The sequence below is a fragment of the Trichomycterus rosablanca genome, chromosome 3, assembly GCF_030014385.1.
Source record: "Trichomycterus rosablanca isolate fTriRos1 chromosome 3, fTriRos1.hap1, whole genome shotgun sequence".
Taxonomy (NCBI): Eukaryota; Metazoa; Chordata; class Actinopteri; order Siluriformes; family Trichomycteridae; genus Trichomycterus; species Trichomycterus rosablanca.
In genome coordinates this window covers 1281212-1353300 of record NC_085990.1, presented here as the reverse complement: position 1 = coordinate 1353300, position 72089 = coordinate 1281212, and the positions used below count along the sequence as shown (strand labels likewise).

The window sequence follows — 72089 nt, the reverse complement described above, 5'->3', positions numbered from 1 at the left end:
TAAAAAGACTTCTTTAAACTTATTTTTTGGGGTACACAGTTGTTTAATAAAACGTTTTGTTTATTTAAAAGTTAAAGAAATCGAATTCTGTGTTTTAATTACCAATAATGGAGACACGTTTTACTGTCTATGTAAAAGAAAAAAAACAACAAATAAACAGCTTTTAAACGTCAAAAACTGAATCCATAAACAAATACTATTATTTGCTTCATTGGAAAATCAGTGTTAAACACAAATGTAAATCTTACAATATTCAGTTGTTTTAACAAGCAAAACAAATGCACAAATACGCACAAATGCACAAATACGCACAAATGCACAAATATTTCATACCTTGAAGAGACGACTTCCAAAGATGACTGGACTGGGTCTGCTCTTTCGGACAGTACACTGGGCTGTTCCAACTGTTCGTGATGGCCCAAGGTTGGTAAGTCTCCACGGGTAAAATGGACTCGTGTCTCGGTTCCGGTGGAGAGCTCAGCGCAGGTACGACCGGCACGTCCAGGTAACTGGGCACAGGCTGGTAATGCCCGGATGAGTAGCCCTGATAGAAAGCGAACTCCTTAGCTCGGGATGGAATCTCCTCTCCGGAAACTGGCGTCTCCATGTATTTGTCTCCATAAGCGGCCGGCTGAGCGCACGACTTCACTGCACCGTGGTGTGACATTCTGCAGGGGTAATAACCACTGCTGAAATATCCATAAGGTAAAGACGCAGCACCGGGGGAGTTCTGAGCTGCCGGACACGGACTGCACTGCTTAGCCGGTTCCGTTCCCCCGGACACGGGGACTTCAGTCGATCCATAGGGCGCACCGGGAGCAAGAGAAGTAGGGTGGGCCATCAGATTCCGGCACTGGTTGGCAGCAAAATTACCTCCCGGGAATCCCTCCATGCTCTTGCTTACGTCGTCCGGGCAGCCGCTGTCACACAAAAACATCACCGGCTCGATCCAGCGGGAGTGGAGGAGTAAAGACGCTGTCATAGCACGACCAACATCGAGCCTTTTTCCAGCTCTTTTAGGAAACACCGCAACTGACAAAAGGCGACAGTGAACATGAGAGAGTAAAGCGTGGTAAGTGCGGACCCACAACCGGCGCTCATTGGTCGAGCTGAGGCACGTGATATGCAAAAGACGACGATAAGAGCGCAAAGCCGGAGATAAGGCATGGCAAGGCAAGGCAGGGCAAGAATAAAATACAGCTTAAAGTGCTGTATCAGACATTAAAATTAGAAGTATAATAAAAAGTAGAAGTTTTAAACTAGAAGTATAACTATGTCTATATAAAGCTGAATCGTGTGCTTCCTAAATCAATAAAAACGGATTAATAACTATAACTATCTCCCTTCTGTTTTGTTTTGTTAACTAAGTTTGTTACTGTTGTTTAATGCCTTTAGATAGATAGATAGATAGATAGATAGATAGATAGATAGATAGATAGATAGATAGATAGATAGATAGATAGATAGATAGATAGATAGATAGATAGATAGATACTTCATTAATCCCGAAGGAAATTAAAGCCCCAGTAGAATAATACAACAAATACAGTTAACAGTACAAAACAAAAACAAAAGCAGCAGAGTATTTCTTGTAATTTATATAAAATGGATAACTGATAACTGTAATGATGCATGAGGCTTAGTTTCATTATAAAGATAGAATAGTAATTAAATTATTAAATAGTAAAGTGACATGACAATATTGCACAATGAGGCCAAGTCATATATATACATACACATATGCAAATACATACACACACATACACACACACACACACACACACACACACACACACACACACACACACACACACACACACACACACACATATATACGTTTATTATAGTCTTTATTATAATTGTATTAATATTGGGGTCAAAACCACACATTATTACGCAAATATGAATCCTTTTGTATGCTGGTATAAAAATGCACCTACACAAAATATATAACATGAATACTTTTATTATATTATTTATATTCGAAATTACAGTATTTTAGAACATAAAGTATTTTGTTGGGGTGTGCTTTCTTTAATTGTGCCTTCGGATATATAAAAATACACTACAGTTTATTCTAAACCAAATTTTAATGACTTATTAAATGGTGTTTATTTTGTTAAATTATAATAATACTTATTTGTTAAGGTCTTCGTGCAAAACGTCTGATTAAGAACCAAAATAAGTTCCTAACTCGTGTTCCGGCTTATTTTTCATTTAAATACAGATAAAAATATAAATCAAAACACATTTACTGCGTTACTGGATGTGTACAATTTAGGAATAAACAATTGTATATGAAATTAAACAATTTATTACGTTATAAAATGATCATTTTACTTTGTTATAGCACCTACGTTTTTCTAATTCCTGTACAACACTTCTAAGTTAGATCATTATAAACATTGCCTCTATACATTTAGAAAATATGGAAATAAGAAGAAATGTCGATGTATTCTAAACAAAACACTGCAGCACCACTTTTTGGAAGCTCAATAGTATTTGGTATTGAATTCTACACAGATAATTGTTTTTCAAACGTTTAAGAGCTTTCCAGCAATTTGGGGAATAAATCCTGCTCTTTATTTACACAATATTTTATTTCGTGAAAGAATGATGTGATGCAAAGTTAAAAAATCACGCAGGGAAAAACATACAAATCAATATGAAGAAATGAACTGAAAGCGCTTTAAAGACATAAATACACACACAAGATCGTCTAAACCAAACCCAGAACTTAAAGCAGTATTTGTAGGTTCGTTTCAGTGTTTGTTGGGTCCAGACTCGTTTAGGCAGGGCCAGAGGCCAAGGTCAAGTTGAAAATTCTTGTCTAGCCGAGGCTCTTTCAGTCCCTGAATCCTTTAACTGTCTGGCAGGAAACGACCACACATCTTCCTCCGCATTGTAAAAAGTAGTGCAGCCTTGTGGCTTTTATTCACATTAGGTTGAGCAAAGTTATGTACCCTACAATATAAAATAGTAAACTAATGATAATAACGACCAGCTTAAGGGTGGAGCCAAAATAACTACAGCCTAAGTATCACAAATTAAACCTAAGTTAAAAAAAAAGATTTGCGTTTACAAGAAACGAGATTCACAGAGGCAGACATGTCTGATCAAATTATACGTAAGGTTTTTATTATACGTTCTGTTATATTGATAATTTGATCGTCCATGTCCATGCATGTTGTTTTAAAACTTGATTAAAAAATAATAATCATCTGATTTTGTTAGACAAAAGCTGCTACCTTTTGTGTCACAGATATCGTGATGATCTTTCAGGTTGGATTTGTAAACCTCATCTTATTGTTTAATCATAGATCTGCTTCAATACAAATATTTCTTTCTTTCTCAGTATGCAAAGTGCTAAACGATCAGGGGTGCGGTTAGCATTAGTACGATGCATCGTTAAACTAACAAACATCCGAATTACGACTGTGTCCCGAAACTGTCGTAACATGTTGATACCACAGTAGTTCGAACCACGTTGGTTTTGTCTCCAGAGGTGTTTGCTCTGATTTCCACAGCGAGAAACGTGGAGAAACTCACAAACTTTGTAATTTTAGACCAAAATATGAGAGCTGTGACCGAAATAAAGTCATTATTATTTAATCTAATAATATATATTCATATCACCGCCACCACCAACAACAAAAACATTCATAGAAATGACAATAATATTGAAATAAGCGTAAAAATAATCAATACTAATATATTATAATTATTATAAGTAAAATAATTCGAATTATATAAAAATCTTTTTCTTAAAAGGAAAAAAAAAAAACAGAAGAACTAGCTATTTTAGTACATTTAAATTCCTGTCACCTTATCTGTCTATAGTGGCTCAAGAGGTAAAACTGCCGAAGTGTCGCGCGTTTGCGGAATCCCATAAAAAGAGTCTTTCTTTCTTTTATCTTTTTCATAATGGCAATGAAATCTCTAATTGATGAACAATTGATTTATTAATCCTTGGTACCAAGAAAATAATGTTTAAAAAATATTATCTTAGTTCTAAATCTTTGTTCCCTTGGATTATACCAACAACAAACAATTAATATGTTTTTACTAGTGCAATTAGTATTTTCAATAGATAGATAGAAGTAAAGTATAAAGTAAGATGTAAAGTATAAATTATAAAGTGTACAGTGCAAAGTGTATGTGCCTGTCTGTGCTTACATGTGTACACCCACATACATACACAGATATATACATGTGCCACAATTCTGTTACATTTAGAATTATGTTCCTTCTCTGTTTCACAAAAGTTGTGTGCAATGGGTGATTATGATTGTCTCTACCAAACAGCTGAGGTGATCACAAAAATGATGAACTTTTAAGCATATTTTTTCAGCTGCAGGCTGTAATTTCACATATAGGTTTCTTAAAACAATCTACCCAATATTTTTCAGTTTAACACATGTCAAACAAGAAGTATGGCCCAAACAAGATTATTTAAATACAGCTTATTTTCACCCAAGTATTTAGACTCAAAGTAAGATCAGCCAAATGGTTGAGCAGACCATTAGGGGTTTAAATAACTGTAAAGCTTTCTATGTTGTCTCTGATTTGTTTGTAGTCAATAACACTTTTCACCACTTCAACATGTTTTCATACACCTAAAAGTAAACACATTTCCACATAAACTATAAATTTAAAGGGTAAATGTTATGTTGACCTTTTTCATGCTTTGTTTAGTTCTTTTACCTTTGTAATAATTAAGCAATGTGGAGCAATGCATGCAGGCCAAGAAAGACATCACCAATGAATAGAAACTATGTTTGGCCTATATATTCATACACATGCATATGTATGCTAATGTACATATAGTTATGGCTATATTGGCCCAATCCAATGTGCAATACTTGTCACTTATCACCTTATATTTAAGATTTAATCTATATTTAATCTGTACCATATACTATATACTTGGAACCGCACCTTCCTGCACTTTCTAATTCCATTCCATTGTTTATTTTGTTTATTTACACTAAATCCATCCTAATTATTAATAACTGCTCTGTAGCTATGCAGTATATGTAAAACTCAGACTACATTCAATCTGTCAAAAGTGTTTGTACTTTCTCGAATTTATATTGTTGTAATTTTTTATAGTATTTTTATACTGGGACTCTAATTTCCTTCGGGATCAATGAAGTATCTATCTATCTATCTGTCTGTCTGTCTGTCTGTCTGTCTATCTATCTATCTATCTATCTATCTATCTATCTATCTATCTATCTATCTATCTATCTATCTATCTATCTATCTATCTAAACCACTTCCCTTCACTATTCATTTTGTAATTTTGCATATATTAATTCTCACTTATTTTACATTTTGTAAAATGTAAAATTTTACAACCGTTTCATTCATATATTCATTCATTCAGTCATTTATTTATTAATTCATCCATTAACCATTTATTTCATTCATTCACTCATTCCTTTATGAATCCATTATGTACAGATGATGGTTTCTACCAAATATCACAGTCACAAATGGGAAAACAACATACACATCCTTTCCCATACATTAAATATATATACATAATTATTCGACAAATGCAACTATATTTACATGAATACATTAAGAAGTCCATTAAGAACTACATTATTAAAGATTTGACATTATAAATGTTCGTACGCCAAGATTACCGTCCAAAACTACCGACCTTTAACGGCATCCTACGTCAGCAGTGACGTAGTCACCAGGAACTACGCTTCTAACCACACTTATAAAACGGATAGTTCCGGTCCTAAAATCTGATTGGCTGAGCCGCGTTCGAAGCCGTTGTAAAAGCCCCGATAAACGCACACCTATAGGACCACCTCACATCATTCCATATTAATACGCCACTGAAAAGAAAGAGTTAATGTTATGTTCGCCCTCATGTTGCCTAGCAACACTGTTAACGGACTACGTGATTTCGCGGAAGAATGCTTTTTGTAAGTGTTTTTGTAAATAAAAAACATTTATTTATTGAACATTGTTGTATTTTATTATATTTCAGTATATAATACATCATTCCAACTATGTAAGTTGCTACAGTAGTTAGCAACTATGCTTTTGGGAAACGCACCTCTGCACCTGGTACTTCGTTCTTTGCTATATTTTGTTAAGTCAATAATATAAACAAATGTTATATTTTAAATACTATGCAGCTAAAGATGATTTTATTGTCTTAAATTATACGTGTTTCGACGTCAAGTAAACGATTATTTTCACTTCCTCTTCTGGGTCTTTGAAGCTGGTTGTCAACAAGCCTTGTTGTACTGAAGTGCTTATTGTTTCCTTCATCATTTACACATTTATTATAATCAACAACTCGAGTTAATAAATAATTAAGCCGAACAGATGAGGAGGAAAGTAAAGATGTGGATCGTTAACAGAGCAGAGAAAAGGTAAAGAAGTGATTTAGAAGATAGTTTAAGGGTGTTTAAAGTGCTAGAGGATGGAGAAATATAACTAGGTCTATAGAAAGCTGAATTCTGTGCTCCTTAAAAGCCAGTCTATATTATATTTGCGTTCATATTGTACAAACTATAACGCAAATATGAATACTTTTGTATGCTGGTATAAAATGCACCTACACAAATATATAATATTAATACTTTTTAATTTATATTAGAAATTAAAGTATAGAACACGAAGTATTTTGTTTGAGGAGGTGTCTGCTTTCTTTAATTGTGCCTTCGGATGTAAATATACACTATTCATTCTAAACCACATTTTAATGACTTTTAATGTTGTTTATTTTGTTGTTTCAGCATATTTTAATGAGCTTTTTAAAACATTGTTCATACCCTTTATTTCCTGTACTGGATTAGTTTCTTAATTTAGTAATTGTAAAAAAAAACGACAATAATTTAATGTATTAATATTTAATATGTTGATAAAGTAACCTATGTATAAACACACAGAACATAAGATAAAATTAATCAAATAATTTATAACATACTTTTTATGTCTGTTTCACATAAATTAATTAAACTTTTTTTAGGATAATTAAAGTTAATCAAAATGTGTAAATGTGTACAAATGTAAAAGTTACACGAAACTTTCCCAGTAAATATGAATATGAAAAGCTTTTAAAAATATGCTGAAACAACAAAATAAACAACATTTAATTAATAAGTCATTAAAATCAGGTTTAGAATGAACTGTAGTGTATTTTTACATCTGAAGGCATAATTAAAGAACCCCCCTCCAACAAAATACTTTATAAATGTATTAATGTAAATGTAGAATGCAAAGAAGTGTTACTATATCATGTGCTTTGTAGTGTTATAAATAATATATTTGTCAATTAAAAGAAAACTGTATCTCGATAGCTTATTTACCTCTGATTATTGGCTGTAATTAATAAAACAGCTTTAAATAAAGAAAACATTACAGCTTGTATTGTATGGTGTACTTTGTAGTATTATAAAACAAATAATTAAACATCTATACATTATGTACCTCTTATTTCTAATTGACTGAACTCAGTGGTACAGCTGCTATTAAATAAAGCATTATATTATATTGCATTGTTTGGTGTATGATGAAAAAAAAATACAAAACCATGTGGACAAGATATTGGTGTAATATTTGCAATCCAAGTTTGGGTCCAAAACCTTCAATGATTATTCAATGATAAAATAGTACATATTTTATTTAAAAGCACAATACGATTAACGAAACCATTTAAAATAAATAACATTCTTAAAATTTATCTAAAGATTTGATGTGAATAAAAGAAAAGAAACCATCGTTAGTGATACAAAATAAACCATATTCCTTGTTTGAAGGTTTGATTTAAATGATCTTATTCGACAAATGTCTCTCAAATAACTAGAAGGATTTTACAAAACTAATTATGCCATAGTTAAATGCCTTTTAGATATTCCTCTCTCTGAAAGACAAACACTGAAAAAAATAAATGTTGCTTTATAATTTTGCTGTGGTATTACATATAAAATGATATGAGCTGATTTTAATAAAATGGGATTTATACTAAATATTAACATTCCTTTATGACACCAGATCGTTTATGAAGTTACTCTCACCTCTCTCTCACACACACACACAATCGATCACACACACAATTATCTATAATTATCATGCATATGTAATAGTCTCATTATCACAAGCTGTCAAACTGCTCAAGTACAGAAATATATAAGCATTAAAATCATTAAATGAAAAGGTATCATCATTAAAATAAATTGTAATAAACGTGCACTAATAAACATTCCTGATGTACTAAAAATAATGAAGAACAAGAAGCCAAGAACAGGCACAAAAAAGAGACAAAATGGAACTTAAGGAACGAACCAGTTACGATTTATATAGACTTGCACAAATACACGTGTGTATGTATATACCAACACAGAATACACACATATACATTCATACATACATATAAATACATACATAAACAAATGTATACCTGTGATTTTTTATTTTAACAGTAGCTCAAAGACCATACAATTGTATTTAATAAGGATTCAATATTAAATAAACAAAACGAATTAGGTTTGAATAAACATAAAGTGAAGAATCACTTATAATTATCAAAAAAGCTGAATTTTATTAATAGGTTATTTAGATAGACTGGAATTCTTTTAAAAGTCAGGAAGCTTCTCTCATTACCTCAATAAGCTGGAGATCAGTTCCAGCCCATGCAGAGTCTGAGCGTTGTGTTAAAACCAGGCGGATGGTTTCACCTCAACACACTCGGTCTTTTAGTTTCCTCTAAATAACAAGAACGAGTCAACACGAAGAGAGCAAAACGATTTTGTTGTTAGAATATTGGAACAGACGTTATAAATGGAGGGCTGCTTACTGAGAACTTCAATCTGCTCCACGTTATAAAGAAATACTTTATTTTATTTATTTATTGATAGTGGTGACATGGAGCAGCTAAGCTTGATTCCATACAACCTTGTGATGGTTGGTCCTTTAACAAGTTTTAATGGTGCCACAGTAGACGAATGACCTTTAAATCTTTATAATGTATGAATATATATAATAAATATAAATGTATAATTACTGTATAAAGCTGTGAACTGGAAGGATTTAAGAGTGTTTGTTGAGTGGATTTCCTTGTGTACCAAGCCACATTTATGGCATTTGGCAGCCACCTTATCCAAACCAACTTACTACTGTAGGCAGTTACAGTATAAGCAATTAAGGATTAAGGGCCTTGCCCAGGAGCCCAACAGTGGCAGTTTGGTGATGGTGGTGGTAGTACTGAGGAACCAGAAACTTTCTGCTTATACTAGACCTGTCACCGCACCCACTAATGCATTTACATTCAATTTATAGTCAGTTATTTACTAATTTATCGTCATTAAAAGCAAAAGTTTTAGATTGAAACCCTACCTGCACCCTTACTTGATTTGCAAACGGCATTCTGTAGGAAGGTTACCATCTTTCTGTTCTTGCTTTAGAACTACTGACCCACTCTTCCCTGCAGAACGTTTTTAAGATTGAGCGTTTTGGATTCACACCAAGTTTAATATTTACACACAGATTGTAAAAGATGTCATTTCCTTAAGAAGATCATGTTGGATTTGAAAGCATTAAATAAAGTGGTTATTTTAAAGTGGCTATTAAATAAATTAAACAAGAACATTAAGTGAATAAATCTACTATTAAATAAAGTCTGTACTACTTTCCTTACAGCAAGGCATGATAGATCTATCTTCAAGCTTAACCACTGACAATGAATTTATTCCAAATGTGGCCAAAAAAGTTCAATTTTTACTTCATTAGCCAACAGCATTCCCCCCAAAATTCAGTAATTAGTAATTCAGAATTGACAGTGTCAGAACATTGTGCTTGTGCTCTCTATAAGCAGCTGATTGGTGATCTAAAATATTCCCAGTTGACACCACAGATATGCTAAACCTCTTTGAGATGTAGAACTTCACCACATTACACTTTTGTCCATATAGTGCACATTAAAAACATGTTCTTAATAATATGTAGAACCTGTGCAATCTAGAAGCAACTTCTTAAGATAAATAAATACAGATGAACAGTAGACATCTGGCTGAGTGTGTATGAAGCCTAGCACAGATCTCTATTTGGAAAAGCTGTCAGCTAGATAAAGCAGCAGCACTTAGGCCTCTGAGCTTAATGGAGTTTTTATGGGTTAGTCTTGTGATCATGTGACGTCTGGCATTTGAGCCTCTGTGTGGTTCTTAACAGGCTTAGATCCTAAACTCACTGATACTTCGGTTCCTTCGCTTTGTTTTGTAGACAGAACTAACAGCGAGAGAAAAAGAGAGAGAGAAATGTGGGTAAGTACATTGTCATTACTACATATTCATAACCTTTAATAACCTCTATCTTTATAAAGACCATGGTGGGTCCGGCGTCATCACCAGCAAGTCAGGAGTACACTGGACACCACACACTCACCAATTTACTCACACCAAGTGGGGGTCATTTTGACTGACTCACTTGTTTAAGTTGCGTGGAAACCAGAGTACACCAAGAGAACCCACTCAGACAGAAGAAGAACAAACCTCTTGCAAACAGTCACCAATGGCGACGTCTCCAGGACCCTGGTGCTCCATTATCTTTCATCAAGGTGAGGCTTGCTAAAGATGGCAAAATGGACAGCAGTGGTCCAGATCTAGACCCCCAGAACAAGAGGCTTCTATCTCCAGTAGAGTCCATTTTAAGGTGTAAGGCTAAGCCATCTTACTCCACTAACAAGATAGAGATACAAGATAGAAGTACTAATAGTCTAAAAGCAGCATTTAGATTAAAATAAATATGCTTTGGGATGTAAAAAAAAGGACAACACAAAAACACAAGCTGGTTTGATGATGTTTTATTTAATTACTGTGGTTGTACATGGACTTTTGCAGATTATGTTTATTGAATTGAGACTATAAATACAATACAGCTTAAATATTATACACTCACTATAAAACAACTAAGTAATAAAATACATTTTTAACTAGTGTCAAGAAAAACTCAAACAAAATGACTTGTATGAAAGCTAGGGAGGATGAAATGTTTTGTTTGCAGAGCTGTTATGAAGCTATTTAGTTTATTAGAAAAGACTTTTAATATTTAAACACAATCAAGTCTATCAACTATTTAAGCACATGTAGCAGACAATAGCACTCACTGCTATTATTGATCTTCAAAATATTGTACATTTGTCCACACATACGGAGGTAATTTAAATAGTTTTAAATTAATTTTGTTCATGTCAGTGTTATTTGTAAGTTAAATACAGCAGGAACGAGTTCACGTTAAACCTGTGAGTTTGTCATTTATTTCGACAGCTGCTCGTTAACATTTACCAACAGTAGATGTTTGTAGACGAACCTATAATATAAAAGCCTAAAACAACAAAAAAGGTCTTTGTTAGGTCTTTACAGTTGATTAACAACTTAAAATGTAGGATTTTCGTCTAAATGGGGATTTAATTTAATCTCGAAACAGTCAGAAGAGGCAAAACAGCATCTATAAAATATGAAAACCACGCCAGTTTTGTTGGTCTAACACCCCCTCCCGAAAACCTTACCCAAAATATGTTGGTCCTCCCACTTGGTTTTGATTACAACCAGCAAAAAGGGTGAACCAAATTCAGCGTCTTATACTGTGGTAGGTCTAACTGAAAAAGGGGGGTTAATTCATATTCATAGATTATATATTATATATAATTATATAGATTATATATTATTATATATAATATTAATTATATATGCTCTATAGAGCATCACATAGTGGTAACTCAGAAGTTATGGTGCTGTTGGGCCCCTGAGCAAGTCCATAATGCAAGTCCATTAATGTGTAGAAATAATTCCATTTTAAACAGAAATACATAAAATGTAAATCCACCTAAATATCACTCAATGTAAGTTAAATGCCAATATGATAAAATACTGGTACTTGTAAAGGATGGGTTTTAAGTAGACTATTTAATTCAAGTATTCAGCACAGACTAAAGTAAGTTTAAAGTAAGCTTGCTCTATCTGTTATAAGTCCAAGCATTTTTTAAGTTAAATTACATAAATGACTTGTATAAAATCCATAGATGATTAAATGTTGTTTGCAGAGCTGTTATAAAGCTGTTTAGTTTATTATATTTAAATTTCCTTAATATACTGTATATTAATAGAAATTAATAGGAATTAGGAATAGGAATTAATATTAAAAGGAGCGTTGTTCTAGCCATCACAGACTGTGGACATGTTTTGGTAAGTGTGCAGCATTGGTGGCTCAATGGTTTAGGTACCACCATGTTGCCACTGTCGGGCCCCTGAGCAAGGCCCCTACCCATCAATTGCTTGCATTGAATTCAGATAAAAGTGTAAGTCGTTTTGGATAAATGCGAAATGTAAATAAGTAAAACGTGCTGGCATGCATTGGTTATAATAAATCTACATGCACTGCAAATTAATTGAATACAGGCCCAGTGTAAATCATGAGTTTAACTAAAATAATAAGTAATAAATATAAGAAATGCATTTTCTCAAAAAACCAAAGTAATGATGAATCTCAAATGTTATTAAGTTACATTAAATCACATTAAAGGTGATTCATTATTTAGATAAACAAAAATAAATACATTTATTATTACTAAATTCACAGCCTCACTGTGGTTATATTCATTACAAGTTCATTTTTGAATATGAACGTTATCAGCACGTAATCAAGTTACGTCGTTTTCATGATGTTAGCAGAATAATTTCAAGTCATTTTACGTCTCTATTTGTTTGGTTTTGTTTTGTAAGTGAATTTGTCTTTCTCTTGGAAAACCACAGCATCAGTTTGACAGTTTAAACTTAATTTCTTCAATTGTTTGGCAGCTCTTCTGTACCAACACAACCGCGGTAAAGTTACATTTGTCCAGGGTAAAACTAACCCTGCCCCAGGTTATTTTATCATATTTATATTTCTTGTCTTTACATTTGGGGCACTGCCAATACTGGCGACTCTGTCAACACCTTGTAATAGATCCCCAAACAAAAGAGACACATTTGTGGCGTTGACATAAAAAGTTGGCACGTCGTTGTAAGCGTTCCTCATTATTGTATGTATCATTAGTGGTGGTGCAGCTAGATTTATTACTGTAATCATCTTAACGTTAAAATGTGATAAAACTGTAATAACCCTTTTTGCACAAGTAAATACATTATAGCAGTAGTTCTTAAACTCTACCCTGGAGCTATTACACCTCCTGCTGGGTAATAAATACTCCCTGTAGCTCCGCACAAACATACCCTTCTACAAAAATACAACCCACAAAACACACTTTTTATGCAAGAGTAAGAAATAATTACAATTTCGTTGTGTTTTGGTCAAATTTAAATATGCATTTTCTGCAAATGCCCAAAACAATTCACAATTATGACTGAACACAACTTAATTTGAACTGGACGCAATTGAAGATTTAAGGTTCTTGCTCTTGGGGCCCAACAGTGACTACTTGGTAGGGGTGGGGCTTGGACCGGCAACCTTTTGATTACTAGTCCAGTATCTTGAGCTACTGCTGCGAATTTTACATTTAACATTTTTGGCATTTGGAAGACACCTTTATCCAAAGTGACTTGCAGTACTGTGACAATATACAGAGTAAGCAATTGAGGGTTAAGGGCCTCACTCAAGGGCCCAACAGTGGCAATCTGGCAGTGGTCCAGTACCTTAACCACTAGGCTACAACTGCGTGTTACAACTGAATTAAACATCATCTGAAAAATTAAATATATTTACAAACCCAATTTCCAGTTAAGACAATACAGTCTTAACCCAATTTTCACAGACAGCTCATATGCAGGTATAAAAAATAGAATGCGACTCCTGGGACACACTCAAAAAAGTTGGGACAACGGCAAAAGAAGATTATAGGTTATAGAAGTAACTCCATTCTGAAAGGTTACACAATTAGTGGTGTAACTCGTAACATGTGAGAGCAAGTGGCGTCTCATTGTAGTTAAGAAGAAGATTTAAAGAATGTCTGTGATTCTCTTGGGATCCTGGGACAAACATCATCCACCAGGCGGATTCATACCATGTCCAGTTGTGTTGCACCTAATTACCTGTAGAAATCTTCTTATTTATGTATCTCGACAAGCTTTGGTTGCACATTCCTGCATTCCAGAATCTCCAGCCTCTCGTAGTCACCGATGAGTAAGACGATGAAGATATGAAGAATCAGGCCTGTTTGTCAGCTCAGATTCATTCCAATGATGTAGGTCAGTGCTCTGTGCAGACCAGACCACCAGATATTCTCCAAACCCAACTAAGGAAAGCATTTATGAGCTCTGCTTTATGCACAATAAAACACTCATGCAGTAAGAGGAGAAAAGCCTCCTACAACTGATAAAGTATTGAAGTATCGCCCTGAGCAAGGCCCTCAACTCAGTTGCTAGATCCGTATATACAGTATATATCTTTTGTATATGTACGTAAATGTAAAGTTCAGTAAAGGCTCTTGCACTTGGCTGTGTGACTCTTTGCTATACAAGGAACTGAGCAGGTCCATGTGCTCTTATTAAGTACTGTGGATGGGGGCTACAATGCTGCTAGACCTCACAAAGAGCTGAGCTATCTGTAATTGCTTCAGTAAGCAGTTTTTTTCTTCCTACATTATTACACAAGATCAAAGCTCGTCTCTAGACTTACACAGGAACGCGGATATGTGACATAACTCACACTGGTCTCTACATCAAATCCATAAAAGTTCATACAACATGGGTTAGGGGCTAAAATTGTCTGAAAACACTTCACATTTTCACCTACCTGTAATTACTATTTATAATTCATGTATTTTCCAGGCTGCTCCCGTGCTCCTAAACCTTAGTGTTACTAAAATGCTGCATCATCCATCAAAATATTCACATCATTCTCATAATGCTTTAATTCGTCCAGCATGGCTCCACAATGCACTGAATCAGGATGTTGTATAGACAATGGGAATGTAGACAACCATGCTCCCAAATCATAAACCCCCAAAAACACGAGCAAAGCATCATTTGGAGTTCATTAGCGCGCTCCCATTAGCCACGAACGCAACCGCCACATGTGGAGGAGAGCACTTCTGCTTCTCATTGGATGAGGAGTTCGTCTGCTGTAATATGAGATGATGGAGAAATGAGGGTGGTAACACGGACACCAGGGCAAATATAAACCCTGTCGGATCAAACCACAATTAAAGAAGATCTAATAAACAAAAACGGAAGGGTGGTAAGGTGCAGCAGGCTGGGGCAGGGAGTGTTTAAACCTGGTGGAGCCTAAAAATGCGTCACTTCCTCCCAGTTCCTGCCAGTTCACGCCTTTCCAACATGATCACACCTAGAACTAAAAGTCAGTCTACAGAACGCAATGCTACAGAATTAAAAAAAATACCCTGCTTCAATTTCACAGTGCCTAGAGTTACAGACTGAACATGGTTTGTACAGGGAAGGACCAAACAGTAACATTTCCAAAACAAAAAAACAAAATAAAAGATAAATATGGTATCTTACTCTAGCCTTACTCTTGTACATTCACTAATTTGACCAGTATAGTAGACTAGAGGGCGCTAGTCAACACATCTCGCCAAGTTTTGGTGAAGGTAAGACTACTAGACGGGAGGGGTCACGCCCTACTGGCTGTCTTCTTCACGCAGGAACTGGAAGACGGACGAGAAGTCCTTGCTGGCGTAACCTCGTGCACACATCATACGGTAGATCTGATGCGCCAGCGAGCCCAGTGGCACCGGGGTCTTCGTGTTCGTCGCAGTGTTCTGCGCAAGTCCCAGATCCTGCAGTGAGAAAAGTTGGGACGTTTAGTAAAACAGAGTAAACAGAAGAACGTGTGACGTGTTAATTCTCTTCAATCTTTCCAACGTCTCACTGATCAACTTCATTGTAGATTGGAAATAGAAACATGTTTAGAATCTGATCCCTGCATTAAAAACACACTCCAAACAAGTCAGGACAGGGGCGTGTTCCATCAGCGTTCCTATTAATTAAAGCAATAAGCCACGAGAGGTCGTGCGTTACTGTGATTTTAGCACGGGGATGACGTTTAAAACTTCTTTCCCCGTGCTAAAATCTTAACAGTAATGCACGGTCTCGAGTGGCTTATTGCTTTTATAAAACGGCGGTCAACATAAAATATAATAAATACAACAATGTTTAATTCATAAATGTATTTATTGTGTATAAACTTACAATAAAGCATTCTTCCGCTACGCAAGGTAGTTCGATTAACAGTGTTGCTAGGCAACATGAGGGCGAACATAATATCAACTTTTTCTTTTCAATGGCGTATTAATATGGAATTATGTGAGGTGGTCCTAGGTGCGCGTTTATCGGGGATTTTACAACGGCTTCGAACGCGGCTCAGCCAATCAGATTTTAGGACCGGAACTATCCGTTTTATAATCCACTTTTTAATGTGTGAGGAACTGAGGACACAAATCGTTGCAGGTTTGTGAGTAAAATTTTCGGATCGGCCATAATATTAAAACCACCTCCTTGTTTCTGCACTCACTGTCCATGTTGTCAGCTCCACTTACCATATAGAAGCACTTTGTAGTTCTACAATTACTGACTGTAGTCCATCTGTTTCTCTGCATGCTTTGTTACCCCCTTTCATCCTGTTCTTCAATGGTCAGGACCCCCACAGGACCCCCACAGAGCAGGTATTATTTAGGTGGTGGATGATTCTCAGCACTGCAGTGACACTGACATGGTGGTGGTGTGTTAGTGTGTGTTGTGCTGGTATGAGTGGATTAGACACAGCAGCGCTGCTGGAGTTTTTAAACACCTCACTGTCACTGCTGGACTGAGAATAGTCCACCAACCAAAAATATCCAGCCGACAGCGCCCCGTGGGCAGCGTCCTGTGACCACTGATGAAGGTCTAGAAGATGAGCGACTCAAACAGCAGCAATAGATGAGCGATCGTCTCTGACTTTACATCTACAAGGTGGACCGGCTAGGTAGGAGTGTCTGATAGAGTGGACAGTGAGTGGACACGGTATTTAAAACCTCCAGCAGCGCTGCTGTGTCTGATCCACTCATACCAGCAGAACACACACTAACACACCAGCACCATGTCAGTGTCACTGCAGTGCTGAGAATCATCCACCACCTAAATAATACCTGCTCTGTGGTGGTCTACAGATGGACTACAGTCAGTAATTGTAGAACTACAAAGTGCTTCTATATGGTAAGTGGAGCTGATAAAATGCACAGTGAGTGTAGAAACAAGGAGGTGGTGTTAATGTTATATAATAAAAGAAATCTAACCTTGGCCATTAACGTGGTTCCGAACCCGCCTTGATAGTTGTTGGCTGACGGCACGCCCTCCATCACACCCGGAACGGGATTGTAAGTGTCACTGGACCAGCAGCGGCCGGAGCTCATGTTAAGGATCTTCGCCAGTAGCTTGGGATCGAGTCCCAGTCTGCCAAAACAAAAGCAAAAACAGCTTCTTAAATACTGATGGGAACAATACAGGGGTACGGGGGCAAGAGTAGCCCTGTGGGTGAAGCTGTGGGTTCCAACTAGAAGGAGCCACTGTTCTGCGCTTGAGCAAAGGGGTTCATTCACTTTAATCCATAAACAGCTCAGAATGCTGTTAGATGAAGCCCGAGATCACAGAATAAAGGTGTAAGAAAGCCAAAACAATAAAGCTGTTTAATCAGAACTGTACCTGATGCCCAGGTTCATGGTCTCAGCAGTGCCAATCATTCCTATTGCCAAGAGCATGTTGTTGCAAATCTTGGCAGCCTAAAAAATACAAAATTAAAGACATAAACACACACAAAAAAGACTGAGACAAAAACAGCATAAAGGTGTAAAACGAGCGGCATACCTGTCCGGTGCCGACCTGACCGCAGTACACCACGTTGGCACCCATGCAGCTCAGCAGCTCTTTGGCTGCGGTGAACTCCTCCTCTGCTCCGCCCACCATGAAGGTCAGTTTACCAGAACTGGCAGCGCCAACACCTGCACCGATTAGAACACTGCTGTGTGAAGCTGCTCCTCATTATGCTGCACAACCGTTATGGTTGGTGATGTATGAATACCCTGTGTACACACACCCAGCTGACCAACGGCAGCGCTGAGATTCGATGAGATTCGAACCCGGATCTCAAAAGGTGTTGGGCTTGCATAACCACCCGAGTGCCACCCGAGTACCATAACAAACAAACTACCAGAAAGAAAGACGCTTTTTTCTTTCTTATTCTCCATCCTAAAAGCCCAAATTATACAGACGAGGGTAAGAAATTCAGTCGTCACGCCAGAGCAGCTCCGTCCGCTTCGACTCACGGACGAGTGACGTCACGCCCAGCTTTGTTGTGGCGCGCTCCTCATTACGGACGGTTTGCAGGCAGAAAAGCGGAGCTGAGAACGTCTAAGTAAAGAGATCACGGCCGCATCGCACCCAAAAGTCGTTTCGGCGGTGCCCACACCAAACCACGCTGACGCATTCCTGCCGGGAGAGGAAACCGTCCAAGCTGGGAAAAAAAGGAGCAGCACGCCGATGTTTACGTGCGGAAAAGCTGGAGGCAACAACTTCCTGATTAAAAGGGCCATAAAGCGCAGAGTGGGCGCGCTGGCGAGAACCAGAACACACCACCTTAAGACATGAAGAAGATTGACCAAAAATTCTAAATACGTATCACAGATTTGACAGCTTTTTCAAGAAGAGAGACACATTTCACATGTCATTAAATTTCACTTATAAATTAAATGATAGAATAAATGAAGCTACGATACACGGCACAGCGGCATTAATAGTTAAATAAAAACCTAGAACATCCAGCGACGGTGCGAGGCTTCATGTTCTGTCCCAAATACCAAAATTAGTTTCCAAACTCAGTTCCCCGAGTCGTGATTTTATCTGCTTTACACTCCACACTCAGACATTTTGACTATGCGAATGCTAACTGAATTGCCGTAGGACTGTTAGTGTAAGAGACTTTTCTGTGGTGCCGTGTGCTGACAGTGTTTGATTAAGGCATTTTGTCCCTTTGTGGATCCATAATCAATGTAAAAGTGTGTTTCTCCACACACGTGATCGTCTCTGATGCGGCGTCTCAAATAAACAAAGCAGTAAAGTTCGTCTGTGTTCAGTTTATTTCTTTATTTATAAACTCAGCAGCTCTAAAGACGCTCGGTTACACCAGGACGCCACGTAGTGCAGATTAACCAGTAAACGTGAGGCGCTTGATCGCTAAACGCAAACTTTAATTTTTGAATCTCACAGCACATTGCAGATTACACAGGAAACGGCTCATTTCACGGCCCGTGAATTAGGTCGAGTCTTAATCACAGCATGTGATTTTTATACGATGAGCCGATGATTAAAGATGTGAGCTAAAGATGTTCGTTAATCCTTATGTTGATGCTCTGTCCACCACTACATCATCATCACTTTTATTTATACAGCACCTTTCTCAAGTCTTACATGATCTACATGTACATCACAATCGGAACCATGGCAACACAGAAGCAAGAGGAGGCATCACACTAAACAATCGACCTCCCATGGTGGTCAGTTTAAACCTTGGAACAACAAAAAGCCCCGAGGTTTGGGATCATAAGGTACAAATGGGACAAGAGAGGAACCTTGTACCGGTCAGCTGGGCGTCCACTATTCTGCTGGGTGGAAAAAGATGGGACTAAGAAGTGGTTAGTAGCCCGAGGCGCCTGTACAGAAGTGGAGGAACGTGGAGATCAGCGTGTGACCTGTGTGTCAGATGTGGTCAGATGCCTGCAAACCAAATTACTGGACAAACCAAAGTCACAAAGTTGAGTTGAAAGGTTTTAGGTCCAGGACTAATTCCCTCGTCAGTCAGCGTGAAGATTTTAGGGTTGATTTCCGAGGTGCAGAGGTGGCGCTTCAGACGAGGAGCTTACGAAAAGAGAGACTTCAGGTTTCGCGTGCCAAACCGAAAAAACATAAATCTCCATCAATCTGTGGCGGCCAGATCGTAAAACAAAACTAGTTATGGAGCTCAAAGCAGGAGGGTCAGATATGTGGTTTAGAGGTGAAGTACAAACAGAATGTGTGTGTGTGTGTGTGTGTGTGTGTGTGTGTGTGTGTGCATCGTAAGTGCATGCGTGTGAGCGGAACATGAACCTGAGTAACACGACTCACTTTCTTGACCGTCTTTCTGGTTTTCCAGCCAACCGTCAGCAAATGTGAGCGCGATGGAGACGAGCCAAGCCTCTTTCTTTACGAGGCCATCATTTTATATGACTAGTAACGGCAGAAAGCAAAACCTAACTACACACAAAAAATTATTTAAGAACGTACTGCGGTAAGTGAAGTGGCTCATAAAAATTCCTTTTACATAAAATTAGGCAGGAGGGGGTCGTCAGGTTTGGCTGGTTTGTGTCGAGTGATCGTCATACCTGAATATAAATATAATATAATATAAATACCAATATAGGTTCGCGTGTGCAGGTCACATGCTGTCTTAGATGAGATTATTATAGCTGTTATTCACATTATTATTAAATACATTCATTTATTCATTTACTTGGAATTTAATTCCATTTTTTACCTGTATGTGTCATTTTCTGTCTGTTTAATTTATCTTGCCTTTATATTTCAGGCTATTTTGATGGACTCAGGTCAGCTAGTCGAGCCCAGAGTCCAAACTAAACACGGTGAAGCAGCATTTAGTTGTTGGGCTGCATATAACTGGAACAGACTGCCAGGAGATATTAGATGTTCCTCAAATGTAGAAATCTTTAAATCCAGGTTAAAAACTTTTCTTTTTTCTTGTGCCTATGATTGAGCTCGAAATTTTTGCTATTACCCTCATTTTACCATATTTCTTTTAGTTTTTCATGCTCTTAATAATTTTTATAGAGTAGTGTATGAGTGTTTGTTGCTTGTTTTAATTTCATATTCCCTAAATTGTAGGGTATATTTTACAATATTTTCTTTTAACTTTTCATGTTCTTAATTTTTATCTCTCTTGTTTGAATTTCATGTTCTTAATTGTAACTAAATGTTTGCAAGAAGTCTTTCTGAGGTTCTAGATCTCAGGAATGTTTTAATGCTTTTAATTTTTCCTTATGTAAAGCACTTTCAATTGCCACTGTGTATGAACGGTGCTATACAAATAAACTTGCCTTGACTTGCCTATTTTACAATTTTATTTTTATGGCTGTGAAGTAGGTTAAGACTAGAGATGTACCGATCGGGGTTTTTGGCACCGATTCCGATCTCCTTTCCGGGAGGTTAGCAGTAAATAAAATAAATAAACTTAAAAAGAGCCTCACAGTGAAGATAAACCGGAGCAGCGCGCGCGCGTGTGTGTGTGTGTGTGTGTTTGTGCATTTAGAAGAGACGCTTTGTTCACAGTATCGCTATAAGTGATTCATTGATTCATGAGTTGAATTGTTTTATGTGAAGCGTAAGTTTCTCTTCTCAGTTATCTCTCCGTGTTTACTGTTATTAATTAAATGTGGTGGTTTTAAATAAACACCAGCTACTACAGAACATTCTGTGTGACTCTCTTACATTAAAAAGCTTCATTACACCGCTATTACCACAGATCTGTAACCGACTCAGACTCGTTCCGTCTAAGCAGCTAAAAGTTTTCTGATGATCCTAAAAGTTCAGCAGATGATCCTGAACTAACGAATTTGGTAATGAATAAACTTTTGCCTCTGATTGGCTCTGTAACGTTTTCTGTTCTCATCTACATCACAAGTAAGAACCGCTTACGATTTACCAAAGTGAACCAGGAGTTTATATAACGTGATATCCACTGAGCTGTTAACTTAACGTGATCTTTATATATCACACGATCGGATCGGCTACTTTTAGGAAATATCGCCGATAGCATATTTTGATAAAAAATCGTCCGATACCGATTCGTAGCCGATCGATCGTCCCATCTCTAGTTAAGACTAGAGATGCAAGAGTACCGATACTGGTATCTGGTATTTGCCCGATTAATTAACTTGTACTCGTAAACGCGTAAACTCGTAACGCGCTCATTAACTTGTACTCGTAAACGAGGCTCCGATACTAAACATCCGATACCGTGTACCTAGTGCACGTTGCTGCGTTATGCCCGGTTCACACTACACGATTTTTGCCCTGATTTTCGCTCGGCGCTCGGATCGAGTTGTCTAGCACGTCAGATATCTGATCCGAGATGTGCAACTGGGAATGAGTGACATGTGGAACAGCCAATGAGAACGCAGGATACGGTGTGAGGGGAAACGCAGGAGAGGAGTGTAAACAGGTGGGACGGGGGGATAATATAGTTTATATCAGAATACATCAGCACACACACACACGTTTTGTGCCACCGATGGTGGCTCGGTGGGTAGCACTGACACTTCACAGCTAGAAAGTGGATTCGATCCCCAAGCTGGGCGGTGCGGGTCCTTTCTGTGCCGAGTTTGCATGTTCTCCTCGTGTCTGTGTGGGCTTCCTCCGACAGTCCAAAAACATGCAGTCAGGTTAATTGGAGACACTGAATTGCCCTATATACTCACTTATGTTGCAGCTATTTAGACATTAATGGCTGTGTGTTGAGTTATTTTCAGAAGACAGTAAATCTACACTGCTATACAAGCTGTACACTGACTACTCTAAGTTATATCCAAGTTTCATTTCTATAGTGTCGTCCCATTAAAAGATATAATAAAATATTTGCAGAAATGTGAGGGGTGTACTCACTTTTGAGAGATACTGCAAGTCTGTCAGTGATCTGATTTCTAACTCAGTGGAACAGCCGTCGGTGCAGCTGAACAACTGGTTTAATTACAAAGCAGAAAATGTTGGGACACTTTGGAATCTGTAACACATCACAGATTCTTGTTTTTATTGCATTTTTTTCTTACTGATTTATGGGTATTTAGGAGTAGTTATAAATCTTACTTGTGTATAAGGTACATCATCTAAAGCATGCACGTGACCCGACTGTTAGGGTGCAGGTGAGGTGGGAAGGTTTACCTCCTGATACCGGAGCATCCATAAACACAGCGCCCGTTTTCTCAGCGGCGAGAGCCATCTCCTTGGAGACTGCGGGATCAATGGTGCTGGAGTCAATGAGCAGAGAACCTTTCTTCACCTTCCTGTGTAGAATAAACGATAAACACACGAGAGCATCCGTGAGGAATCGAATCTCTCCTGTTGTTCTGTCTTTAGCTGTAGGAAATGAGCAGCACGCCGAGCTTCATTGGTTCCGTTCTGAGAGCGGCTTCGCGTGTCCAAAAAGTTATCCTAAGCATCCAGCTCATGAGCCTCCAACACCTTTCTCGCTTACCGCTAGCGAGCTAGCCTACATATCAAGTCCTACAGCTATAAAATGCTTATAAAAAAAAGTGATTCCTAATTAAGGAATACATTTTAATCCTAAATTGTAAAGTAGATCAGCTAGCATAAGGAGACTGACTTTAAATCTTGGTTACGACCAGTGGTAGCTCAGTGGTTAAGGTACTGGATTAGTTATCTAAAGGTTACTGGTTCGAGCCCCACCACTGCCACCTGAACAAGACTCTGAGTAAGCCTGAATCACTTAACATGTATTCAGTCATAATTGTCAGTCACTTTGGATAAAAGCATCTCTTACATGCCACAAATGTGAATGTATTATTTTCATTTTAGCGTACATTGTTATCGCTCGCCGCTTCTTGCCATTACAAGCGAGATCATTGCTGCTTTTATGCTTAATATCAGACATCCAGGGTTTAAAATAGTGCAATATTAACACAAACACCAAGCCCCAGAGATGCGAACTAACCTACTGCAGTACCACCCAATTTAAAATTCTGCCACAATTTTTAATTGTGCACTTATTTTAATATTTTTAATTTATTGCGCACACACAGTCGCATCTTTGAAAGTTCCATAGCTGAAGGTTCTAATATACAGGACTTTTGTATGGCAATATAAAAAAAAAAAAACTTTTTTAATAAAAACACAGGCATCAACTCTTAAGAAACACATTTAGTAAGACCTTATGACACAGCTGGTTGCTATGTCATTTCTATTGGTTGCTAGGGTGCTCCAGGTGGTTTGTAGGGTGTTGCTAGATGGTTTCACAAGCATTTCATCGAGTGGTCATTAATCCCCTAGGAAATTACAACAGTACTTGAAGGTGATTACTCGATTAATCGCTAGGGTTAAATACATAAACATCTAATCCTAAAACAGCTGGAGTTGGTTCAGCATTCTGAGCGTAACAGCCCTACAGATGTGCGCTTACTTTAGAATGCCATTAGGACCCGTGTAGACGTCGATAACGTTGGGACTGGACGGCAGCATCGTGATGATGCGGTCCGCCTTATCAGCCACATCGGCAGGAGTTTCCATGATCTAAATAAAAACAACAACAGAACAGAACAGAACAGAACAAGGTACCGCGGAAACTATTTATTAATTTATTAGGATTTTAACGTCATGTTTTACACACTTGACAGGACAGGTAGTTACTGCTTACACAAGATTTACCAATTTCATTCTTTAATGTCAAACAAGGAATCGTCACGGACAATTCTGTATCTCCAGTTCACCTCACTTGCGCGTCTTTGTGCTGTGGGAGGAAACCGGAGCTCCCGGAGGAAACCCACACAGACACGGAGAGAACATTTGTCCGGTTTCAGCAAGCCTATGGTAACTGCGGTCTCAGATTTCTGTTTTGACGTGCTTTTCCGCTTACCGCAGTTGTTAAAAAGTTATTAGTCACTTACACAGCTAACACCAAGCCACAGTTCAAGTCACTCAGACTGTATTTCATCCCAAACCTGATGTCTGATGTGCACATTAAATATAGTGCTTAAACCATTTCTGTACTGAGTCGCCCTGCTGGCACATAACCGGCTAAATACCAGCTCGTACAGGTGTTCGTACCAAAGCTCCCAGTATACACTGTCCGTTTTATCAGCTCCACTTACCATATAGAAGCACTTTGTAGTTCACCTTGTTGTTCAATGGTCAGGACCACCACAGAGCAGGTATTATTTAGGTGGTGGATGATTCTCAGCACTGCAGTGACACTGACATGGTGCTGGTGTGTTAGTGTGTGTTGTGCTGGTATGAGTGGATCAGACACAGCAGCGCTGCTGGAGTTTTTAAACACCTCACTGTCACCGCTGGACTGAGAATCGTCCACCAACCAAAAATATCCAGCCAACAGCGCCCCGTGGGCAGCGTCCTGTGACCACTGATGAAGGTCTAGAAGATGAGCGACTCAAACAGCAGCGATAGATGAGCGATCGTCTCTGACTTTACATCTACAAGGTGGACCGACTAGGTAGGAGTGTCTAATAGAGTGGACAGTGAGTGGACACGGTGTTTAATCTGATTCACTCATACCAGCACAACACACACTAACACACCACCACCATGTCAGTGTCACTGCAGTGCTGAGAATCATCCACCACCTAAATAATACCTGCTCTGTGGTGGTCCTGTGGGGGTCCTGACCATTGAAGAACAGGGTGAACTACAAAGTGCTTCTATATGGTAAGTGGAGCTGATAAAATGGACAAGGAGGTGGTTTTAATGTTATGGCTGATCAGTGTATACTGTATAATACTTACTTACTGTAGTAAGACTTATTTTATATAATAAGCATAAATATTTTATATATAAATTGTAATCCATTTACGTCTAAAGAAAAACTAACAATCTTATGTTTTCCTTTTTTTTTTTTTAACTCTAACATACCTTCGAATGAGCAATACGCGGACGCAAACTGCGTAGTATGTGGTACGCCCCAGTGCTTTAAACGTACTATCAATTAATTATTAAAAGTCAGTCACACAGCACGTCTGGTCAGCTCAAAGCTTTGTTTGTTGACGTGTGCTCACCTGTGCACCCAGTTCCTGCAGCTCTCTGCAGGACTCGGGAAAGACGTCCGTGGCGATCACTGGGTAGCCGTGTTTGATCAGGTTCTTGGCCATTGGGTTTCCCATGTTTCCCAGGCCAACGAAGCCCACCTGGGTCTTGGAGGCCAAGGTTCTGCAGGCTGAGAAAGTAAAAGTGCAGAAAACAGAATCATACGTTAGTACAGGGGTGTCAAACTCACGGCCCGCGGGCCACATCCGGCCCGCCACGTCATTTTATGTGGCCCGCGAGAGCTTAAACGACTGTATGATTGTTGTGATGGTTCGAGTCGTTACAGAGACGCGCTTATAATTTAATGCGCTCCTGCGCCTTTAAGAGACAACGCGACATCGTAGTCATGGCAACTAACTTTAACCTTCGCTAAGGCCATGTGACTTTTACGGCAAAAGAACGCGGGTAGTAATGTAAACAATAATAATAAATATAAATAATTATCTTGTAATATAATAATAATAATAATAATAATACATTTAATTTGTAATGCACTTTACATTTGTGTACAAATCTCAAAGTGCCACAAGACAAAGACATCACTACAATTAATAAATAAATAAATAAATAAATAAAATAGCTACAATCACTACATAAATTAAAAATTATTCATAGGTTCTGCTAAAAAGAAAGGTTTTGAGTCTCTTCTTAAAAGTCCCAATCGGCTGTGGTGCCCTCAAATGGTCAGGGAGGGCATTCCAAAGGCGAGGGGCAGCAGAACAGAAGGCCCGATCACCCATGGTACTGAGCTTGGTTCTTGGGGGGAGAAGGCGTTTAATACAGAATAATACAGAAGCATCGTCTGTAAGTCGTGGCGTTTATATTCTCAGTTGTTAGTAAATGTTTAGTGAGTATATCACAGCGTTTTAGTTACAAATTTACCGTAATTAAATACTGTTGTTACGTTACTATAGCAATTAGTATCTTTACACAATTTTAACTCGTTAGCACTATTTTACGTTTGGTTAAATCTCATATTGTACCAGATGTAACACTTGACTACAGCTGTGTGCTTTTACTGTATTAAGTTCTTTATTGTTTTTATTGTTTGTATTTTTACTTCATTCTGGTGCACACAGTGTATCACACAGCTGGGAAGCAAATAAAACCGACTGTATTCTGAAGAGAGCTGTCTGTCTGTCTGTCTGTCTAGCTGAGAAAAGGGGATAAACTATTAGTGAGGGCAGAACAATTTTCTTAATATACACTGTAAAATCTTACATTAACTGCATCTCTCAAAATGCATGCTGATTTTGTGACCTGCAAAGTGACACATCCCACCAGTAGATGATGTTACACATATTTACACATGATCCTAAAATGTACAAGATGATAAGTAAGAAAATTAAGCATGAGGAGGAAATTTAATGAAAGTGAAAACAGGTTTGTGCTTCAGGAAGAGAAACCGGTGCGTCTCTTGTGTTATGAGGCCGTGTCTGTGGTAAAGGAGGACAATATAAATGCAGAATTCAGCCTCCAAGAAAAACAACAGACTGCGATCACAGCAGGATACGTTACAATCGGCCCTTTGAGGGCCAGTGATAGCTCAGTGGTTAAGGTACTGGACTAGTAAACAGAAGGTTGCCGGTTCAAGCCCCGCCACCACCAAGTTGCCACTGTTGGGTCCCTGAGCAAGGCCCTTAACCCTCAATTGCTCATTGTGTTCCACTCACTGTGTAAGTCGCTTTGGATAAAAGCGTCTGCTAAATGCTGAAAATGTAAATGAAATGTAAATGAGGGCCACAATAATGCCGACGTGGCCCTCTGTGAAAATGAGTTCGACACACCTGCGTTAGTACATTAGTACATACAGAACAGTGCTGTCCTTCAGATAAACTCAAGGTGAACAGGCCATTCAGTTATGTGTTTAAGATTTATTTATTTATTTATTTATTTAAGAGGTCACGTGTGAGTCAAGTGCATATTTTAATTGTGAATTTTGCACAAGCAACAACAAAACAGATTTTATAGATTTATAGACTTAAAGCAAAGGATTGATCATTGAGACACCGTGATAATAAGACAATATTAATTCAAGTACACAACACCCTGTTTGATCCTGGAATGGCATTAATGCCAATGATCTACAGTAATGCCAGGTAAGCTGGTTGGCACAGACTCACCTGCAAGTCTATTTGACTCATTACTAATAGTGAAGGATGAATTCATATATTAATAAGATCTTAAGCTTAAGAATCTTTAACACTATGAACACAGGAGCATTAAACAGAAGGATTTGACCGTAATAATACAGAACGAACCCTGCACTGTGACGACATAGTTCTGCCACCTTCCCAGAAGACTGCGGGACCCCCTGAACACCGCGGCCATGCTGCCTTCCTGCTGCCCTCCGTCTCCGAGGCTCGGGTATTGGGGCAAAAAATGATTGATGGTAATTCTGTCCATTCAGATCTGGTTTTGCTTGGACGCAACATCCAATGAAAATCAAGCAAAGGCGGGATATTGTACGAATCTAGAATATGATTGGCTAGAAACGCTACAAGGGGATTTCTAAGGGAAGCGTTAAGGTGACGCAGTGATCGCTGGGTTTGGTTACCATGTTGGTTCTATCAGAAAAAGACTCAAAAGAACTTAAGAATGATTGATAACTTTACCACTTTAATTGCTACAGTAGAAAAACATTTGGAGTAATTGCACCAAGAATGACAAGAACTCACTACAGACTTTATTGAAGACTAGACCGAATAACAACTCTATTATTATTTATTTATTTATTTACTGCCAGTTATAACTTTTAGTTCATTTAATTCTGTGTTTGTATGATTTGTGTAAATCCTATTTATTTAAAGTATCTTCCAGACCACCAAAGAAGGACGGGGCCCTGCTGAGTCTGGTTCCTCTCAAGGTTCCTTCCTGTAATTTTCAGGGAGTTTTTCCTTGCCACAGTCGCCCTCGGCTTGCTCAACAGGGGTTTTTGTATCTGTTGGTCCTGGATTTTGTAAAGTTGCTTTGAGACAATGTCTATTGTAAAAAGCGCTATATAAATAAAGTTGACTTGACATTTCAATTTATGGTTGCAAAGAGATTTATCAATTACAGGAAGATCCCTAGTATATAAAGTTGAAGGTATTTTAAGACTTGTTTGATGTATCAGACTTTTCTTCTTTAACCACCTTAAGATAAAATGGATTAAATCATACCTTATTCCCCAATTCAGTATGGAATTTTATAACCACGCATGTGTTTGAGGCATTGGGAGGTTTGAATTTCCTCCTAAGATGTAACTATAAAATCTCTAAACTGCCTATAAAGCTTTCCAACTTTCATAAACAGCTCTTATTATGTTGGTCTATGTCTTATTCGCACAACTCCTCACCTCATAAATATTATATTTGGAATAACCAAGATATCACTTTTAAACACAAATCATTATACATTAAGAGATGGGTTGACAATAACATTCTTCTTGTCAGTCAGCTTTTAAATGATAATGGATTTTTATTTACTTACGAACAATTACTATCAGAATTCAAGGCTTCCTGTACTCCTAGAGAATGTGCTATTGTCTTTGATGCTATTTCAACATACCCAAAAGGGAAAAACTGTATTATTCCTACAATAACTCCTAATCAACTCATTATAGGTAATGAATGTGCGTTGCTTAATGATAAAACTACTAACCTATGTATTAGGAACATTGTTTAAAGGAATATAATATCTAAACCAGCTGCAGTATTCTTTTGGAATAACTTATATTGTGATATACTGTAGATTGGAGAACGACATGGCTTTTACCAAAGACATTTTTTATCACAAATAAGATAAAGATTCTGCATAGATGTTACCCAATCAATAAAACTATTGCTACATTTAAAAAAGATAAATACTGAATGTTTATTCTATCACAAATTTAAATTTTCAGCATTTAGCAGACGCCTTTATCCAAAGCGACTTATATTACAGTTACAGTCTGAGCACTTGAAAGTTAAGGGCCTTGCTCAAGGGCCCAGCAGCAGCAACCTGGTAGTGCTGGGGCTTAAACCAGTGACCTTTTGGTTACTAGTCCAGTACCTTAACCACTAGGCTACGGCCTGCCCGTAATATGAAGAATCCCTTATTCACTTATTTTGGGATTGCTCATTTTGCTCAGTTTTTTGGGTTGATTTATATATAAACCACCTCCTGTCCATGTTATCAGCTCCACTTACCATATAGAAGCACTTTGTAGTTCTACAATTACTGACTGTAGTCCATCTGTTTCTCTGCATGCTTTGTTAGCCCCTTTCATGCTGTTCTTCAATGGTCAGGACCACCACAGAGCAGGTATTATTTAGGTGGTGGATGATTCTCAGCACTGCAGTGACACTGACATGGTGGTGGTATGTTAGTGTGTGTTGTACTGGTATGAGTGAGATTTAAACACCTGTCACTGCTGGATTGAGAATAGTCCACCAACCAAAAATACCCAGCCAACAGCGCCCCGTGGGCAGCGTCCTGTGACCACTGATGAAGGTCTAGAAGATGACCGACTCAAACAGCAGCAATAGATGAGCGATCGTCTCTGACTTTACATCTACAAGGTGGACCGACTAGGAAGGAGTGTCTAATAGAGTGGACAGTGAGTGGACACGGTGTTTAAAAACTCCAGCAGCGCTGCTGTGTCTGATCCACTCATATCAGCACAACACACACTAACACACCACCACCATGTCAGTGTCACTGCAGTGCTGAGAATCATCCAGCACCTAAATAATACCTGCTCTGTGGGGGTCCTGTGGGGGTCCTGATCATTGAAGAACAGCATGAAAGATGGCTAACAAAGCAAAATGAACAGTGAGTGTAGAAACAAGGAGGTGGTTTTAACAGGGAAGGATTAGTAAATGACGACGGCGTGTATTACTGTACATACTTGCTTTGTGATGAGTTAAGTATCGGTGTAGATCTACAAATCATAAACGAAGATCTGTGCCAATGATATACAGATGGGTATGACTTGAAGATTTATGATTGGTTAAGCATACGGAAATGGCGTAATGTTGTTGTTTTCCAGGAAGCCTGGTAGGGAATGTCCTGCTGACTGAGAAAGTGCGTCAATAACACAGCCGACGGTATCAGACACAATGAGGTGGGTCAGCATGTTCGCTTTTATTCTTTAATGTCATCGCGTTTTTTATACGCTAAAATGTTTATTTTTGTCTCTTAAACCATTTAAATTATGAATCTACTTGGATTAAGTTTGCTGGACTCGGTTGGTGAAGCTAACGCTAGCTCGTAGCTAGCTTGGTTAGCCTCTCATAATGCTAAAATTCGATCATAAACACCGCGCAGTTCTTTTTTTTTTAAATAAAACTTATTATTATTATTACTTTGATTATGATTTAAATTTTATTTGATTAATATTTAATAGCTTAAATTTACTACCATGTCTGTGTGCCTAGTTATTGCCTGGAGACTATTTGTTTATGTTAGCATATTAGCTTATTTGAGCTAACTACGAACTACGAACTTTGTACTTTTTGTTACTTTATCATTAAATGACAATCTGCTTTACCGTTTTATTTAATTTTTATTAGTTTGTATTTAATAGTTGCGATACAAATTAATGTCTTGTAATAAAATTAGATATACAAACTATACACAGCTTTTAATTCCTAAATGTTTGTGTGTTTTAGCCATAACAGTTCAATCAGGTGTAATAAAGCAATTTAATTTAATATAAAGGTAATGTAATGCTTTCAACTTTGCAGCAACAGTTTAGGGAAGGTCCTTTCTGGTTCCAGCATGGCAAAGCAAGCTTTGAAGCTTTGACATTTGAACATTAGCTAAACCCTTCTGTTCCCAACCATACAAATGCTGCCATGTTTTGACCGAATGGGCACAAATTCCCACAGATATACTTTAGAGTCTTGTGAGAAGTCTTTTTGTTGTTCCAGCTGAAAAGATCCGTCCAACAAGCTCACGGTCAGGTGTCCATATTAGAGATGTTTACAAGTCACAAAATACGAGTCCGAGTCAATATAATCTACACAAAACATATATTATAAATGTAGCGTAGAAATAAAGAAACAATCTGTAAGTTCAGATAAAAACAACAACAGATTAGCGAGTGTATTTAGCCGTTTTACTTCGTGTCTTTACTTTCCTCCTCATCGTGTAAATGAATGTAATTTCTGTAACAAGAAGGTTCCAGTTAAAAGCTTCAACTGATACGTTTTGTTTTCATTACAGAACAAAAGCGCTCGATAAATCACGGCACAGCGGCCAAAATCCCAAACACAGCAAAAACCATCATAACCGCTGCTTACCTTAGCTTCTGTTCTTCCAGATGCTATTACATTTATAAGCGTGCGTCCCATTAGGAACAGAATCCGTTATTTTGTAAATGTGCTTATAATTAAAAACCTCCAAACTTTTCCCGGTGGTGAAGTAAAACAGGAAGTGGTTAGAAAGCCGATCGAGCGTTTCATTACCACGTCATCTGTGTGACGCAAACCGAATAAATGCAGATAACAGCATTTCTTACTAACAATTACAATCAGAAGCTCTGATTGGTTCAGAAAGCGTCTTACAACCATCAGCACCGATTCTGTAGGAGCGTTCCATTCACCCCGGTCGTTCCTGTGAAGTGCACTACGTAGGGTACTCCACCATTTTAAGTAGGGAGCGACGCTTCATCACTAACGGCCGGAGCGTTATTATTATTATTATTATTATTATTAGAGAGCAGAATATTTATAATAATAATAATAATTATATATATATATATATACGTGCTGATGCTACCGACTTTTGTTGTTGAGCAAATTGCTCATATTGTATTCAATGATAAATGTAAGTCTCTTTGGATAAACGTATTTAATAAATGCTGAAAATGTAAATGTACATGTTAAAGATTTTCAGCTAAACTTAACAAACCCCAGTGACATTTCTGCTGATGTATGTAAGGCCGAGTCATGTTCAATTTCATCATGAGCTCATACGTTCCAGATGATTGACCTCTCTACTTTCGGTTGCTTGTCGTAAGACTTACTGGTTTATTTGCATAGCTTATAATTGCACACATAATGTCTGCAGGCTCACCGCCTTCAGTTGTTTGTTCTACACTGGCACGTCGTCGTGTCATGTTTGTGATCAATGTGAATTGCTGCTGTAACACTGCCAAGTAATCAATCAATGAAATACACCTACTCCACAGAGAAGTTATGCAAGTGAACAAAGTACTACTTGTGCTTTATGTGGTTATGGCATAACATTAAAACCACCTCCTCGTTTCTACACTCACTGTCCATTTTATCAGCTCCACTTACCATATAGAAGCACTTTGTAGTTCTACAATTACTGACTGTAGTCCATCTGTTTCTCTACATGCTTTGTTACCCCCTTTCATGCTGTTCTTCAATGGTCAGGACCCCCACAGAGCAGGTATTATTTAGGTGCTGGATGATTCTCAGCACTGCGGTGACACTGACATGGTGGTGGTGTGTTAGTGTGTGTTGTGCTGGTACGAGTGGATCAGACACAGCAGCGCTGCTGGAGTTTTTAAATACTCTATTAGACGCTCCTACCTAGTCGGTCCACCTTGTAGATGTAAAGTCAGAGACGATCGCTCATCTATTGCGGCTGTTTGAGTCGGTCATCTTCTAGACCTTCATCAGTGGTCACAGGACGCTGCCCACGGGGCGCTGTCGGCTGGATGTTTTTGGTTGGTGGACGATTCTCGGTCCAGCAGTGACAGTGAGGTGTCACTAACACACCACCACCATGTCAGTGTCACTGCAGTGCTGAGAGTGATCCAGCACCTAAATAATACCTGCTCTGTGGGGGTCCTGACCATTGAAGAACAGCATGAAAGGGGGTAACGAAGCATGCAGAGAAACAGATGGTCTACAGTCAGTAATTGTAGAACTACAAAGTGCTTCTATATGGTAAGTGGAGCTGATAAAATGGACAGTGAGTGCAGAAACAATGGATGATCGGTGTATATATAGTTACATATCATTTATTTTTGAACCTGACACGTCTTGTCCTTCCTCGCTCTGCCACAGCGCCAGCCGCTGACCGACACATGGCATCAGTCCTGGAGGAAACGTCAATCACGAGCACCATGGAAACGTCCAACTTTGCCCACGTCATCTTCCAGAATGTCGGAAAGAGCTACGTTCCGCACGCCGCCCTAGAGTGCCACTACACTCTCACGCAGTTCATCACGCCCCATCATAAGGACTGGGTCGGCATCTTCAAGGTAAGCGTTAAAATTCCCAGCATACTCCACAGCAGGCGGAGTGGAGAGTCATATCCGATTCCCACTTCCCACCCCCAGTCTGACCATGGAGAGCCGGATCACCACAGGTCCAATCTGCGGCTGATTCTTAATACACTGGGCCGTGTCGTCGCGTACAGAGAGCCATGTGACTCCCTCCCCACTCGTCCTACACTCCCGAGAAGAGAAGTGGGCGTGTCTAAATTCTCAGCTCCCTTAAAATGCCCCTACTGAGGCGCCTTAATGATTCTGAGTGACGATCCGACTGAATAACGAGGGAGCGCCGGACACCTCGTCAGCGCTGAAGATCAATCCCGGCATTCAGTGCAGCACGACATTTCAGCGCACGAATCTAATGCGGAGCAACCAACGGAGTTCCTTTCACATGTAGATAAATTAGCCGGCGCGCCGGCGGGTTGTGCCGCCTCGGCCCGTCGGGTTCTAACCGTGTGGGCGGGGACAGTCGATGACATCACCGCCGCCTAACTAGAGTGTGTAGTTTATTCGATTACTAAAAATCAGCGATTCAAATTGTTCGCATCGAGGCGTCGTTTAATCCACACGGCCGAGGGCTGCGTCCCAAATCTCACACTTAAACAGCACTTAACAGGACTTAATCCGGGTACTTTTCAATGAACACTACGTATTTGGACACGCCCGCCGCTCCTGCGTACTGTTCAGTATGGAAGTGCGATTTGGGACGCAGCCGAGATTTGATAGCGCGACTTAGGCAAACACACACGTACACGAACACACACACACACACACACACAAACACCAGATCTACCTCATCTAGGAGATACAATCCTGACTGAACCTCCTACAAACACCACAGAGCCTCCCGATATATAAATATATATAAATATTAAAGCTTTATGTTCTGCGTGAGCTGTAGCTGAAACGTTTAGTTCTGAAAGTTGCACAAATTAAAGGCTCGTGTTTATGTATTATTGTTTATTTTTATTTATGCCTTAGTTTTAGGTTTCCAGTATACATTTTAAAAGGACTTTAAACTGTCCTGTATGCAAGGAATAAGAGACGCGTCTTATTTTATCGTATTCGTATTTATTTTTGCTCTTTATTAAAGCAAAAGTATTTCATATCCGATTACTCGATTAATCGCTGGAATAATCGATAGTAGAGATGGAACGATCGATCGGCTATGAATCGGTATCGGCCGATTTTTAATCAAAATGCTATCGGCGATCGGCCGATATTTCCTAAATGTAGCCGATCCGATCGTGTGATATATAAAAGATCATGTTAAGTTAACAGCTCAGTGGATCGATCCAGACTTTGAGCTACGAAGCGCCAACCATCACATCACCATTCATCAACCATCGTACAGAAACCATCGTACAGAAACCATCGTACAGAAACCACAGTGAAAGCTCTTCATGACCTAAAATAACATCATTAACGTTGTGCATCATACATACGATGTAATTTTGCTGATTGTAATATTTACTTTAAAAAGATAATTCAACCCGGTCACATCTGAGTGGATTCTATCAGCACGTTATATAAACTCCTGGTTCACTTTGGTAAATCGTAAGTGGTTCTTACTTGTGATGTAGATGAGAACAGAAAACGTTACAGAGCCAATCAGAGGCAAAAGTTTATTCATTACCAAATTCGTTAGTTCAGGATCATCTGCTGAACTTTTAGGATCATCAGAAAACTTTTAGCTGCTTAGACGGAACGAGTCTGACTCGGTTACAGATCTGTGGTAATAGCGGTGTAATGAAGCTTTTTAATGTAAGAGAGTCACACAGAATGTTCTGTAGTAGCTGGTGTTTATTTAAAACCACCACATTTAATTAATAACAGTAAACACGGAGAGATAACTGAGAAGAGAAACTTACGCTTCACATAAAATGAATCGACTCGTGAATCACTTTAAGCGATACAGTGAACAGATCATTTCTCTTAAAGGCACAAACACACACACACACACACACACACACACACACGTGCTGCTCCGGTTTATCTTCACTGTGAGGCTCTTTTTAAGGTTTTTTCAGACTGAACTGGATAACATTAAACCTGCGTGTGTGTGTGGTCAGTTAGAGTAATGAAATATGTCTCCTGTGGGTAAAAATAATTATTGTTTGATGTACTTTATTTACTGCTAAATTTGCAACACCCCCCCCTATCGGAATCGGCTGTCGGCCGATATCCCTGAAAGGAGATCGGAGATCGGAATCGGTGCCAAAAACCCCGATCGGTACATCTCTAATCGATAGAATACTCGATTACAAAAATAATCCATAGTTGCAGCCCTAGTCTAAATAATCTGCTTCATAAAGTTGGACGTCGGGTAGAATCGGGCAGCAAGGCGGCTCGCTACGTTTCAGACAGACCCGCTGTCCACTGTTTTGTTTATTTGGACGCTTGGACAGGTTGCTAAGCTTGTCAAGGTTTTACTCTCTCAACAATGACACTGATTGATTTTCAGGCTCGTTTGAATTCTTATGATGATCATCATGATGCAAAAAAGAACCGACGTACTAACAGGAACACTTAAATGTACTGCATTTAGCACCAGATTGACAGAGATCGTGACTTTATAAAGATTGTTTGGTTTGGTTTTGTTTATTTATACCAAATGCTGATCGTGCTGATCGTGTGATGAGCACAAGTACGACTGTAACCAGCGAGTAAATTCGGCTGATCTGCTTCAGGAAACAGTCGACAGTGCGGCTTCGTTCACGTGGTGTGTTTTGCACCTTGTTTACCACGAGCCTGGGCGCATATCGTTTCATATCGCTGCATATCAGAGCGCATCAAGACTTTCGACTTTCGACTTTCGCTTCTAATGCCGCAAAACCGCTTCTGCCGGCTGTGCTACCGAGCTCCAAGCGTGGAAACAATACACAGTACTGACGGTTTATTCACACGGAGTGTAAAAACATGTCTGTATTGTCAGAACAGACCCTTACAACACAGAGCAATGCAATAAACACATCTGTATGTGTGTCAGGTCAGTTTATCACAGTTTAGCATTTTTCTTTATTTAATAAAGCAGTGTCTGGTCCATTTCTTTATTTCGGTGGAACATTCTAATACTGCATCTTCTCACCTTCTGAATAGTTTTATAAGTGATAATTAGGGTTTTCCAAAAATCACCGATTTCAGGGATGTTTAAAGAAAGGAGCCACATTTCATGTCAGTCATTAAATGACACTCATAAATTAAATGATAGAATAAATAGAAGCTACGATACACGGCACAGCTTCTTAATAGCTTAATGTAAACCTAGAAGATTAGAGATGGAACGATCGATCGGCTGTGTATCGAAATCGGCCGATTTTTAATCAAAATATGCGATCGGTGGATATTTCCTAAGTTCAGCAGATCCGATGGCGTGATGTATAAAGATCACCTCCACGTTAAGCTTAACAGCTCAGTGGATCGATCCAGACTTTGAGCTACAAAGCGCCAACCATCGCATTTCACAACCTAAAATAACATCATTAACGTTGTGCGTCATACATACGATGTAATTTTGCTGATTGTAATATTTACTTTAAAAAGATAATTCAACCCGATTCCATCTGAGTCGATTCTATCAGCACGTTATATAAACTCCTGGTTCACTTTGGTAAATCGTCAGCGTCTCTTGCTTTTGATGTAGATGAGGACAGAAAACGTTACAGAGCAAATCGTTTATTAATTACTAAATTGGTTCGTTCAGGATCATCTGCTCTGACTGACAGAAAACGTTTAGCTCCACAGGCAGAACGAGTCTGACTCGGTTAGCGCTCTGTGGTAATAGCAGTTTATTTAAGCTTCTTAATGTAAGAGAGTCACACAGAATGTTCTGTAGTAGCTGGTGTTTATTTAAAACCACGACATTCATTAATAACAGTAAACACGGAGAGATAACTGAGAAGAGAAACTTACGCTTCACATAGAATGAATCGACTCCTGAATCACTTATATCGATACTGTGAACAGAGCATCTCTCTTAAAGACACACACACACACACACACACGTCAATGCTTCTGTCAGCGGTTTATCTTCACTGTTCATCCTATTTTTAAAGTTTTTTCAGACTGAACTGGATAACGTTAAACCTGCTGAATGATGGCCGTCGGCAGGTCGTGTCGGAGTTCGCCCAGCCCCTGCTATTCTAACGAACGACCGACTTCATGCCTAATGGTTCGCGTAATAAAACGAAGTATGGCGACTGACCAGATACGGCGTCTGGGGTTTTGGTCTGACGAGATCAAAGAGGAGTTTTAGTTTAGAGTTTTAGGGTGGGTGTGTGTGGGTGTGTGTGTGTGTGTAGGTGTGTGTAGGTGTGTGTGTGTCGTGTGTGTAGGTGTGTGTAGGTGTGTGTGTGTAGTGTGTGTAGGTGTGTGTGTAGTGTGTGTAGGTGTGTGTAGGTTTGTGTAGGTGTGTGTAGTGTGTGTGTGTGTGTAGGTGTGTGTAGTGTGTGTAGGTGTGTGTAGGTTTGTTTAGGTGTGTGTGTGTGTGTGTGTGTGTATGTAGTGTGTGTAGGTGTGTGTAGTGTGTGTAGGGGTGTGTGTAGGGGTGTGTGTGTGTGTAGGTGTGTGTAGGTTTGTTTAGGTGTGTGTGTGTGTGTGTGTGTGTATGTAGTGTGTGTAGGTGTGTGTAGTGTGTGTAGGGGTGTGTGTAGGGGTGTGTGTGTGTGTAGGTGTGTGTAGGTGTGTGTGTGTGTAGTGTGTGTAGTGTGTGTAGGTTTGTGTAGGTTTGTGTACAGTGTATCACAAAAGTGAGTACACCCCTCACATTTCTGCAGATATTTAAGTATATCTTTTCATGGGACAACACTGACAAAATGACACTTTGACACAATGAAAAGTAGTCTGTGTGCAGCTTATATAACAGTGTAAATTTATTCTTCCCTCAAAATAACTCAATATACAGCCATTAATGTCTAAACCACCGGCAACAAAAGTGAGTACACCCCTTAGTGAAAGTTCCTGAAGTGTCAATATTTTGTGTGGCCACCATTATTTCCCAGAACTGCCTTAACTCTCCTGGGCATGGAGTTTACCAGAGCTTCACAGGTTGCCACTGGAATGCTTTTCCACTCCTCCATGACGACATCACGGAGCTGGCGGATATTCGAGACTTTGCGCTCCTCCACCTTCCGCTTGAGGATGCCCCAAAGATGTTCTATTGGGTTTAGGTCTGGAGACATGCTTGGCCAGTCCATCACCTTTACCCTCAGCCTCTTCAATAAAGCAGTGGTCGTCTTAGAGGTGTGTTTGGGGTCATTATCATGCTGGAACACTGCCCTGCGACCCAGTTTCCGGAGGGAGGGGATCATGCTCTGCTTCAGTATTTCACAGTACATATTGGAGTTCATGTGTCCCTCAATGAAATGTAACTCCCCAACACCTGCTGCACTCATGCAGCCCCAGACCATGGCATTCCCACCACCATGCTTGACTGTAGGCATGACACACTTATCTTTGTACTCCTCACCTGATTGCCGCCACACATGCTCGAGACCATCTGAACCAAACAAATTAATCTTGGTCTCATCAGACCATAGGACATGGTTCCAGTAATCCATGTCCTTTGTTGACATGTCTTCAGCAAACTGTTTGCGTGCTTTCTTGTGTAGAGACTTCAGAAGAGGCTTCCTTCTGGGGTGACAGCCATGCAGACCAATTTGATGTAGTGTGCGGCGTATGGTCTGAGCACTGACAGGCTGACCCCCCACCTTTTCAATTTCTGCAGCAATGCTGACAGCACTCCTGCGCCTATCTTTCAAAGACAGCAGTTGGATGTGACGCTGAGCACGTGCACTCAGCTTCTTTGGACGACCAACGCAAGGTCTGTTCTGAGTGGACCCTGCTCTTTTAAAACGCTGGATGATCTTGGCCATTGTGCTGCAGCTCAGTTTCAGGGTGTTGGCAATCTTCTTGTAGCCTTGGCCATCTTCATGTAGCGCAACGATTCGTCTTTTAAGATCCTCAGAGAGTTCTTTGCCATGAGGTGCCATGTTGGAACTTTCAGTGACCAGTATGAGAGAGTGTGAGAGCTGTACTACTAAATTGAACACACCTGCTCCCTATGCACACCTGAGACCTAGTAACACTAATGAGTCACATGACATTTTGGAGGGAAAATGACAAGCAGTGCTCAATTTGGACATTTAGGGGTGTAGTCTCTTAGGGGTGTACTCACTTTTGTTGCCGGTGGTTTAGACATTAATGGCTGTATATTGAGTTATTTTAAGAGAAGAATAAATTTACACTGTTATATAAGCTGCACACAGACTACTTTTCATTGTGTCAAAGTGTCATTTTGTCAGTGTTGTCACATGAAAAGATATACTTAAATATCTGCAGAAATGTGAGGGGTGTACTCACTTTTGTGATACACTGTAGGTGTGTGTAGGTGTGTGTAGGTGTGTGTAGTGTGTGTAGTGTGTGTAGGGGTGTGTGTGTGTAGTGTGTGTAGGTGTGTGAGTGTGTGTGTGTGTGTGTGTGTGTGTAGTGTGTGTAGGGGTGTGTGTGTGTGTAGTGTGTGTAGGTGTGTGAGTGTGTGTGTGTGTAGTGTGTGTGTAGGTGTGTGTAGGTGTGTGTGTGTAGTGTGTGTAGGTTTGTGTAGGTTTGTGTAGGTGTGTGTAGTGTGTGTAGTGTGTGTAGGGGTGTGTGTGTGTGTAGTGTGTGTAGGTGTGTGAGTGTGTGTGTGTGTGTGTGTGTGTAGTGTGTGTAGGGGTGTGTGTGTGTGTAGTGTGTGTAGGTGTGTGAGTGTGTGTGTGTGTAGTGTGTGTGTAGGTGTGTGTAGGTGTGTGTGTGTAGTGTGTGTAGGTTTGTGTAGGTGTGTGTGTGTGTGTAGGTGTGTGTAGGTGTGTGTAGTGTGTGTAGGGGTGTGTGTGTGTGTAGTGTGTGTAGGTGTGTGAGTGTGTGTGTGTGTGTGTGTGTGTGTGTGTGAGTGTGTGAAGCACCGGGTTTGATGAAGCCCCGACTCGACCCAGCTAAGGCCTTTCAGACTCGTAGGTCCAAACCTTCCCTCCATGCTCTAGCGGCCCCTAGAGTGCGCCGCCATGGCCCGTGGGGACGTACGTTCCTCCTCACATCATGACAGCGAGTTATAAATCCTTCACATACCCGTCACTTCGCTGAGAGACGAGCGGGTGCAGCGCCAACCCGGATACCTGATCCCTGAGTCACTGATATGGAACCGTGTTCAGCTCCGGGTCTGTACCTGTCGGATTTTATTGCCACCTTGTGTTCAGGTCAAGAGTTCACACTCACCTGTGCTGGCATGGGGACATGGGAAGAGGGCATGTCTAAATGATCTCTCTCCGAGTGATAATCTGACTGAATAATGAGGGAGCTCTCAGGTTCATGTGTTCAGAGTGGCATGAACTGCCCGGGTACTTGTGTAGACGCCTCGTGAAAGGTTGCCAGTTCAAATATTGACTTTGCCAAGCTGCCACTGTTGGGCGCTTTATCAAAACCCATTAAATAATTAGCCGTGTCTCCCTGTTAAATACACAAGGGAAGCACGTTTCCTTACCCGCACGAGGTGGGTTCACACCAGAGATGTTCACAAGTCACAAAATACGAGTCCAAGTCGAGTCACGAGTAGGGGTGGGTTTATAAAATCGATTTTTCGATTCGAATCGATCTTTATTTGAACGATCCGATATCGAGTCATATAAACGCGAGATCGATCTTTTAAATACGCCCCTTTTTACGGTGCACACGGAAATCTGTTACCCCTTTAATTTCGCGTGACCAGCCAGTGTTTTTTCGCACAACGAGATCTGACCTGCACATCAGTCCAGCACGGCAGAAGCTCAAGTTATGTCTAGTTCACACTACACGATTTCTGCCCTGATTTTCGCTCGGCGACGGGTCGGCGCCAGAGTAGATTTACGGTTCGGGAGGAACTCGGTGTTCGCTCTGCGATCAAAACTCGGCTCTCAATCACTGTGTGAAACAGCGAGGGGAAACGCAGGTGGGGCAGGGGTGTAATATAGTTCCTATCAGAATACATCAGCACACGAGTTTTACAGTATTTCTGACCTGATCGTTCTCTACAAAACAAAATATTTATTAACCTCCAACTCACTACAGAACGATCCCTGCTGCTCGTGTTGCCAAATCCACTCAGATTCCTTTATTTTTCTCCTTGATTTTACGCCGCACATCAGCGCACACACTTTGATCTCTCGCTACTTGTTGACGTGCATGTTTGGACGTGGTGTCATTAAACCTTTCATCACTTCTCACGTTTGTTTTCGTGACAAAACGTAGTTTTGGAGAGCAGAGAAGCTCGCCTGTGATTCCAGTTGGTGATAGATGGTGTAGTGTGTGACCCCCCATCGCCTGTGAGTCGTGCAGTGTGAACTGTACAGCGACCCGGCAAATCAGAAAGTCGTGTCGTGTGAACTTGGCATAAGCTGTTCAACAGCCAGGTGTATGTTTACATTACATTTACACTGTTGTAGCGTGTCAGACATATAAAATAATAATAAAAAGTAAATGTTACTGTTTTCTGTTTTGGATTAATTATTTATGTAAACAAAATACACAAATATTTTTAATAATGAAAATATTATCTGCCTGTGCAGACGATCTGCCTAACAGAAGCTTGTGCAATGTAGCCCGTAGCACCGATGATTTAAAGCGTCAGCGTTAACAATATCGTGATTTGCGAGCTACGCCGCACATCATGTTCGGAGTGTTCAGACACGCTGTCCACGTTTTGTAATCATCTTGTCAGAGCTTCTCACACCTGAGAGATGTTTCCACTCCTGTAGGTGCTCTCTGACCTGAAGGTGCTGTTGGCATAAAACACATTCCACCTCATCGTCAGCGCAGATCGTGCGGCCCCGCGGCGGTGTGGGGTGATTTACTGTGTTTTATTGTGATCGTAACCTTCTTACATGACGATCGATCCTTTCCAAGAATTAGAAACAAGCTCTATCTGATCACCTCGAGAACTTTCCCCGTCGGTTCTTTCACAGCACCGGGCGGCACGGTGGCTAAGTGGGTAGCACTGTCGCCTCACAGCGAGAAGGTCCTGGGTACGATCCCCAGGCGGGGCGGTCCGGGTCCTTCCTGTGCGGAGTTTGCATGTTCTCTCCGTGTCCGCGTGGGTTTCCTCCGGGTGCTCCGGTCTCCTCCCACAGTCCAAAAACATGCAGTCAGGTTAATTAGAGACACCGACTTGCTCTGTAGATACCCACCCGCTTAGATGCACAAAACCAGCGCATTGTAATGCCGGTCCCAAGCCTGGATCAATAATCAAATAAAATAATAATAAAAATTGTGCCAAATCGATGCGCGGATCACGATCCGCCGAGAGCCGACCCCCCGCGACCGAACGGGATAAAGGCCGAGGAAAAGAAGAAGTTACGAACGTTTTGTTCTTTCACAACACCTGATCGTCTGTGGTGCTGTGAAAGAACAAAACGTTCGTAAATACTTCGTAATCTCGTACTTACAAACATTCTTAAATTTACGAGCGTTTCCCGAAACCCTTCGTAACTAACGTAGTACTTAAAATCGTTTATAAATTACGAGTAGTCTAAGCCTTTCATAACTCACTAAGTACCTCATAACTTGAACTTTGATTGCACAAAAACGATAAATTCAGTTAATTTGCATTTGAAAAAACTCACGGACGCACTGATTCTATACACCACAAGATCACCTTTACAAAAAATATTAACTATCATGAATATACAGTATATATATATACAGTGTATCACAAAAGTGAGTACACCCCTCACATTTCTGCAGATATTTAAGTATATCTTTTCATGGGACAACACTGACAAAATGACACTTTGACACAATGAAAAGTAGTCTGTGTGCAGCTTATATAACAGTGTAAATTTATTCTTCCCTCAAAATAAGTCAATATACAGCCATTAATGTCTAAACCACCGGCAACAAAAGTCAGTACACCCCTTAGTGAAAGTTCCTGAAGTGTCAATATTTTGTGTGGCCACCATTATTTCCCAGAACTGTCTTAACTCTCCTGGGCATGGAGTTTACCAGAGCTTCACAGGTTGCCACTGGAATGCTTTTCCACTCCTCCATGACGACATCACGGAGCTGGCGGATATTCGAGACTTTGCGCTCCTCCACCTTCCGCTTGAGGATGCCCCAAAGATGTTCTATTGGGTTTAGGTCTGGAGACATGCTTGGCCAGTCCATCACCTTTACCCTCAGCCTCTTCAATAAAGCAGTGGTCATCTTAGAGGTGTGTTTGGGGTCATTATCATGCTGGAACACTGCCCTGCGACCCAGTTTCTGGAGGGAGGGGATCATGCTCTGCTTCAGTATTTCACAGTACATATTGGAGTTCATGTGTCCCTCAATGAAATGTAACTCCCCAACACCTGATGCACTCATGCAGCCCCAGACCATGGCATTCCCACCACCACGCTTGACTGTAGGCATGACACACTTATCTTTGTACTCCTCACCTGATTGCCGCCACACATGCTTGAGACCATCTGAACCAAACAAATTAATCTTGGTCTCATCAGACCATAGGACATGGTTCCAGTAATCCATGTCCTTTGTTGACATGTCTTCAGCAAACTGTTTGCGGGCTTTCTTGTGTAGAGACTTCAGAAGAGGCTTCCTTCTGGGGTGACAGCCATGCAGACCAATTTGATCTAGTGTGCGGCGTATGGTCTGAGCACTGACAGGCTGACCCCCCACCTTTTCAATCTCTGCAGCAATGCTGACAGCACTCCTGCGCCTATCTTTCAAAGACAGCAGTTGGATGTGACGCTGAGCACGTGCACTCAGCTTCTTTGGACGACCAACGCGAGGTCTGTTCTGAGTGGACCCTGCTCTTTTAAAACGCTGGATGATCTTGGCCACTGTGCTGCAGCCCAGTTTCAGGGTGTTGGCAATCTTCTTGTAGCCTTGGCCATCTTCATGTAGCGCAGCAATTCGTCTTTTAAGATCCTCAGAGAGTTCTTTGCCATGAGGTGCCATGTTGGAACTTTCAGTGACCAGTATGAGAGAGTGTGAGAGCTGTACTACTAAATTGAACACACCTGCTCCCTATGCACACCTGAGACCTAGTAACACTAACAAATTACATGACATTTTGGAGGGAAAATGACAAGCAGTGCTCAATTTGGACATTTAGGGGTGTAGTCTCTTAGGGGTGTACTCACTTTTGTTGCCGGTGGTTTAGACATTAATGGCTGTATATTGAGTTATTTTGAGGGAAGAATAAATTTACACTGTTATATAAGCTGCACACAGACTACTTTTCATTGTGTCAAAGTGTCATTTTGTCAGTGTTGTCCCATGAAAAGATATACTTAAATATCTGCAGAAATGTGAGGGGTGTACTCACTTTTGTGATACACTGTATATATATATATACACAAAGAAATAGGAACGTACACAAACATTAAAATATCACAGAACTGAGTTTAAAGCGCATATATACTGTATATATATATATAATGCAGGTCATTCATTCAAATTTCACTATAAAATATGCAGTGTTGTATTTCAATGTTTAAATCACTTTATTCACTTAAAGAAAATTAAAGTACATGAGATCATTTGTTGATGTAAACATTTAAATGAAATAAATTAAATGCTTGTTCAGAAGGCGATACAACTGGCAAAGAAATAGATGCCACTGGTTAGCTATAACTCTGCCGTTGAAAGCTGCTTGGCCATGAAGTCCTGTTGATCAGGTAAAGCCATTTGACTGGAGTGTGCAGAGGAAGGCCCAGGAGACCCAGCACTGCTGCAAAGTGAAGGTTTCACAGGGGATGCAGGGGTAGATGGGAACTTTAAACATACATCTACTCCCCTACATATCCCTTCAGTGGCTGTTAGCCCTCGCCTCTCTTTCCTGAATTGTGCCCCAGTTTGCGCTGTAAACTTGCCATGCTTCTGGATTGATGCATGAAAGGTTAATTGTGCGCCTGTTTATAGGCTTGATATGCAACAGATAGCGATTGCAAATGTAATGTTTTATACTTAATGAATTATTTGCTTTTTGTGATGTAATAATGAGAAATTATATGATAATCGCCTTTGCAAAGGTGGAGTAAACAAAGAACTACTTACACCTCGTTCGTAGTTTCGGAGACTTACGAGGGCTTTTGGGAAACACTCGCAAAATCGGCGTTCTTAAAGTGACGTCGTTCTTAAAGTTGTTCGTAAATCGCTAAGATCAATCGTTATCGGGAAACGCAGCCCTGATCTCTTGTAATTAGGGATGTGACGATGCACCACAAGACTCACGTGTGTAACGATTCACATGGGTTTACATGTATAATGAAGCGATATTCACTTTAAACAGCAGAGGGCGCTGGCGCTATTCACCTCGCCTGGTTGACGGCACTACAGGGTTGCCAGGATCAGAATTTTTCAGTTTCCAGTTGTTCTGTTTGGTTCTGTTCTGTTCTGTGTGATTCTGTTCTGTTTGGTTTTGTTCTGTTCTGTTTGTTTCTGTTCTCTTTGGTTCTGTTCTGTTTGGTTCTGTTCTCTTTGGTTCTGTTCTGTTTGGTTCTGTTCTCTTTGGTTTTGTTCTGTTCTGTTTGGTTCCATTCTGTTCTGTTTGGTTCTGTTTGATTCTGTTCTGTTTTGTTTGGTTCTGTTTGATTCTGTTCTGTTTTGTTTGATTCTGTTCTGTTTTGTTTGGTTCTGTTCTGTTTGGTTCTGTTCTGTTTGGTTCTGTTTGATTCTGTTCTGTTTTGTTTGGTTCTGTTCTGTTCTGTTTGGTTCTGTTCTGTTTTGTTTGGTTCTGTTCTGTTCTGTTTGGTTCTGTTCTCTTTGGTTCTGTTCTGTTTGGTTCTGTTCTCTTTGGTTCTGTTCTCTTTGGTTTGGTTCTGTTCTGTTCTGTTTGGTTCTGTTCTGTTCGGTTCTGTTTGATTCTGTTCTGTTTGGTTCTGTTTGGTTCTGTTCTGTTTGGTTCTGTTCTGTTCTGTAGTAATCGCTCATGTCTGAGACACTGAGAGACGTTTATAGTCCTGATTTAGCTCCGTCTGATTTCCACCTGTTTGGAGGCTGAAAGAAGCTTTAAGGGGAAGAAGATTTTCATGTGATGATGATGTGAAAGCACCGGCGCATCAGTGGCTAAAACATTTGTTACTGACGGCATTAAAAAGTCGGTACCACGCTGGAAAAATGCACCGGAAGGAATGGACATTTTTTGAAGAACCCTCGTATTTTTGTGATCAAGCTCAGATTGAGGCGTTCACACATAGCGACCAACCGATTTTCCAGCCCTGAGCTGCCACATCTATCAAAATCACGTCGTGTGAACCAGGCCTAACCGAGCACAGTAGAATGACAAACTGGCTCGGAAAGATGGCTCATCGTCTTTTGTATTTTGTTTATGCCTTTTCTCCCGACTTTAGCGCGTCCAATTGCCCGATTGCATCACGCCTCGTCCTTTTCGATGTATTTGTTTTTGCATTTCAAAAGTGTTCTCTTTAAACCGTCCTGTATGCAGGAATAAAAATTTGCAGTTTGTTTTAAGAGACGCGTATTATTTAATGTGTAGAAGGGTCTTGCTGTTGGTTTATTATAATTTGGGGTGCAAATTTCTCCAGATTCTGGTACTGGAGCGTTAGACGTAAGCGTGTAGCTCCTCATGAACGTATAGTGCCGCCTTTTCTGGCCGCTGTGAGCGAGGTGCAATAAGCAGCAGAAAATCTTTAATATGGAATAATGTGGAATTGGAAATTCGATGACCTCCTCGTACCGTTCCGTGTTTGGCCCGGCCTCGGAGTTACGCTGAACCCAAACTTTAGTCTGTAGATCAGTGTGTAGCTGATACAGGGGGTCTCTCTCCCCCGCTCCCTCCCAAACGAGCCTAACGAGTGAGCCGCGTCCTGCTCCGGGTAACGACGCTGCCTTTAATGGTTTCCTGCTCTTTACTGCCCCGGCACCCCGGGCCACGTTCCCCGCGCCGAGCTGCGCGGCGAGAGCGCCTCTTAAACATCGCCGTCCGGCAGCGACTCCGCGTCGCTGGATTTGTACCTGTAATTACACATGCTTTAGGCTGCTATAGGTTTTCTGTGTGCGCAGTAATAAAAGGCAGGAGCCTCACTCGGCCCGCGCGGTCTCGCAAAAGCAGCCGCTACGACCCGAGTCTGATCGTGTCTGACAGCTTTATGGCGCGGCGCTGAACTCGCCGAGATGTTTTCTCTCCGCCCGGCCCCATCAGCCGTCACTTAACAACACATAAAATTCATATAATTACATTTCGGATTCAGTTTCTGAAGCACGTGTAAAATTTTCACCTATTTTCCTTTTCCTGTTCGGGCCGAGTCGTAGCCGCGCTCGCTCGGCCCGAACGTATTCACCGGGGTTTGTTTTGGCTCCGGGAGCAGCCGGGAGGAACCGTGATTCAATCGTCTGGCTCGGACTCCCTCCCAGTCGCGGGGATTTCCTCTCTGGCCTCGCTGTTGAAAAGCGTAACGGTGAGCCGAACAAGTCGGTCAGGCTTCGTAGAGCATCGTAACTGCCGTTTTCCGATAAACAATCTCTGTATTTCTGTCTTCTGTAGGTCGGATGGAGCACGGCTCGCGACTACTACACCTTCCTGTGGTCTCCTCTGCCGGAGACGTACACCGAAGGCACCGCCATCCACAGATCTGTCGTCTTTCAAGGTAATTTAACCGGCTGCGTATCGTACCCGTATCGTATCGCCTGTGTCTGAGAGATTTAAAAGCTGGCCGCTGAACGGGGAACACCAGGGCTCCGTATTAGCAAACCCTGATCCTCATGGGCCGGTTTTACTGCGGCGGTTCGGGTCTCTACATTTTATGAGCTCGCGTATTTTTACTTTGCACATGTGAGCTGTAAAATACGGCGTTTAACGGAGCCTAAAACTGTTCAAATAATAAATATTATAATACAGACCAGGGCTTTTCCTCTTCATCGATTATTATACGGTGAGAATTGGCATCCCAGGGCATCACGGTGGAAGCAGAAAAGTCTGAACCCTTCGAATTCGAATCTCAGCTCTGGTACCGGTCAGCTGGGCGCCCCCTAGTGGGTACGATCCACAAAATTGGCCACTAGACCCTATACAGAACATGGAGATCAGCGCATGACTCTCCATGCGCAAGACCGACCCCATTGAAGTACGGGCGAATAAGAAGGGGTCAGTGTTGGAGGGAGGGCGTTTCAGGTGAATAAACCCGCCTTAAAGTCATCAGGTCTTCAGCCCTGGACAAGGAACTGGCTATGCCTAAATGAATCCCCCTCTCTCTCTGTACAGGATACTACGTGCCCAACGACGACGGCGAGTTCTACCAGTTCTGTTACGTCACCCACAAAGGAGAGATCCGCGGCGCCAGCACGCCCTTCCAGTTCCGTGCCAGCAGCCCCACCGAGGAGGAGCTGCTGACCGTGGAGGATGAGGGTGGATCAGACATCCTGGTCGTCACCACCAAGGCCAGTTATCTGGAGGTAAACGAGCCTCCATGAAGAGAGACGGATCTGTCGTGTTTTGAGCAGCGTTCATACTCCCCTGAGGACGGCCGAATCACTCCATTCCATCCTTCCAGTGTGAAACGTATACGGTAGACCAGGGTTTTTCAAACCAAAAAAACACCAAACCCCAGAACGTTTACGCAGCAGATTTTAGCAAACACGGCAGACGAAACTGGATGGTCGACAAGCGAGACTTTTTTTCTCAAAAATTATGGTCGTGGATTTAATAGATCGATGTGGGAGACGTTTGAGACTCGAGGTTCCGCGGTACCTGTTTGGAACAGTGAACACTAGTCGCTTTCTTGCCCTGATTTTCGCTCGCCGACAGGTCGGCGCTAGCTAGATATCCAATAATAACAAATATCTCCACCTCTTTCCTAAGATTAAGGAGAAATACCCCACATCCGCCAGCCTGTATACACTGATGCTGATTGGCCCAGGCATCAAAAAGTAGTTTTACTTGAACACAGCAATATGCGCCAGAGCCAGAGTCTAGAGTCCGGTGGTTCCACTGCTTCCATGGTTGCTGATTTTCGCTTGGCGACTGGTCGGCGCTAGATTTGCCGGCTTGGGAGCAATTCGGCGTTCGCTCGGCGATTGAAACTCGGTGTGAACTACTCCACACTCGGCCCGAACGTATTCACCGGGGTTTGTTTTGGCTCCGGGAGCAGCCGGGAGGAACCGTGATTCAATCGTCTGGCTCGGACTCCCTCCCAGTCGCGGGGATTTCCTCTCCATCATCCCCCCACATATACCCCACATCCGCCAGCCTGTATACACTGATGCTGATTGGCCCAGGCATCAAAAAGTAGTTTTACTTGAACACAGCAATATGCGCCAGAGCCAGAGTCTAGAGTCCGGTGGTTCCACTGCTTCCATGGTTGCTGATTTTCGCTTGGCGACTGGTCGGCGCTAGATTTGCCGGCTTGGGAGCAATTCGGCGTTCGCTCGGCGATTGAAACTCGGTGTGAACTACTCCACAACTCGATCCGAGCGGTTCATCTAGCTTGCTAGATATGTGGATACGAGTCGGCCGACTGGCAATGAGTGCTGTGTCGAACAGCCAATGAGAACCAAGATACGGTGTGAGGGGAAACGTGGGGTGGGAGTGTAAACAACTTGGACAGGGGCGTAATGTAGTTTATATCAGAATACATCAGCACACACACAAGTTTTACAGTATTTCTGACCTGATCGTTCTCTACAAAACACCCACGCTGCATTGCAAAAAATATTTATTGACCTCCAACTCACAACAGAACAGACGCCCCGTGCTGGCCACGTTGCCAAATCCACTCAGATTCCTTTATTTTTCCTTCTTTGATTTTACGCTGCACATCAGCACACAAACTTTGATCGCTCGCTACTTGTTGACGTGCATTTTTGGACGTGGTGTCATGAAACCCCTCGTCACTGCTCACGTTTGTTTTCGTGACAGAACGTAGTTTGGGAGAGCAGAGAAGCTCGTCTGCGACTCCAGTTGGTGATAGATGGTGTAGTGTGTGACCCCCTATCACCGATCAGTCGTGTAGTGTGAAATACACACCGACCTGAAAGACTCTCGATTACAAGAGATCCAGTCGTGTAGTGCGAACTCGGCATTAGATGACTTTAAACTGGTCACTAAGTTTCCTGCGTTCTCATATACGTTTCTGATGTACGTTATTTTATTCCTTCTGTGCGTGCCTGTAAGTGTTGAGTTTTGTTGAGTCCTTTGCGTGTTCTCTCAGCAAAAGATGGAGGAGGTGCTTCTGGAGAAGGACGAGCTCCTGAAGAGCATGGATCTCCTCCAGCGGGAGAGAGACGAGCTCCTGGAGCAGAGGGACGTCCTTCAGAAACAGTGGGAACAGGAGCAGGAGAGCAGCGCTCAGCTCAGGAAGGAAGTGCAGGTGAGAAAGAGATGATCTTTTTGTCATGTCTTATTACGACCACACCCACTAACACTCAACCACCGTGGGAATTCAGGAGTCCAAAAATGACCCTAGATGTCGCCTATATTAAAAAAATACACGTGTCCAAACACATCTCCACTGCTTTCCTAGAATTATATTATATTTGTGTTATTTTCAGTGTTTAAGTGTCAAAAACAACCTCATTATTTTACGAGACTAAAATATCTGCGGCTCCACGGGACCATGGACGCATTAACAGGTTCTCCAAACATCCTTATGGGAAAAAATACCTCGAAACGCAACGTCTTTAAAACCCGACGCCCCTCCCAGAACCGACTGACGTCCAGTTTCAAGGTTCCGCTGTGATAGATCGCAGCGGCGCGCTGAACGTCACTTTTCACATAAAAGTCTTGACCTCGAGTCTGGTGGTGCCACCGGTTCCACGTACGCCGCTGGTTTTGTCTAAGGTTGGTTACGTTTCCATGGAAACACCTTGGCGCCCACTGCACAGACGAGTTCTAGTGTAACTGAGGTGCTGGCATGACGGACAGAGGAATACGGCGAGAGTAGTGTGGTCCTCCTAATGCGTTAAGGCTCCGTGTAAGAATCCGCCACTGGTGCCTCACAGCGGGATATCCCGCTAGCACTCCTCGGTTTGAAACTCGGTGTTGCCACCGGTTGGCTGGGCGCCATCTAGCGGGCATAACAGCAGATACTAATTGGCCACCGTATCTGTGTGGATGGGTGGGTGGGTCGGAAGAGACGCCTGTGCAGAGGGCTGTACACATGCTGGAAGAGGCGTGTACAGCGACGTTCTCTCCCCGGATGCAATCTGGTATCTCTCAGCAGCAGAAGACAAATTTTGAGTGGCTAAATCGGGAGGAAAATGGGGAGAAAATGCATAAATAAAATAAAAATAATAAATCTGCCACTGGCCGGGATAAATAAGCAGCCGGGGGCTGTCGTACGCGAGTACGCAGGGGGATTGAGTATATCCAAAAAGGGGAAAAACAGTACATGTAAACACTTTTTTTTAGTTTCGATGAGCTCACCGGATGGTACTAAACCCCCACAGGTGAGTGCAGGAGCAACGGCGCATTCACATGAGAAGCGGCAAAACCTCTTTGCGCCGACTTTTACAACGTTGGACTCACGATTCACCTGACTGAACTTTGACCCAGTTTGCTGTTCGCTGACCTTTTCAAAGCTCCTCCAATAAGACGAACTGTTTGATACGAGGCGGTAAAAGCGACTCGGGCCGCATGGCCCAAACTTAGCATGACTTATTGTAGTAAAACAGTTGTGGTCTAGTGGTTAAGGTACTGGACTAGTTATCCAAAGGTCGCTAGTTCAAGCCCCACCACTGCCAGGTTGCCACTGTTGGGCCCTTGAGCAAGGCCCTTAACCCTCAATTGCTTAGACAGTATACTGTCACATTACTGTAAGTCGCTTTGGATAAAGGCGTCCCGCTAAATGCTGAAATTGTAAATGTAAAACAGCGAGTGAGGAATGTGATTAGTGGAGGAACTTATGAGCAGTAATAATGAAGAGAAGTTTAGTGCTCCTGTCTCCTTCTTTTACTACATTAAACCACGTTAAGCTTTATTTTCAACCAGAAGCGTTTTAGACTCTGGGAGAAGCTGATTCTGATTCTCACCATTTCTCAGAAGCTGGAGCTGTAACACAAGTTTAAAAGTGAAACAGGGAGGAGAATCCAGATAAACACAGATACATGTGGAGCTGTAACCCTGGATCTGACGCTTATTCCACACTGACGCAGATTCGGCTCAGATTCACACGCTGAGCGAGTTGACGGGCGAGTGAAGTCTCGATCGTTGAGTCATTAAGCTGGCGAGCGCCTTCACGTCCGTCGTTACGACTCGTAGATTTGGTGTCTGTCTGTCTGTCTGTCTGTCGCTGCCCTGTGTTGTGAAGATTTACGAGATTTACCGGGTGCCAACCTGACACAAATCCACTTTGTAAATTATAAATTGCTCTCGCCGTTAAGCGGCTTCATATTTCAGACAGATATGGGTACGGGCACATACGGGGAACCGAGCAGAGCGCGCGCCCGCACGCCCGCGGCTGTTAATTTTACGGCCGAGCTTTTATATGTCGTTTTATGTGCTGCTAGAATCATTTCTTAAAAAAAAAATAATAATAAAGTTTGGATCATAAAACTGAACCGTGGAGCGGTGGTGTAACGGGCCACGGATAATCGGTACGCACGTGAAGCGCGGCTCACTCGCCAAAGCTTAACCATAATAGTGTGGCGTACAGTTACAGTAATAAATACTTTTATTTTTATAGAATTATGACTCGGTTAGAGTTCACCAAGTGATAATTCTGTAAATCTGGACGCCGGTCGCAGTTCTAAGCAGTTACAGCGACACTCATGGCTGCTGGAGGAGACATTGAAGGACTTCAATGGTGTTGAAGAACAAAAGTTCCTCACGTTACGTTTAATGCATTCTCCTCTCAGTTTAGTCATATCCATTTCCTCGATCTTATTTTACCCCTTTTTTTGACTGAGGAGGGTCGTGACTAACACAACCCCCCCTCAGACATGTGTGCAGTACCGGCCGCTTCTTTTCGAATGCACCAGGAGGGTTCATACGGAGATCCGTATCGTGCACTGATTGGGACAGTCATGCACAAAAGTATTGGGACGCCCCTTCTAATGATTGAATTCATTCAGTCTTTCAGCCTCAACAGGTGCTAACAAGTGTAATAAATCGACAATATGAAGGAAATATATACTTCCAACTTTGCAACAACGGTGTAGGGAAGGCCCTTTCCTGTTCCAGCATGAGTGAGCTCTCCTGTGTCCGGCACAGAGCCCTGAACTCGGCCCCACTCAACAGCTCTGGGATGAACCAGAACACCAACTGATCAGTCAGTTCCCAGTCATACAAATAGAAATGCTGTCATTTTTAGACTAAATGGGCATAAATTCCCACACACAGACACACTTCAAAGTCTTAGACTCACACAGAGTCGCTCTATTTTTGCATTCTACCTGAGATTTGGACGTGTGTTCCAGGAGCTGCAGCTCTCCTCCCAGAGCCTGCAGGAGGAGAAAGACGAGGTACAGAGGAGGCTGGAGGAGAACACGGCTCGACTCTCACAGCTGGAGGAGGATCTGATCGGGGTCACTCAGAAAGGTCTGCAGAAGGAGACCGAGCTGGACTGGTCAGTCTAGAAATCTTTTTTATTTTTTTATTTTTTTATTTCAGAAGTTTGTTGCAGTTATAGATGGTCGATTGTCTGTGCGGTTGGTGTTGGAACATGTAACCCAGAGTGGACAGTTTTTACTCCTCGGTTCGAATCTAGGCTCTGCCACCGGTTGGCTGTGTGCCATCTAGCGGGCATAATTAGCAGACACTAGTCACTGTCTTGGCCACCGTGTCTGCTGGGCGGGATGGCCGGACTATGTGGGTGGGGTCGTCAAACCCTGTGTAAGGACCCTGGCTACCAGAATGCAATCAGGGATCCCCAGCAGCGGGGGACAGATCGACTACGCAAAATCAGGAGAAAAATGGGAGAAAATACAGAAATAAATAGAAAACAGACACCGCTGTCATCACAAGGGAATTGTATCGCACATTGTGGTCCTCGGCTTGTTCTGGGTTTTCTTTCCTTCCTCTTTTTTTTTGAGAACTCGATCGTCACTGGCGCTTTGAGCTGCCTGTCATATTGTAACCAGTATTTATTTCTGCGTCGTCCTTTTTTCTGTCCACTTTCTCCCTGCACAAGTTTTTGTCTTTGGTTGTTTCTGATGTTTTGGCCACTGCTCAAATTTTCCAAAAGTAAGCAGTGGAGGAACAACTCCGGAGAAGTTTGGACCAACGAATTTAAAAGTAATTTAAAACAGCACCCTGCTGGCCACTTACATACATCGTATCGAATCGCAGCTCTGCGCTGAGCAGCCACATGAACGACGATTGGCCTTTTGTTCATATATGGGCGGGACTAAGCCGGATAGGGTCTCTCTCTCATGACTGGTGCAATTACGACCTCTGCTGGCTGATTGATGGCGCCTGCACAGAGATGAGAAAAGAGTGCTGTCAGGGTGAGTCTCTCCGTACACAACGCTGAGCTGCACTCGTCAAAGTGTAGGTGATAAGATGCATACGACTGCCGCCCACGTGTCGGAGGGGGCGTGGGTTAGCTTCGTTCTCCTCAATCAGAGCGGGGATCGGCATTGGTGGAGAGGAAGCGTGACGCAATCGCGGGACAAAGGCAGAAAATGCATAAATAAAATAAAGATAAAATAAAGATAGCGAGAGCGTAGAGCCCGGCACAAGCCAGCAGCCCTGCAATCTTTCTTTAGCAATGACAACACGAAAGCAATAACGAGGAAATTCATGGAATTCACAGCTCTGAACGATCAACCGTTTTCTGTAGATGAAGAGACGCAACGCCAAGCAAGCCGCGCTACCGGAATTGTTTAATGTTGTATTCTGTCACACACACAGACCGTATTTGGTAACCCGGGTCTAAGAGAAATTTTGAATGGGAAATATGAACGGAGATTTCGCAAATTGCCTCTCTCGCATCCTGTAGTCATAAAAAATGTTCCAGAGCTGTTAGGTTTTGTTTTATGGAGGTTCTTCTGTCTATTATCGCCGGATCCTCTGAATTACGAAGTCGTTAAAGAGTCAAAATATGAATAGTGCTACATGTAAGCTAACGCTACTGCGCACTGAACTGACGTCACTAGACTGGAAGCCTCTTAATGTTTTCTTTTTTTTTTCTTTTATAAGCCTCTTAAATAAGCGCACGAAGCAGCACGATTCACCGGCGTAACAGCGCCGTGATATTCACAAGTTTTACTTTATATTTTTAGTAGCTAGCTACATTAAAGTAGAAAGCGAGGACGGTCGGGTGTTACGCCTTTGGTTGTACTCACCGAACGCGGGCTGCTCGTTCCGTCGATTCGATTGGTGTAGTTCAGTGACGTCTTTCGGCTTTCGTGTAGCATTATTAGTATTACGCCCCTTTAAAAACCTCGTAATTCGGAGGATCCGGCGATGTACAGGAGAAGAATGTACACAGGACGAAACGTACAGGGTTCTGAACATGTTTATTCAGCACAGGATGCGTCAGAGTCGATTCTTTGAAAACCCCGTTCATTATTCCTATAGGAAATCTAAGTTAGACCCGGGTCTCCGAATATGGGCATAACGAGGACTACAGAATGACGCACGACTTCAGTGGACTGTTGGTTTTGCAACGGACATTTTGATATTGAAGTTATTAATGAATCACTTCACGTCTTTGTGACAGCCTGAAAGATCGTGTGAAGAAGCTCAGTTCAGAAAAAGAAGCGCTGGAGTCTCAGCTGAAGAACGAGAAGGATGAAAAGGAGCTCTACAAGGTAACTGGGGGTATACAAACACTGACTGTAGCCATGTGGTCTGTATAGCGTCATCCACCCCCATAGGACCTTCACTGATTAGATGTTATTTGGGGTGTAATCTAGATTAGATGGAATGATGGAGTATGAGGGCTGGGATTTGAACCTACAACCTTCCTGTTGGTAATCCACAGCTCTAACAACCAGGCTATCACTGTCCCAGTTTGTTGTTTGTACTGCAGCCCTGGAGCTGAGAGCGTTAAGGGCCTTGTTTAAGGGCCCACCACTGGCTGCATGTCATAGCCAGGATGGTCTGTCCCTAGAGCGCTGACGTAATAACGACGAGGCCGTGTGTATTGTACACGACTGGTATGAGTGTATCAGGTGCAGCAGTGTTGTTGGGATTTGCTGGGAGGAGAACAGCGCCTTTAAAATTCGACACCGACCTCCAGTGCTGACAGTGTGTGTTCCTAATAAAAATCCCAACAACACTGCTGCACCTAAAAACACGAACCGTAGTGTTTTACCACGGTAGTGTCATTACCAGGTTCTGTGGGGGGCCCGTCGGAGGGCCCCTTTCGATGGGTAAATGGGGTGCAGAAGAACAAACGGACACACAGGAAGTTCTTTCCTGCTTTCTTGTGGCGAGCACAGGAACTAGGCGTGACACGGAGCCATAACGACGGAAGCGCGGGGTCGCCCACACCTCATTGCCGTCTCCCCCGGTGGCGCGCGATACACCAGCGCATTCTTACTGCCGCGTCCTTATTGCCGTTATAATTAGAGCCGAGCGGAAACCCGGCCTGGCGATAATTACCGACGGTTTGTGCTGAAGCGGCAGCACGGTTCTGTCTCAGTAAGTGTGTGTGTGTGTGTGTGTGTGTGTGTGTGTGTGTGTGTGTGTGTGTGTGTGACCCAGATCCACCTGAAGAACCGCGAGCTGGAGAACACTAAGCTGAGCGCCGAGCTGCAGATGCTGAGGTCGGTGGACGTGAATAAGGAGAACACCATCGCGCAGTTAAAGGACGAGCTGGCCAGAGCCAAAGCCTGCCTGGCAGAGAAGGACAAGCAGCACCGCCAACTGCTGGCCAACAGCTCTCCGACGGTAGGGCAGACCAAAAGTATTCGGACGCCTTCAAAAACGAATCACATTAAAATAGAGACTCACCTGACTTTGAAGTGTATCTGTGTGTGGGGGGTAAAAGAGCGTTTGTATTTGTACGGCATGTCCTTAAAAAGGTCACTCATGCTGGAAATATACAGAACTACAGAAATAAACACCCATCAGCCATAACATTAAAACCACCTCCTTGTTTCTACACTCACTGTCCATGTTATCAGCTCCACTTACCATATAGAAACACTTTGTAGTTCTACAATTACTGACTGTAGTCTATCTGTTTCTCTGCATGCCTTTTTGGTCAGGACCACCACAGAGCAGGTATTATTTAGGTGCTGGATGATTCTCAGCACTGCAGTGACACTGACATGGTGGTGGTGTGTTAGTGTGTGTTGTGCTGGTACGAGTGGATCAGACACAGCAGCGCTGCTGGAGTTTTTAAACACCGTGTCCACTCACTGTCCACTCTATTAGTCACTCCTACCTAGTCGGTCCACCTTGTAGATGTAAAGTCAGAGACGATCGCTCATCTATCGCTGCTGTTTGAGTCGCTCGTCTTCTAGACCTTCATCAGTGGTCACAGGACGCTGCCCACGGGGCGCTGTCGGCTGGATGTTTTTGGTTGGTGGACGATTCTCAGTCCAGCAGTGACATCCACTCATACCAGCACAACACACACTAACACACCACCACCATGTCAGTGTCACTGCAGTGCTGAGAATCATCCACCACCTAAATAATACCTGCTCTGTGGGGGTCCTGACCAAAAAGGTATGCAGAGAAACAGATGGACTACAGTCAGTAATTGTAGAACTACAAAGTGCTTCTATATAGCTTCTATAGCATTCCAGTTGGTGTGTTGTGTTACCAGTTTAGACCAAACGTGTCTGTTATTATGACTTGGATGAATCAGATCAGGGTTTAAGATCAATTAATGCAAAAATCTTTGCATATGTGGTCATAACTCTGTGTGTGTGTGTGTGTGTGTGTGTGTGTGTGTGTGTGTGTGCGTGCGCGCAGGAGACCAAGGCCCTGCGTGAGCAGCTCAGGCAGAAGGAGGAGCAGCTCCAGGCCACCCAGCAGCAGGCCGCCATGCTGTCCGCCGAGCTCCGGGACTCGTCCAGCGCGCGGGACCGCGGCATGGCCGAGCTGTACCGGGCCCGGCTGGAGGTCGACACCCTCAGGCAGGGCCAGGCGGAGGCGCGGGCCGAATGCAGCCGCCTGGAGAAGCAGGTGGAGGAGATGAAGAGCTCCGCCGCGCAGGAAGCCGTAAGTACCGGAGTCTGGAGACGCACTTCCGGGGGGGGGTTCGAATCTTCGCTCAGGTGGTGGAACGTGATCGGTGTGTTTTTCGGCAGAATGAGGAGTCGGAGGTTTTGGCGGTGGCCGAGCTGCAGAGGGAGGTCGAGGACCTGAAGCTCAGGCTGCAGATGGCTGCAGAACATTACAAGGAGAAGTACAAGGAATGTCAAAAACTGCAGAAGCAAGTGGTGAAGATGTCTGAGCAGCAAGGGGTAAACCATTTTACCTCATCATACACTCCCAAGAAGAGGGCGTGTCTAAATCCTTAATTCTGAGTGATAATCGTTTATTTGTAAATCCTCTCTACTGAGGCAGCTGATCAGGTCGGTAGTCTGGAGCAGGGCGGGTCACCAGGGTTTCACACGGACCCTTCTGTCAGCGTGTGAGCAGCTCCTTAGTTTACACCGTGGTTGTAGCACACCTTAAACACTTGAATCTCTGGCTGGTGTTTTTATAAACACACAGCTGAAGCAGATGAAGGCTGGTTATTCGTTCCTGATGGTTTATTCATGTCGTAGCCCAACTTTAGGTCCTACAGACCAGCAGTAGGTGTAAGATCAGTGATATTCTGTGAGGGATCGAATCATTCTGACGTGGCAGATCAAGTCTTCATGTAAAGCAGAATCTACGTCCACGTTTTGTTCTCCATAATCCATTATTTTGCGTTATAAACACGCCCCGGTTGTGTACGAGTGTGTTTATTATAGACACATCGTTATTTAGCGTCGTTTTATGCTCACACTCTTAATACAGGACCTCTGGTTGGTTGTAGTCGGAGCTTTAACCCACAACGAACCTCTAAAACATTTTAATCAAGTCCTTTGAGGGAATTTATTTAAGTAAACAGGAAACCAGTCACTGCAGTGGTTTTGCTTCATCCTTTAAGTGCGTGGGAAAGCTAAACATGTAATATAAGGCGTGTTTGAGGCAGGGAAGTGGGGCGGACCTTTTTTTTTATAGAATTAGACTAACTTATTAAAGTAGTTAGAGCTGCCACTAACGACTATTTTTCTATCGATTAATCTATCGTTTATTTTATCGACTAGTTGATTAATCTGAACGATTTATTTTCCTCCAAAAAATGTAATTCAGAATCTCATTTAAGCTTCTTTTATTTGAACAACAAACTGTACAGCATAATAATATAACACAGAACTAAATGTAAACAGGGTTTATGTTCATGTTATCACATTCTCAAACAGAGTGTTTATGGTGTTCTGCACACAAAGCAAAGTGTTTCAACTTATAGCAGAAATAAAATACTTAGATATAGCCACATCTCATTAAGTCCGACGTGCAGTAACGACAGAATGAGCCCCGATCCTAACCTCCACATTCACTCAACACTTACTGCACATTCTAAACCATGTAAACACGGTGGTGAGTGTTACGCTGTTACCGGCGCATTCACATGAGAAGCTTTTTGTGCTTCGAGCCCGACGCAGTAAAGTGCGCGGCGGTCTGACTGAACCCGCTAAGAAATACGGTATTCCAGGATCTCCACGATTAAGAAGCGTAATGAAACAATATAGACGTGCAGCACGGCGCCGGTGCTGCTGTGGTACCATCAAAGCTTTACACAGTGAACAAACCAGCTTTTAGTTCTGTACCAGTTTTAATTATCACCAAACTTTGGATGATTTGGGTCGTGGAGAACTTTGAGCTTTTCTTTGAAAGCTCTACAATCGTCCTCTGACGGCTGCAGACGGAGCTTAATGCCGGCAACCAGTGACCGGAGCAGATACGACTGAGGTCCTGCACACGGCGAGTAGTGCTGAGGGAATCATATAACGCTTATATGAACGGAGACGATGTAGAAATTAACAAGGATCATTTATAAACATAGTTTTAAAAACCATGCATCGACTTCAGATATGTCGACCTAAAAGTAGTGCCTCTCCAGAGCATTGTTGACGGTCAGATCTCAGAAACATGGTGGCTTGTTTACGCTGTAGATACAGTAGAGTCTCTCTTTCTTTTACAGGTAAAGAGGAGTCCTGGTTCAGAGGGAGCCAACGGTCCCCTCTCTGTCAGTCCAGAAGCATCTGTACCAGGTAAGCATCATTAGGCCCAAATAAACCCCTCAATTTATCCTATCCAGCATTTAGACACATTTTAGACACATTGGATCTCTTGAGAAGAGGGCATGTCTAAATTCTTAAATTTAAATAATCAGATTATGAGCTCCATGTGTTTTTAGAATCCTCTCTACTGAGGAGCTGATCAGGTAGGAAGTCGAGAGCAGGGCGGGTCACTGACTAAACTTTGCTTTTTTTATCTGACAGGAAGTCCAGGCTCATCAGACAAAGTGCTGGACGCCATAATCCACGGCAAGCTGAAGGGGGTCAGTAAGGAAAGTTGTGACAAGAACGACAAGTACAAGAAGTGCAAACATTTACTGTGTGTAAGTCATTGAGCTTTATTTTTGAGCTCCTGCTAGATATACTTAATTCAGCTTAATAAAGCTAAGTGCATGTTTATTTATATTCGATGTGACTACAGGAGGAGAAGGAGCGTAACGGCGTGCTCATGGATGAGCTGGCCAAGCTGGAGCTGAAATGGAAGGAGCAGCTAAAGATCAACGAGGGTCTGAAACTGCAGCTGGCAGCCGAGGAGGATCGCTATAAGGTCAGTAGTTAGTGTTATTTATATTTAGTGTTATTTATATTTAGTGTTATTTACTTTTTTTATTTTTTATTTTTTTTATTTAATAATTAGTGTTGTTTATTTTTATTATTCATATTTAGTGTTATTTATATTCAGTGTTATTTGTATTTAATATTATTTATATTTAGTGTTATTTATATTTAGTCTTATTTATATTTTGTCTTATTCATATTTAATATTATTTATATTAAGTGTCTTATATTTAATATAATTTATATAATATAATGTATATTTCTGTTATTCATATTTAATGTTGTTTATATTGAATGTTATTTATATTTAATATAATTTTTATTTAGTGTTATTTATATTTAATGTTATTTATATTTAGTGTTATTTATATTTAATGTTATTTATTTTTAGTGTTATTTATATTTAGTGTTATTTATATTTAATATTATTTTTATTTAGTGTTATTTATATTTAATGTTATTTATATTTAGTGTTATTTATATTTAGTGTTATTTATATTTAGATATTTAGTGTTATTTATATTTAGTGTTATTTATATTTTGTCTTATTCATATTTAATATTATTTATATTTAATGTTATTTATATTTGGTGTTATTTATATTTAATGTTATTTATTTTCAGTGTTATTTATATTTAGTGTTATTTATATTTAGTGTTATTTATATTTAATATTATTTTTATTTAGTGTTATTTATATTTAGTGTTATTTATATTTAATGTTATTTATTTTTAGTGTTATTTATATTTAGTGTTATTTATATTTAGTTTTATTTATATTTAGTGTTATTTATATTTAATATTATTTATATTTAGTGTTATTTATATTTAGTGTTATTTATATTTAATGTTATTTATTTTCAGTGTTATTTATATTTAGTGTTATTTATATTTAATATTATTTTTATTTAGTGTTATTTATATTTAATGTAATTTATATTAAATTTTATTTATATTTAAATGTTTTTTATATTTAGTTTTGTTTATGTTTAGTGATATTTATATTTAATATAATTTATATTTAGTGTTATTTATATTTAATGTTATTTATATTTAGTGTTATTTATATTTAACATGATTTATATTTAGTGTTATTTATATCGAGTGTTATTTTGATTAATTTCCTCCTCTTGTTTCTGTCCCACAGAGTCAGGTAGCAGCTAAAGGTCGTGAGCTGAAGGAACTGAAGGACAGCCTCGCCACTTTATCCAAAGAGAAGGAGAAACTGGAAGGGGTGCGGGCATTTTAATTTACCTCCTCAGACCCGTGGTGTTGGTCTATAACAGCCTGCGGAGCGCCTGCTTTTCTTTATCCTCACAGGATCTGGTTTGGGTTTATCGTATCTCTCTAATTGGAGCAGCAGAACCAGCGAGGCCTCATTTTCCATTCAATTACTCTGGACCACAGAGAGGGACCAACAGCAACCTGAAAAAAGCCTTAAACACAATTACGCTGCAGAGAAAATCCAGCAGGGCTGTAGGTATAACGCAGAGCCTGACGCGTACAGCTAGCAAAAGCAGCTAATTTGAGGCCGAGACTGTAAATGAAATTGGCGCCTGTTGAAGACTTCAGTAAACTGCAGAGCTCTGCGCGGCTTTGAACAGGCCGAGGAGTTTTTAATTAAGGCGCTAATTAAACTGTTTGTGGCAGAGGGCGGCTAGTGCGCCGCTGCAGCCAGAACTCTGTGGCTAGTGATGTATCGTCTGAATCTGACGCTGGAGAGGAAAACTGCTGCAAATACACATGAGCGTTTAGCTAATTGTGCTTAGCCAGAGGCTTTTGTTTCCATTATTTCAACTGGTCTGTGTAATTAATCCTCAGTTAAATTAAAACTGGACGTCGCTAACATTTGCTAACGTTAAAGTATGTGCGTTCGCTCTGTCCTCAGGAGCTGCAGAGAAGTGTCAGTCAGGACAAAGACGCCGCCGCCGACAGTCTGGACATGCATCCAGTTTTCCTCCAGTACTCGCTGCCGTACCAGCAGGACGTCCCCTCGCCTCTACTGGTGGCCCAGCGCCCCACTGAGCTGATGTTCGGGAACCCGTACTCGTCCGACACCAGGGGTCAGTATTCATAATAAAAGTGATGAACCTCCTGCACAATGTAGCGCGACGTACGTCCACTTATAAACGACACGTCTGTTTAATTTAGGTCTGATCTCCTCACCTGATTCAGTCGCTTTCATGTTGAGTGTTATTTATCTTTAGTGTTATTTTTATTCACTCTCAGAATAAAACTGAACAATTAAAACATGTATAAACAATTAAATATAAATAACATTAAATATAAATAACGTTAATTATAAATAACACCAAATATAAATAACGTTAAATATAAATAACTAAATATAAATAACACTTAACGTATATAACATTAAATATAAAAATAATAAATATAAATAACATTAAATATAAATAACACTACATATAAAAAACTATAAATATAAATGACACTAATATAATTAGCACTAAAAATAAATAACACTAAATATAAATAACACTTAACATATATAACATTAAATATAAAAAACAATAAGTAACATTAAATATAAATAACACCAAGTTTAAGTAACACTTAATATATATAACATTAAATATAAATAATATTAAATATAAATAACACTAAATATAAATAACACTAAATATAAATATTAAATATAAATAACACTAAATATAAATAACTTTAAATATAAATAATATTAAAGATAAATAACACTAAATATAAATAATATTAAATATAAATAACACTAAATATAAATAATATTAAATATAAATAACACTAAATATAAATAACACTAAATATAAATAATATTAAAGATAAATAACACTAAATATAAATAATATTAAATATAAATAACACTAAATATAAATAACTCTAAATATAAATAATATTAAAGATAAATAACACTAAATATAAATTATATTAAATATAAATAACACTAAATATATAAAACAATTATATAAATAACACTAACTATAAAAAACAATAAATATAAATAACACTAAAAATAGATAACTTTAAATGTAAATAATATTAAAGATATATAACACTAAATAATATTGAATATAAATAACACTAAATATTAATAATATTAAATATAAATAACACTAAATATATAAAACAATTATATAAATAACACTAACTATAAAAAACAATAAATATAAATAACACTAAAAATAGATAACTTTAAATGTAAATAATATTAAAGATATATAACACTAAATAATATTGAATATAAATAACACTAAATATAAATAATATTAAATATAAATAACACTAAATATATAAAACAATTATATAAATAACACTAACTATAAAAAACAATAAATATAAATAACACTAAAAATAGATAACTTTAAATGTAAATAATATTAAAGATATATAACACTAAATAATATTGAATATAAATAACACTAAATATAAATAATATTAAATATAAATAATATTAAATAGCACTGTACAAAATTAATAGAAGCTATCTATGAATCAGATGTCTAGACGTGTAGCGGCGCTAACTGGAAGTAAACAGACGTCGTTTGGACAGTAATCGTACGTCACGCTACGTTGTTCAGAAGTTATTCAGACAGCAGCACTGCAGTGCGCTTGATTAACCCTTCGTGTATCTGTGGCGGTTCAGACAGCGCCGACGGCGAGTTCTCCGACGATCAGATGCTGAGACTTCCTCCCGTCGGCCCTCCGTCCTGGGACAGTAACGTCGTGTGCAGCCAACCGGCCCGAAACCTGAACCGCCCGGACGGCCTGGAGGAACCCGAGGAACCCCCGAGTCCTGTACGTTTATCACCTTTACACCAAACCTGTTCACGCCGTTAGCCATCCTTAGCTTTAGCTTTAAAGAGCGAAGTGTGACTTCTCGCCATCGGCGGCTCAGATTTCTGTCCGCGGCTCATTAGCGAGTTGGGATTAGCCGAGCTAACCAGAGCTTATTAAAGAGGAGCCGAAGGTAAGGAAGCTCGTTAGGGAAGGACCTCGGGCGTTCTGTAGCACCGCAGATAAACGAGGTTCTGTAGCTCTGAGAGGAACCGTGGGACGCTTCAGGATGTAGACGTTACAGGCAGGAACCCCCTGGACGGGCGGCAATTCCTTTCGACCATCCCTCCCGACAGACACAGCCGATCATATCTACGCAGGCCGGTCGATAGCACAGCCAAGATTCAAACCTGGATCTTAGAATCTGAGGGCTGTGCCTCATGAGCGCCCCTTGGTCAGAGCTTCAGCAGGAATGAAGCAGTTAGGGCGCATCCACATGAGAAGCGGCGAAACTACTGTTGCGTGGAGTGTGCCGTTGTTTCCTATGTATTGTGGGCGTTGGACTCTTTGACCCAGTTTGCTGTTCGCTGACCTTTTCAAAGCTCCTCCAATGAGACGAACTGTTTGATACGAGGCGGTAAAAGCGACTCAGGCCGTACGAACAAAACTCATCGTGACTTATTGTAGTAAAACAGCGAGTGAGGAATGTGATTAGTGGAGGAACTTATGAGCAGTAATAATGAAGAGAAGTTTAGTGCTCCTGTCTCCTTCTTTTACTACATTAAACCACGTTAAGCTTTATTCTGAACCAGAAGCGTTTTAGACTCTGGGAGAAGCTGATTCTGATTCTCACCATTTCTCAGAAGCTGGAGCTGTAACACAAGTTTAAAAGTGAAACAGGGAGGAGAATCCAGATAAACACAGATACACGTGGAGCAGGTTTAAGACTCGCGGTTTTGCTGCTTCTCATGTGAACGCGTCCCAACACTTATTTCACCCGTGTGTTTCGTCCACAGCAGCCCAGTGACCCGGATACAGTCAGCGAACCGCCCGCCCACTTCCCTAATGACGGACAAATTCCTTTCTGCTTTGAGTCCAGGTAACACACACACACACACACACACACACACACACACACACACTCTGAGAGTCTCATTCACTGAGTCATGTACCACACACACACACACACACACACACACACACACACAGTGCTGTCATGTGTCATGTAGCTGAGCTCGGCGGGGGCCGTTTGTGTCTGAAATTAGCTGGATGGGCCACCCACGTCCACCAGTACACACATGCTGTTTTACTGGTAAACCCTCCCACACCAGTGCTCAGCATTATCAAGACAGGCTTATTGCACACACACACACACACACACACACACGCACGCACGCACACACACACACACACACACACACACACACACACACACACACACACACACATACATAGACACACACACCACACACACACCTTTGTTCATTTATTTTGGCTTACTTTGTTCTTTTTCTCCTCGTCCCTCTGTAGCGTGACGTATGTTCACTTTCTAAACGAAGCGTCTGTTTGCTTCCGGCTACCGTCGCTACAAATCTAGACACCTCAGCTGATTCAGTAGCTCCTATCAGTTTTATACAGTGTTATTTATATTCAGTGTTAAATAAATATAATTAACACTAAATTTAAATAACTTTAAATTTAAGTAACACTAAATAAAAAATATATTAAATATAAATAACAATAAATATAAATAACACTAAATATAAATAATATTAAATATAAATAACATTGAATATAAATAACATTGAATATAAACAACACTGAATATAAATTTATTAAATATAAATAATATTCAATATGAACAACATTAAATATAAACAACGCTAAATATAAATAATATGAAATATAAATAACACTAAATATTAATATATTAAATATAAATAACATTAAATATAAACAACACTAATATAAATAACAATAAAATTAAATAACATTAAATATAAAAATATTAATTATAAATAACATTAAATATAAACAACACTGAATTTTAATATATTAATTATAAATAGCACTAAATATAAATAATATTAAATATAAATAAAACTGAATATAAATAACAATAATTATAAATAACACTAAATATAAATAACTAAATTTAAGTAACACTAAATAAAAAATATATTAAATATAAATAACACTAAATATAAATAACATTGAATATAAATAACATTGAATATAAATAACATTAAATATAAATAACATTAAATATAAACAACACTGAATTTTAATATATTAATTATAAATAGCACTAAATATAAATAATATTAAATATAAATAAAACTGAATATAAATAACAATAATTATAAATAACACTAAGTATAAATAACATTAAATAAAAATAACATTAAATTTTTATATATTAATTATAAATAATATTAAATATAAATTACTCTAAATATAAATAATAAATATAGATAATACTGAATATAAATAACACTAAATATAGAAAATATTATATATAAATAATATTAAATATAAATAATATTGAAAATAAATAATATTAAATATAAATAACACTGTACAGAATTAATAGAAGAATCAGGTGAGATCAGATGTTTAGTGGCACAAACCGAAACAGACGCGTTGTTTGATGGACTTGTTGCCTTTATAAAATGAGTTAAAATACCTCAATAATTTACTGCAGTGAGAAAACAATGTAAGAAATGATCGAGTGCTGAATAAAACCATCACATTTTGTTGTAAATGAAGCAGAATGTTTAAACTGACACGTCGTTTCTCTCTCTCCGCCCGCAGCGAGGAGTCTCAGAAGCGCTGTCCACTCTGCGAGGTCATCTTCCCTCCCAATTACGACCAGTCCAAGTTCGAGGAGCATGTGGAGAGCCACTGGAAGGTTTGTCCCATGTGCAGCGAGCAGTTCCCGCTCGACTGCGACCAGCAGCTCTTCGAGAAGCACGTGCTCACCCACTTCGACAGCAACGTCCTCAACTTCGACTAGGCCGGGCGACGGCGGGATGAAGAACGCGTAACATTTAGTCCACGCTAAGCTCCTCACAGACGCCGTCGCATGTTACGCTCCGAGTAGTTAATCACTCTTTATAAGAACTTATTTTAAACCCTCCTGATCTGTTAGCAAATGAGTTTCTGTAACGTTAGAGCTAATGCAGGATCTTTGATTTTTCTGGCGCTATTTATTAGTTACGGGGTTCTTTAAGGCCGCAGGGTGGACGGACTAGCATACGGTCACTTTATCATAAACGTTCTATCTTTTAAACACAAGAAACTGGTATTTAAAGCTTTAAGGCTAGCGTCAGGTATCGTCTTCTCTCTCTGCGCCGTCAGGGCACATTAGTTTCTCTACAGTATACAGATCTATATCAATAAATCAATATTTTAGAATAAGAATTTAATCATCACTGGAGGAACGAACACCTGCTTTATAAAGCGAGTGAGCACTCTGATGGGTCACGTCTCTTTTTCTGTTTAAAGTAGCCGACAGACGAGCTGTTATTTAAACGTAGCCGCGTACTCGTCCTCTCTGGTTCCCACGACTCAGATTAAGCCTGGTCCTGGTCCTGGTCCTGGTCCTGGTCCTGAACTCGAGGACCTGCTGGAGTACGATTATATTACACACGAGTGCATGCAAACATTCGCTTTATTAATAAAACCTGTAAACAACAGCGTATTACTGACCACGCCCGATTTAACACCGGACTTAATCTGTCTCAGTTAACCACGCCGTCACGTTTCCTCTGGGTTTTTGGTTTTAGTTGATGTGTTCTTCTATAAACTCTTTATTTGTGTTTGTGTTCTTTAATTCAACAACAATAAAGATTCGTTTGGAACAATTTCTGTCTGATTGTTTATAAATTGTGCAAATATGAGTTTTGTTTTTTAATTTCCCAAGGATGACAAGAAATGAAACTGTTCCTGAATAAATGTATTGACCGGGACCACCGGGGCGCAGACCAGAGACTCACAGCGACTTCAGACTCGCCTCGGACTCGTTTCAAATGACTCGACTCGTGACTCGCAAAAACGATTCTGATCGTGTCATTTCTGCTCTCTAATAATAATAATAATAATAATAATAATAATAATAATAACGCTCCGGCCGTCTTAACCCACAACACACACAATGTGTAAATGTTCCAGCCAGCTTCCGGTGTAGTGATGAAGCGTCGCTCCCTACTTAAAATGGTGGAATACCCTACGTAGTGCACTTCACAGGAACGACCGGGGTGAATGGAACGCTCCTACAGAATCGGTGCTGATGGTTGAAAGACGCTTTCTGAACCAATCAGAGCTTCTGATTGTAATTGTTAGTAAGAAATGCTGTTATTTGCATTTATTCAGTTTGCGTCACACAGATGACGTGGTAATGAAACGCTCGATCGGCTTTCTAACCACTTCCTGTTTTACTTCACGACCGGGAAAAGTTTGGAGGTTTTTAATTATAAGCACATTTACAAAATAACGGATTCTGTTCCTAATGGGACGCACGCTTATAAATGTAATAGCATCTGGAAGAACAGAAGCTAAGGTAAGCAGCGGTTATGATGTTTTTGCTGTGTTTGGGATTTTGGCCGCTGTGCCGTAATTTGCAATGAAAACAAAACGTATCAGTTGAAGCTTTTAACTGGAACCTTCTTGTTACAGAAATTACATTCATTTACACAATGAGGAGGAAAGTAAAGACACGAAATTAAACGGCTAAATACACTCGCTAATCTGTTGTTTTTTATCTGAATTTACAGATTATTTGTTTATTTTTACGCTACATTTACAATATATGTTTTGTGTAGATTATATTGACTCGTGACTTGACTCTGACTCGTATTTTGTATTTTATTAGCGGTCTGTGGGCTATTTATTATCGGGCTGCACAGAAAGAATGAATAAACAGAGATTGCTAGAAAAGCAGTTTTCACGGCTTTTATTTCGAGGTGAGAGCAGCGTCTCATTGCAGCGAAAAAAAGCTCATTTTACATTGTTTGTGAGCAGTATTATTAAATCCTCCCTTCCCTGCCGGTCCGTGAAATTATATCTTATATGAAACCAGTCCGTGGTGCAAAAAAGGTTGGAAAACGTTGCATTAACTGAAGGTTTTGGAACGCTTAAAAATAAAGAAATAGTGGCTCGTCTGAGGAACCGCGGGCTGTAGGGATTCCCCCCAATTTTTCCTCCCAATCTAGTCGTACCTAATCTCCCGATCAAATCACACCTCCACTCTTGACCAAGGGTTGTAGATACACTCTGACACATGTGCAGTACCGACCACTTCTTTTCACCTGCACCAGATGGGTTCATATGGAGATCCGTATTATGCACGGAGAGTCACGCACCGATCTCCATTATCCCCCGTCTCTGTGCAGCACCTCAATCAGCCAGCAGAGGTCATAACAGCAGCCAATTGTTGTCCGTGTAGGCAATCCAGGGAGACTTATAGAAGTGCTTCCATAGTAAACTTTACCTTACTCTAGTTTAAGTAGACAACAGTCCAAGAACACTTTAGGGAAGGTCTATATATAATGATATACAACAGTACTCACAGCAGTGAGGTGTATATTTACATCTACAAGTGCAAGAGGTAACAGGGAATTAAAATCCCAAATCTGAATCCCAATTTTAATGATAGACGTTTACTTTCGTTGCTCGTTATGTGTAGGAACAAATTTGGACTAAATCTTCTGGACTTGTACGCTTGTACTTGTTAGCAGACGAGCCACGCCGGCCCTAGCATTCCGTAAAGCATGCTAACGCTACGAGGGGAAGCGCTCCAGCCCAAATCAAATCCACATCTAACGGCATGGAAAAAACGGCACCAACATGGAAAATGCGCTCTGTTCTCGACGTCGGCCGCTTCCTGTGCTCGCTAATGAACGTGCTTTACTAAAGCCGTACATAATTCATGATGCGAACGCGTGCCAGATGCCGGCGGAAAATCCCATAAAGAGTCCTTGAAGTGGACGGAGTCTGTGGGAGTCGGTTCTCACTGAGTTCTGAGTCTATTCGATCAATAACCGACCAACGGTCTGAAATGATCTGATCTGATCACTAGTGACCCGCCCTGCTCCCCACTACCTACCTGATCAGCTCCTCAGTAGAGAGGATTCTAATCAGACCTGGAGCTCATAATCAGATTATTTAGACGCTGTACTTATACACCGATTACATCACTGCGGTTTTAGCTAACTAAGCGAACACAGTTAGCCTCACAACCCGCTAGCACGCCGGCTAACGTCTCCCTCCGTGTCCCGAAAACGCTTAAACTGTCCCTGATGCCCCAATGTATAAATAAACCCACACTCGTATAATTACACCTTTATACAGATTAAACATCAATGAGAATTTATTTACATGTCAAAGGAACTCCGTTGGTTGCTCCGCATTGATTTGTCCGCCACGTTTGTAGTTCTTTGTGAGAAAAGTCGTGCCGCACTGAATGCTGGGATTGATCTTCAGCGGTGTGGAGGCGTCGGACGCTCCCTCGTTATTCAGTCA

General features: G+C 40.7%; 3 protein-coding genes across 4 annotated transcripts in view; 1 reads left to right on the top strand and 2 right to left on the bottom strand.

The window, feature by feature from the left end:
* Positions 1–982, bottom strand: part of hoxa13b (homeobox A13b) — a 1662-nt gene extending 680 nt beyond the window's left edge. Inside the window, exon 1 of the mRNA XM_062991661.1 lies at positions 334–982. Coding sequence (XP_062847731.1) covers positions 334–982 — 649 coding nt within the window. The remainder of the gene's footprint in view (positions 1–333) is intronic.
* Positions 983–14854: 13872 nt separating this feature from the next.
* On the bottom strand, positions 14855–28191 carry hibadhb (3-hydroxyisobutyrate dehydrogenase b). Its single transcript, XM_062992378.1, has 8 exons — positions 28088–28191; positions 25799–25956; positions 24193–24302; positions 22938–23059; positions 17820–17953; positions 17658–17734; positions 17252–17408; positions 14855–15757 (listed from the first exon to the last, which is right to left on the bottom strand). Exons 1-8 carry the CDS (start codon positions 28155–28157, stop codon positions 15599–15601), a joined length of 987 nt encoding a protein of 328 aa, XP_062848448.1. The 5' UTR covers positions 28158–28191; the 3' UTR covers positions 14855–15598.
* A 2500-nt stretch (positions 28192–30691) lies between these two features.
* On the top strand, positions 30692–69433 carry tax1bp1b (Tax1 (human T-cell leukemia virus type I) binding protein 1b). Of its 2 annotated transcripts, none has more exons than XM_062992377.1 (19): positions 30692–30710; positions 30838–30912; positions 33833–34029; positions 48557–48659; positions 49274–49464; positions 51219–51377; positions 54424–54572; positions 56670–56760; positions 57659–57844; positions 58880–59128; positions 59218–59373; positions 61146–61215; positions 61447–61565; positions 61664–61789; positions 62947–63033; positions 63688–63862; positions 65437–65588; positions 66587–66666; positions 68382–69433. In XM_062992377.1, the coding sequence occupies exons 3-19, from the start codon at positions 33853–33855 to the stop codon at positions 68581–68583; spliced, it is 2472 nt and encodes an 823-aa protein (XP_062848447.1). In that variant the 5' UTR covers positions 30692–30710; positions 30838–30912; positions 33833–33852; the 3' UTR covers positions 68584–69433. The 2 variants fall into 2 exon arrangements, with proteins under 2 accessions (XP_062848447.1, XP_062848446.1); XM_062992376.1 differs by having other exon boundaries at positions 66584–66666.
* The last annotated feature ends 2656 nt before the right edge of the window (positions 69434–72089 follow it).

What these genes read in the sequence shown, in the direction of transcription:
- hibadhb (XM_062992378.1), bottom strand. Translation starts at nt 28,157, where the DNA reads ATGGCCGCGGTGTTCAGGGGGTCCCGCAGTCTTCTGGGAAGGTGGCAG. An exon ending in GGTCCTAATGGCATTCTAAA is followed by an intron (nt 23,060 to 24,192) that starts GTAAGCGCACAT and finishes TATTCTACACAG; the next exon opens with GAAGGTGAAGAAAGGTTCTC. An exon ending in GTCAGGTCGGCACCGGACAG is followed by an intron (nt 17,735 to 17,819) that starts GTATGCCGCTCG and finishes TGTATTTTTTAG; the next exon opens with GCTGCCAAGATTTGCAACAA.
- tax1bp1b (XM_062992376.1), top strand. Translation starts at nt 33,853, where the DNA reads ATGGCATCAGTCCTGGAGGAAACGTCAATCACGAGCACCATGGAAACG. An exon ending in ACTGGGTCGGCATCTTCAAG is followed by an intron (nt 34,030 to 48,556) that starts GTAAGCGTTAAA and finishes TGTCTTCTGTAG; the next exon opens with GTCGGATGGAGCACGGCTCG. An exon ending in AGATGTCTGAGCAGCAAGGG is followed by an intron (nt 59,374 to 61,145) that starts GTAAACCATTTT and finishes TTTCTTTTACAG; the next exon opens with GTAAAGAGGAGTCCTGGTTC.